The sequence below is a fragment of the Chiloscyllium plagiosum genome, chromosome 11, assembly GCF_004010195.1.
Source record: "Chiloscyllium plagiosum isolate BGI_BamShark_2017 chromosome 11, ASM401019v2, whole genome shotgun sequence".
NCBI lineage: Eukaryota > Metazoa > Chordata > Chondrichthyes > Orectolobiformes > Hemiscylliidae > Chiloscyllium > Chiloscyllium plagiosum.
In genome coordinates this window covers 75,005,691-75,067,214 of record NC_057720.1, presented here as the reverse complement: position 1 = coordinate 75,067,214, position 61,524 = coordinate 75,005,691, and the positions used below count along the sequence as shown (strand labels likewise).

General features: G+C 39.9%; 1 protein-coding gene across 1 annotated transcript; it reads right to left on the bottom strand.

Annotated features, from left to right (window-relative positions):
• Positions 1 to 24,019: 24,019 nt before the first annotated feature.
• Positions 24,020 to 59,291, bottom strand: uhmk1 (U2AF homology motif (UHM) kinase 1). The gene is made up of 8 exons (XM_043699828.1): positions 58,799 to 59,291; positions 53,380 to 53,672; positions 49,688 to 49,879; positions 46,881 to 46,975; positions 43,949 to 44,025; positions 43,219 to 43,314; positions 42,656 to 42,744; positions 24,020 to 32,337 (listed from the first exon to the last, which is right to left on the bottom strand). The coding sequence occupies exons 1-8, from the start codon at positions 59,118 to 59,120 to the stop codon at positions 32,182 to 32,184; spliced, it is 1,320 nt and encodes a 439-aa protein (XP_043555763.1). The 5' UTR covers positions 59,121 to 59,291; the 3' UTR covers positions 24,020 to 32,181.
• Between the last annotated feature and the right edge of the window lie 2,233 nt (positions 59,292 to 61,524).

The window sequence follows — 61,524 nt, the reverse complement described above, 5'->3', positions numbered from 1 at the left end:
GGGAGGGGAATATATCCTTGGTGGTGGGGTCCGTTTGGAGGTAGCGGAAATGACGGCGGATGATGCGCTGTACATGGAGATTGGTGGGGTGGTAGGTGAGGACCAGTGGGGTTCTGTCCTGGTGGCAGTTGGAGGGGCGGGGCTCAAGGGCGGAGGAGCGGGAAGTGGAAGAGATGCGGTGGAGGGCATCGTCGAGAACAGACAACAAGACGGTGAACCTACCAACAAAGACTGCATACTCAAACTACTGGACCTGTGCCTCACAACACACTTCACATTCAACAACCAAATATCCGCATCCATGAACACCAACTAGCCACGAAACAACACGACCAGCTATCCTTAGTAGCCACGCACGTAGTTGACAAGCAACATGAGTTCGACTGGGACAACGCTACTATTATAGGACAAGCCAAACAGAGAACAGCCAGGGAATTCCTTGAGGCATGACACTCATCCACAGATTCAATCAACAAGCACATCGACCTGGACCCAAATGTACCGGCTACTGCAGCGGACAGCTAGAACTGACAACCGGAAGCGGCAGATACAAACCACTATAAATGCCAGAGGAAACATCACAAAAGCGCTTCACAGGAGGCTCCCAAGCACTGAGGATGTCACCTAGACAGGGCATGAAATGTCTGCAACACAAATTCCCAGCTCGGCGAACAGAACCACAACAACGAGTGCCCGAGCTACAAATCTTCTCACAAACTTTGAAGCAAATCAACTTTCTAGACTGATCACCAAGATACAGTGAAAAGTGTTGTTTTGCATGCTATACAGGCAGATCATGCCATGCAAAATGCAACAGGGTAGTGGAACAGAATGCAGCCGTAGAAAAGATGCAGAGCGAGAGATCAGGATTAATATTTGAGAAGTCAGTTTTGAAGTCTGATAACAGCGGGGACAGTCAAGAAGCCACAACAACACCTCTTCCTCCTCAGGCACCTTTGGAAATTCAGCATGTCCTAAAGGACCCCCACCAACTTTTACAGATATACCATAGAAAATGTTCTATCCAGGTCCATAATGGCCTGGTATGGCAACTGCTCTGCCCAGGACAGTAAGAAAGGTGGTGTGCACAGCCTAGACCATCACCAAAGTCAACCTCCCATCCATTGACTCCATTTACATTTCTTGTTACCGTGGAAAGGCTGCCACCATCATCAAAGACCCCTCCCATGCTGGGAATGCTCTCTTCCAATCTTTTTCATCAGGCAGAAGCATACAGAAACTTGAACACATGCACCAACAGGTTCAAGAATAGCTTCTTCCCTGCCATCATTAAACAGCCAAATGAACTCTCCAACTTCAAATAATGTCAATCTTGCTTTGTGCACCTCCTTGTAGTGTATGCCTCACTTTGTCTAAGCACCCTGTGATCCGTATGTCCTTATCTGCTAAGAGCTGCCCATACTGCTTTTCACTGTACTTCGGTACACGTGACTACAATAAATTAAATCAAAGGAAGAAGCTGTTCTTGAATCTATTTGTACATGTAATCAAACGTTTGTATCTTCTGCCCAAAGGAAGAGGGTGGAAGAGAGTATAACCGATGTGGGAGGGGTCTTGGTGGTTGCTTTACCGAGGCAGTGGGAAGTATGGATGGAGTCAATGGATGGAAAAAGTGAGGACTGCAGATGTTGGGAGATCAGAGCTGAAAATGTGTTGCTGGAAAAGCGCAGCAGGTCAGGCAGCATCCAAGGAGCAGGAGAATTGACGTTTCGGGCAGGAGCCCTTCTTCTGGAAGGCTGGTTCACATGACGGATTGGAGTGCGTTCACGACTCTCGGTAGTACAAGACCTATCCCATCTGCAGATTTCCAGCAAATGTGAAATGTACAGGGAGTGACCCCTTTAACAAGCTGCTGCCTGGCATATATCCTGTTAGAAGTGTTGATGTATTTAGAGGAGAATCATTTTAGAGCCATAAAACATTGCTTTCTAATGATTGCCCTCTTCATCCTTGTTTATCAATGCATTATTTTTTACCAAAGAAATAATTTTACATAATGTATCAGATTGTTTAATGGATGCAGTCTTTGGTCTGGTTTATTCAACAATTACGATAATTAAAATAAATGACCTTTCAGCATTAAGGACTGCATGAACGAATCACTTTAACAAGTCTTGCTGAAGGCTCCTTTCCAAATGTTATGTTACTGCAAGTCCTATGTGAGAGCTTAGTTCTTTCAAAGATATCGATGAAGGTAATTTATTGAAACAATTATTGGTGGTTAATCCTGTCCTCCCGATATCTTGGCTGATGATAAAACGTGCTGTTGGTACAAAAGAAAGCCAGTAGATTGTGTTTCTTCTGCCCCTCAGTGGCAGTTCTGAGTTAACACATGAAATTCTTTTGCTTTTGCTTTGCATTGATCTATTTTTCAACATCTAAACACGCAAGTGAAACTTGTTCAGAAAATATCCGAAGGTGATCAGATTCCTGTCAACTGAATGCAGTGGAATTGTTGTTTAATTGTCATTATAAAGTGACCCTTGAACTTATGGAGAAACACATTTTGAATGTAGATGATGCTGCAAGAAAAGGAATAATGTGCAATCAATTGTATTTAATGAAATTGAGCATAGCAATCCTGTATATTTTGTTGAGGTATGTGCAAACATAGTAGAATGACTGCGTCCTAATGTTGGCTTACAGGCACAATTTTAAAGAAACTTGAGACACCTCTTAGATCTAAGATAGGAACAGGGAAGACTAGAAGTCAGGTCAAGCAGTCCCTGTGGAAAGAGAAAGAGTGAACTCTTCATCAGAATTGGGTGATGCACGGACTTGAAACATTAACTGTTCCTCCCTCCTGCTGACTGTACCCAGCATTCTCTGTTTTCATTACAGGAAGTCTGAATCCATGGCTCTTTGCTTTTATACTTTAGGACGTGCTGTTGGATGTCACTTATTATAGGTTCATTGATTGCTTTCTCTTCATTTTTTTCACATGGCAGCTTTATCTAGTGCAAGAGTTTGAAATCTGAATTTGCAGGTTAAATGTGTTGCTGAAATTTGGACCAAATAACAATTAAATATATTGGGGCTACATCGTGCATCTGTGATATTACTGGGGGATTCTCATAATTCTGAACTTTGCCTTTTTTTTGGCATATAATCATTGGGATGTGTCTCCCAATTACTCATAGAACTTGCCCAGTAGTTGAGATTGCTGTCCTGGCTATCCTCTGGAGTTTGAGGGTTGAGAGGTGGTCTCATTGAAAACACATCAGATCCTGAGGTAGTTTTAGTGATTAGCTGCTGAGAGGCTGTTTCCTCTAATTGGACAGTCTAGCATGAACAGGCATAGACTCAGGAAAGGAGATAATTCATTTCACAATGAAATGAGGCACAATCAATCTTTGAAATTCTATACTTTTAATCCTACAAGTTGTGGATGCTCAACCGAGTATACTGAAAGCTGAAATGGATAGTTCTTTGGACTTGACAAGAATCCAGGGAAGTGGAGATTGACAGCAAAGTTGAATAGAGGTTAAAGATCAAGCATGACCTTGTTGACTGTTAGAGCATGCTTGGCAAGTCTGAAGGCGTTTCATGCTCTTATGTTTTTGTCTTCGATAATGGAAGCACTCAACTTACAGTCAGCTCCTGCTTAGTGTACAAGGGATTACTTGTCTAGGCAGAATAATATTACAGTAATTTGATTACTTCAACACGTGGTTCCTTTGATACTTGTGTCCTTCCACTTTTTAAAATGGCGATGGGTAAAAGTCTAATCATGCAGAAATAATCAAATCCGGGAGCCTTTTAAAAGATGAAGTTTCATAGAAAAGTGACATTTGGGACTGGTAATTACTGGTGTATAAATTGGAAACAAAGGTTAGAGATGTAAGTCACACAAAGTCCAGCTCATCAGAGTCCTGCTGCAATAAGCTTTGTGGCTGGAATTTGCTAACTGTGGGAATTCTGTGCAGTAAGGGAAAATCTGCTTCTGATCTTTTGGAGAACAAAGAGTGAACCAAGAGAGAGGCTGGGACACAGCAAGAACTGAAAAACTGAGAGGGCTCGAGGGATTAATTAGCTGAGCAGGTATGTGTTTGGTTGGTGTGTTCTACAAATGCTTTTTTTTCTCTCTCTAATTAGGGTAATAGTTTAAATTAGGATTGGGAGACTACAAGTAGTTGTAAAAAATGATGGCTTAATAGTTAATTAGATTAGATTACTTAGTGTGGAAACAGGCCCTTCGGCCCAACAAGTCCACACCGCCCCGCCGAAGCGCAACCCACCCATACCCCCACACTTACCCCTTACCTAACACTACGGGCAATTTAGCATGGCCAATTCACCTGACCTGCACATCTTTGGACTGTGGGAGGAAACCGGAGCACCCGGAGGAAACCCACGCAGACATGGGGAGAACGTGCAAACTCCACACAGTCGCCTGAGGCGGGAATTGAACCCAGGTCTCTGGCGCTGTGAGGCAGCAGTGCTAACCACTGTGCCACCGTGCCACCCACATTAATATAACTACAAATGAAGACGATAATTTTACAAAATAAAATGAGGCTAGTCTAAAGTACTGCAGGGCACAGTGGCAATTCTTGGAATGGGTCACAGCCAGTTTTATTGGCCCCCATAGTGTCCAGTCTAGGGGCTTAGGGCTAACATGTTCGAACAGATATACAGTAACAAGCCATTCCACTGACAGAAACTAACAGGATGGGGTGAGGGGGTGTTTAGTGGTGGGGGAGGTTAGGAGACTCGGCAAGTTATTTTTCAGGGTTGGCACTGCAGACTTGGGGAATAGAGAGATGATCATTGTAAAGAGGGGAAGGGCAACAGTATCTTCAATAGAGAACATATGAGAAAGCACGAATGGGAAGGGGGGTCAAGCAGAAATTGGGACAGGGTTCATCTACTGTCAGGAGCATCCTGGCTTCAGCAGCATCAGTGTACGCTCTTCTTTGCCAGCGGCTATTGTGGGGTTGATGGTGAATGTGGGCTGGTCCAGGTTCATGTAAATAGATTTGGTGGGGACCTGGGGAGGTGTGAGCAGATGGGAGTCACAGGAAGGTCAATCAGGAAGGCAATTTGGATGTTGAGGATCTCACTGACACATAGAGGCAGAGGAGCACTCACTGTACATCGTGTTGGAATCAAAAGTGTGCAGTGGGAAAGAAAATGGCTGTGACGACACCTGGAGTGGGCTGGGTACGTGGGTCAGTCTGTGAGGGACGTGAATGTTGAGGATCTCACTGACACATAGAGGCAGAGGAGCACTCACTGTACATCGTGCTGGAAATCAAAAGTGTGCAGTGGGAAAGAAAATGGCTGTGACGACACCTGGAGTGGGCTGGGTACGTGGGTCAGTCTGTGAGGGACGTGAGGCCTTTTATAGGGAAACAACATTAAACACAACCCGGAGAGGACACAGACCTGCGGGCTCCATAATCCCTGGCGACCCCTGGATGTGCCAGAAATGCTAGGTGGCCCCTGCATAATGTGAACTTCCAAGGGTCTGAGGGGATAGCCCACCTCTGGAGTGCCCTAAGAGAAGACACCTGAGGGGGCTGTATGTGTGGTTTCTCCTCCAGCTGGATACCTCAGACACTGCCTTCTCTTGTGAGGAAGGGGCAGCTGGAGTGCTCTTTACATTCCCTGTCGCCCTGGAGTAGGGGGAATGCTAGTGAGTGAGGGGTGATGCTGCTGGGCCAATGAAAGTGGAAGAGCATGGTATTTGGTGGGAGACGGGTGCCAAAGCAGAGATAGTGAGTGTGAGATGGCAGACTGCCATTTACCCTGGCACAATGGAGACGGTTAATGACCACATGATGGTATTGTTGAATGTTCCTCCAGAATGTAGAAACACCATTGACCTGAGCAGTGGCCCTGGACCGGGCTGCCAAATTCTGGTGACACGGCCTTCGCTACCAGTCTCCTTTGCACTACCACCTCGACCAATACCTTCAGGTCCCTAACAGAATCTCGGTGCCAACTTCCCCTTCTCTGCCATCTTCCAGAAACATCCTTGACTGAGCTCAGAATACCTGTGCTTGTCTGGGTGCACTGCAGCCTTTTGAAGATAGCACCAGTCTCAAGGGATGCTGGTCTTTTGGCAGATATCTGTCGGGTGTTGAATTTGATGTGAGGAATGCCTCGGAGGTGAGATACGTAGTCACTGGCACATTTGGTAAGACACAGCAAGAAATGGCAAAGGCCTCGTGATGGGAATTCCCCTTTAAAAAAAAAACAGATGCAACCTGCGCTTGGCGAAAACAAAATTGCAGACTCAGCCCCTGCTTTCAGCAGATTCAGAAAAACATAAGTCCCTTGAATGTACAAAGACTTTATAGGAGGTTTCACAGCCTTTGATAATGCAATGCTGGTCAATTTTGCACAACAGCAACAGAAGAACACAACATAGCCAGAAGCAAAATAACACTGTGCTGTCACATGTTTTTTGAACTCCATATGGATGGAAATGATCTCTCTCAATCTTTTTCCTCTGCCGTAGTTGTGGGTATGTTCGCTGAGCTGGGAATTTGATTTGTAGACGTTTTGCCCCCTGTCTAGGGGTACGCAAGCCTTGAACCTCTGTCTGAATCTTTCTCTCTTCCTTCTAATGGGCAGCCCGGCAGCTCATGGTTAGCACTGCTGCCTCTCAGCGCCAGGGACCTGGATTCGATTCCAGCCTCAGGCCACCTGTCTGTGTGGAGTTTGCATGTTCTGCTCGTGTCTGTGTGGGTTTCCTCCGGGTGCTCCAGTTTCCTCCCACAATCCAAAGATGTGCAAGTTAGTTAAATTGGCCATGTTAAATTACCCATAGTGTTCATAGATGTGTAGGTTAGGTGCATTAGTTAGGAGTAAATGTAGAGTAATAGAGTGGGGGGAATGGGTCTCTTCGGAGGGTCAATGTGGTCTTGTTGGGCCACATGGCCTGTTTCCACACTGTAGGGATTCTATGATACATTCTCCTCTCTGACTGTTTTTCTCTATCTCCATGGAAATCACTGAATCTGCTTAGGAAGCCTCAAAATTAATTCCTGGTGGTTTTCATCATGTCATATCCCTTTGAAAGGTTATGAATGCTATACAATTGAAATTTTCTCAGATATTTGTCAGGGGAAAGACATCACAAGAAATGTCAGCGACGTGGCCAAAAGGATCTAATTGAATAACAGAACAGGCTCAAGGAGCAGAAAGGCTTACTCCTGTTCCTCTGCTCCTTTGGTCAAACTTGCCCCATGTATTAAATGTCAAATTTGTTTCTGATATCATCAGATTTTCACTGCACAGAAGAAGCCAAAGTACTTGTTCCCATTGCTGATCACACCCAAAAGAGAATAGGTGTGTCATTTGTGGCAAATTGAAATTCTAGTTTCTGATAACCATCTTTCCTTGACCTGCTCTGATATTTCAGCTGACTTTCTCTCCCATTTTGTCTACCAGTCAGCTCATAATACGTTTGAATAGATTTTTTTTTTCTGTCTGAATGCTTCAACCAGTGAAGCACAACATGAATAAAAAAATTTGTGAATCAATGAATACATTTAATATGTGGCTGCTCAACCTCAATTACATTAGTGTTAGATTCTGAAAAAGGCATCGCCATTTCTCTGTCATGTCCTGCTATATTGCAAGATCAAAAGATTCAATTTTCTTTAGCGTTTGCTATGGTTGGTTCTTTAACTGATTTGATACAAAGGGTCATTTACAATTCAACATTGCAAGAGCATCAGATAAATGTCTACAATGAAATCATGTTGGCCATTATCAATCAAATTCAGATTTGTTCTGTTCCTCGAATTGGGTTCTCTGAACTTTTTTAATCTTTGTAAGTTTCAAGACACTAAAATGTTCTTTAAAAGAGAGGACCCTGACTTTTAAACTGAGAATGGTAATGGGGCTAGTGAGCTTTTAAGCTGAAGTGAAACCTGAGGAACCTAAAGATATGGAGGCCTGGCTGACCTTAACAGCTAGGCCTCATTCACACAACTTTTCCTGGAGATGATGCCTGGCCACTGCCTGCCTATTCATGTACTTATCCAAATGTCCCTTAAACGTTGTAACTGTACCTGTCTCCACTATTTCCACTGGAAGTTCATTCCACACACAAACCACTCTCTTTGTTTAAAAAAAAGTTACCCCTCATGTCCTTTTTAAATCTTTCTCCTCTCACCTCAAAAAATGCCTAGAGATATGAACACCTCCACGCTAGGGAAAAGACCTTTGTCATTCACCTTATCCATGCACTTCATGATTTTATAAACCTCAATAAGATCGCCTCTCAACGTTTTATGCTCCAGTGAAAAGAAAATCCTGGTAAATCTTTTCTGAACCCTCTCCAGTTTAATAATATTCTTCATATAACAGGGGGACCAGAACAGCACACAGGACTCCAGAAGAGGCCTCACCAATGTCCTGCACAGCCTCGATATGGAGGTGTCGGTGTTGGATTAGTGTGGACAAAGTCAGAAGTCACACGACACCAGATTATAGTCCAATAGGTTTATTTGAAAACACAAGTTTTCGGAGCACTGCTCTTTTATCAGGAACCTTTTTTTAAAAACTCCTGATGAAGGAGCAGTGTTCCAAAAGCTGCCCAAATAAACCTGTTTGTCTATAACCTGGTGTTGTGTGATTTCTGACTCTGTACAACCTCAACATGATGTCCCAACTCCTACACATGGGGCAACTTCTTTACACAGAGAGAGGTTAGTGTGTGGAATGAACTGCTCGAGGAAGTGGTGGATGCGGGTACAGTTACAGCAACTGAAAGACATTTGGATAACTTCATTAATAGGAGGTATATGGGCCAAATGCAGGCAGGTGGAACTGGTATATTTTGGGAACATGTTTGGCATGGACAGGTTGGATCGAAGGGTGTGTTTCCAGGCTGTATGAATTGGCTGATGTGTGCGGCTGGAAGCTGGGTGCAGGAAGCCATAGGAACAGAGCGGGGGTGGCGGGGGGGGGGGGGGGGGGGGGGTAAGCTGGTGGTGATGTTTTCAATCTCTAAAGGCCATCAAGGACAGCGGTATTGAAAGCAGGATCAGGGGACAGCTTATAAAACATGACTAGGACCTCAGAGCAAGTTCAGAATTATAGGAAGTACCTTTCAGCAACTCAATAAATCTGATTGCTTTGTTGCTCCCATTGAGAGATTCACTGCCTATTATATGCAAAAATCCTTATCAATGCTATGTTCTTCCTGTCAGGATGACGCTTAAGGTACATGTAGGTCAGACTAGGTAAGGATGACAGATTTCCTTGCCTAAAGGACATTAGTGAACCAGATGGATTTTTACAATGAACAATATTTACAAGTTGCCTGTTTTTGGGGATGCTGCCTGAATTGCTGTGCTCTTCCAGCACCACTGATCCAGAATATTTACAAGTTGCCTGTTTTTGGTTTCAGATTTCATGAATTCATATTTCACCATCTGGCAGATGAGATTCGAATCCCTGGCTTCAGGACATTAGCTTGGAACTGTGGATAAGTAGTCCAGTGGCATTGCCACCATAAGTAAGTAAAGTTAGATGTCTATTAGTAGTTTTTCAGCAAGAACATGTTCAACATAAAATAATCCAATATTTAAAAATCCAAAAGAAGGTATAGCAAACAAAACAAGGCTATTTATTTACAATGAGTAATTTTCATAAATTGGCCAAATTTTGCCTCCAGCATTCCTTGTTAAGGTAATATGAATACAATGAGTGATTTTTTTTCCCTCCAATATACTAGCTAAGGTATAGCTATCAAAGCCGTCAGACCACACAATGTGTATCTAGCTAACCAGTTAAGGGATTTGTCTCAAGTATTAAACTCCTGTGGCCAAAATAGAGAAACTGTAAGAACAAAAACCTCTATAATTTGAGCCTGTGTCTGAATATGCCCAAACATTTCTTGGAAATGCTTATTTCAGATAACAATTTTATTAGAGTGAAACCTACCTGATACAGTTACCAGGATCTACCTCTTTTGGATGCACCTTCAATACTTCATGGACTATTCATGGATCAGGATACTGATTGCTATAGTATCTAAGAAAGGTGCAGATTTGGGAAAAGGCTGTGGCAATCATTTTGATTTGTACTTTTTCTTTTTCTTTGGTAGTACTAAGAAACACTAGTATCAGATAGCAACCGAAGCAGAAAGACAAACCTAATGTATCCAAAAATTAGTTTAATAAGGGAATTAGATGAACTAAAATGGGATGGCAAAGCTAAAGACACAGCTGTTAACTGAAGCAGCAATTCAAGGGTTAGCGGTGTGACTGCAGTTCAGAGGTTATAGGATCAGTATGATAATGATTTAACTTAAAAAAGACAGTGGGATACTGACCATTTGTAAATTGAGGATGTAAAGGTCAAGTTACGATAGTCCCATAGGGCCATTCTCACATTAGAAAATGTTGTCTAGTGATGGTTTAATCTGAGGAGTACTCAACCTTGAGTGAGTGGAGAGGTTGCAAATGGAAATCCTTCATAATAACCTCAGCTGGTGCTGGAATTGAACCCATGCAACTGACATCACTCTGCATCTCAGACCAGCCATCCAGCCAACTGCAGATCTGGGAGAAGGTTGTGGCAATCATTTTGATTTGTGCATTTTTATCTTTGGTAATATTAAGAAACACTAGTAACAGGCAAAAATAATGTATCTCAGATAAAGGACTCCAATTTCAAATAAACTCCCTTCCCCCTTCCTTCCACTCGTCCCAGCCACCAACCGGATTCATTCCTCCCATTGACCAACCAGGTCATACCCTTGACCTGTTTTCACCTATGATGAGAAAGTGAGGTCTGCAGATGCTGGAGATCAGAGCTGGAAATGTTTCCTGAAGAAGGGCTTATGCCCGAAACGTCGATTCTCCTGTTCCCTGGATGCTGCCTGACCTGCTGCGCTTTTCCAGCAAGACATTTTCAGCTCTGTTTTCACCTATCCCCATTTCACCACCCTGCCCCTGCCACCCCCTTTATGTGCAGCTCCCCACACACCCACCCCAAATCCTGAAGGGTTACAACCAAAATGTTGACTTCTCCACCTCCTGATGCTGCGTTCTTCCAGCCTCCTGCTTATCTATCCAGCCGACTGAACTAACGACCCTCTAAGAATGGTAAGCAGCAATTGTGTAGGTACTTGTCTTACTTAAAGTGGGGGGTGGGGGCATGCGGGGAGAGTACCGACATTTGTAAGTTTATCGATATCACAATACACTATTAAAATGAGTGCGATCAAAGGCAAGATAATTTTCCCAGTCCAGATGGATTTGGGCTGAATTTTAGGGTTACCATTGTATACAAGGGTAGGTGTGGGCTCACCTGCATGGTGGTTTTGCAAATTTAAACAATTTTATTTTTCTGTCAGAATCATAGAACAGAATCCCTACAGCGTGGAAACAGGCTATTTGGCCCAACAAGTCCACACCGATCCTCTGAAATGTAACCCACCCAGACCCATTTCCCGACCTTATAATTGCCCCTGACTAATGCACCTAACCTACACATCCCTGAACACTATGGGCAATTTAGCATGGCCAATTCACCTACACATTTTTGGACTGTGGGAGGAAACCGGAGCACCCGGAGACAGGGACAATGTGCAAACTCCACACAGACGGTCATCCGAGGCTGGAATTGAACCCAAGTCCCTGGTGCTGTGAGGCAGCAGTGCGAACCACTAAGTCACCATGCCGCCCAAATCTATGAGGGAGATTGCATATCAGTGAGAGAATTCACTGGCTACAGTAACAATAGATGTCAAGTACTCCTGCCTTCTAGAAAATGATCCTCCTATTCACTGAACCTTACTGACTATCCTCAGTTACCAGTATATATGGCTGATTTCATAATGCGCTTTCTGCTTATAAGCCATTTATTTTCACCTTCTATTCTTTGGATACTGAATATTTGCCAATTGGTGAATCAAAGTATGTTCACGAGGCTAATGTTTTGATAGAAAGAAAACAGCTATTATTTCAGATCCTAACAGAGAGCAGTTTAATTACATAGTGATCCCAGCAACAGAAGATGTATTTTGAAATACAAGCCTTCTCTTGTTCCTTCAATTTTTCTGAAAGCCCCACTTACTTAGATACTTGGCAGAGCTGTAACCATTCAGGCTAGCTACAAAATAAAATGACATGAATGGCCATCAAATTTGCTTTGACGTCCATATTATCCCTTTGTTAGAAAACCATGGTTACCGATGGACTCTCCCAAACTGTGGCTCACATGGCCCTCAACTCTGACCCATTTTCTGCAATTCTGCCCTCACTCTTTTATCTCCCTCTCAGAACCATGATAGGGTTACCCTTGTCCTCATTTTCTACCCCAGCAGCCTCCACATTCAAAGGATTATCCTCTGCTTTTTCTGACACTCGATGTTCCAATGTGTTAAATTGCAGGCTGACTGAAAACTTAACAAATGTGTTGAAAAGCATGCAGTTTATTGGAATTTGATTTAGGTAATTATCAGAAGATGACCGACAGTAACTACAAAAACACCTGTCCCAACGATTCACTGCTTTAGAACTATTAGAGTTATATTGTTCATAATGGCAGATATGTCAACAGATTAAACTTGTGTCTGGAACTACATAATTGTGTTCATCGTATAAAAATTGAGTGTGTACTCTTTGCAATCCACAGTTGTTTGTGAGATTTCAGCTTGAAGCATTTCCGTGACCACATCAGCAAACAGAACTTCATGATTGTTCCGAGATTGAGGTTTGTGCTTGTGTAAAAGCAAAATAGTCTGGCTGCTGGACGTGTAAAACAAACACAGAGAATGTTGGCGAAACTCAACAGGTCTGCTAACATCTGTGGAGAAAGAAACAGAATTAATGTTTTGAGTCCAGTATGATTCTTCTTCAGAACTATGGGCCAGTGGGCCGAGGAGTGGCAGATGGAATTTAATTTAGATAAATGTGAGGTGTTGCATTTTGGTAAGGGCAGCACTTATACAGTTAATGGCAAGGCCTTGGAAAACATTACTGGACAAAGGGTACAGGTGCACAGTTTCTTGACAGTCGAGTCGCAGGTAGACAGGGTTGTGAATAAAGCATTTGACATGCTTGCCTTCATTGGTTAGAACATTGGGCATAGGAGTTGGGACACCATGTTGCAACTGTATGGGTCAATGGTGAGGTCACTTTTAGAATATTGTGTTCAATTCTGATCTCTGTTCTATAGGAAGGATAGGGGGAATAACCGGGGTCTTTTTCCTAAGGTAGGGGAGTCCTAAACTAGATGACGTAGGTTTAAGGTGAGAGGGGATCTGAGGGGGAACTTTTTCATGCAGAGGGCGATGTGTGTATGGACCGAACTGCCAGAGGATGTGATGGAGACTGGTAGGATTACAGCATTTAAAAGGCATCTGGATGGGTATATGAGTAGGAAGGGCTTATGGATCAAATGCTGGCAAATGGGACTAGGTCAGATTGGGATATTTGGTCAGCATGAATGAGTTGGACTTGAAGGGTCTGTTTCTGTGCTGTTTGACTCTATAACTAAGCAGTTCTCCAGCATTCCCTGTATTTGTGCTTACTGCTTGAGGCTTTTCACTTTTGGAAAGTAAGCTCAAGATTAACATAATTGCGTAAATAATTGTTAGAGTGAAAATATGAAGACTCTATAGCGGAAGCAGTTTGATTCTGGACTTGGCTTTCATTATTCCAATTCTTCAACAGAACAATCGCAAAATACCAGTTATCTACTCAATGAGTCAATTTAATGGTCAGTGTTTTGGTATTTCACTTGCATTCACATTGCATTCAATCTACCAGTCACCTCATCAAAACCTCTTTAATCAAAAATGATATTTATCTCTCATACTGAGGGGCTCTGTCTGGCTATCCTTATCATACTATTTTCATTGAAGTTGCATTAGGAATATTGCTGCACTGTGTAAACTGGTATTAACTTGTAAAATTTTATTTTTCTACATAACTGTGCTGCAGGATAAAATTATATCCTGGTATGTCTCTGCAAACTACATTAAAGGTCATTTAAAAAGTGCTGCTAATAAATCTGATATGTAGCTGCAGCAGGTGTTATTGGCTGTTGATGGTGAACACATGTTCATCTTATTGAAATTCAGCACAGCTTATAACCCTCTGATAAAACATCTCTACTTTTCTTTGCAATATATCAAATTGTGTAGAAATGAATCTCATATTACAGAGATCATAACAGTTCAACAAGTGATGTTTGCATGTAAGAATACTCAATCAATCAATACATTGCTTTTACAACAATGAATCAGAAATACTCAGGATTGGCAGCATCTGTGGAGAGAAAAACAGTTAATGTTTTGCGATGAATATAATGTGAAAGAAGAATACTGAGTTTTTTGCTATTGAAAAGGGGTTGGGGAAGGGGTGGGGTTGGGGAAGGAGCAATTGTAGAAACAATATAAGGGGAGAAAGTCCTGCATAGGGTGAAGAGCAGAAGAGAGTTTCAGATGGTCCATACTTTTATGACTAAGACATTTGTTGCAAGCATTGCTGGCAAGGCCACTGTTTATTGTTAATGCCTAATTGCCCTGTTCTTTAACTGCTGCAATGGGTAATGGCAAGGTGATGAGGACATGGGTTCACAATGATAAAGGATCATGTTAAGACTGATATCTGAATGGCCTTCACTGGTCCAGGTCAGCAATTGAAATGGATGTCTAGGCAGAAAGATAGAGACGAAACCTGAATTTTAAAAATTCACTTAGGGGTGGAGCTGGCTGGGATAACATTTATTGTCCATCTGTACTTGCCCTTAAAAAATTAAGCTGCCTTTTTGAACCATTGCAGTTTATGTGCTGGAGGTTGACCCAGAATGCCCTGGAGGAAATTCCAGGATTTTGACCCAGTAACAATGAAGGAACAGTGATCGATTTCCAGGTCAGGATGGTGAGTGGTTTGGAGGGGATCTTGCAAGTGGTGCTATTCCCATGTCTCTGCTGCTCTTTTCCTTCTAGATGGAGGTGTTTTCAATGGGTTTGGAAGGTGCTGTCTAAAGAGGCTTGGTAAATTTCTGCATTGCATCTTGTAACTGAGATGTGCTGCTACTGCTGTTGAGCATTAGTGATGGAGGGAGTGCATGACTGCGGATTTGGGAACATTCAAGTGTGCTGCATTGATGGTGAAAAGCTTCTTGATGGAGATGTGCTCATCCAGGCATGACTCGTTCTTTATGGATAGTGGACAGACTTTGGGGAGTCAGGAGGTAATGTATTGCTGAAGCATTTGAAGATGTTCTAGCCTCAGACACTCCCCATGAAGAAGTCTGGAGCTTTGATAACTGACCTCCAACAACCACAACCATCTTTCTTTGTGCCAGGTATGACTCCATTTTCCCTTGATTCCCATTGATTCCAGTTCTTATAGGGCTCCTTGATGCCAAACTTAATCAAATGTGGCTTAAGGGCTGTCACTCTTACTTCACCTCTGGAATTCAGCTCTTTTGTCCAGGTTTGAACCAAGGCTGTAGTATCTAAAATAAGAGCAGGAATGGATAATTCAATTCCTGTCAAGTCTGCCCAGCCATTCAACAACCTTGTTGGTCCAGGTCTCAACCGCGTGGTGATCAACTCGCTGATATTTAAAAGGAGGTAGGTTGATATTTGAAAGTGCTTTGTGTTCTATCTTCCAATATGCTCTTTGGTAAAGAAGTCCTGACATTGACTTCCAGAAGAAATTCTTTTGTGTTTCAGTTTTAAATGACCATCCCCTTATTCTGTAACTGTACCTCCTAGTTGAAGAATCCCCCACTAGTGGAAACATTGTCTCAATATCTTCCCTGTCAAGCCCTGTGTAGTGTTCAATAAGATCACCCCTCATTCTTCTAAACTCTAACCAATAAAGAACTTGCCTGTTCTTGGTAAGTCAACCTCTTCAATTAGGGATCAGCTCAGTGAATCTCTTTGAACTGCCTCCAATGTCAGTATGTTTCATTTCATCCAAAAACTGTATACAACACTCGAGGTGCAGCCTCACCAACATGCTGTACAATTGTTACAAGCCTTCCTTCTTAATAAACTCCAACCCCTGGCAATAAAATCCAAAATTCTATTGGCTTTCTTAGATACTTGCTGCGCCTGTATGCTTACTTCAGTGTTTCATGGACAAGAACACTCAGATTCCTCTGTGTGACACTTTATTTGGAGTCTCGCTGTCTCTCTCTCTCTCTGTTTAAAAATAATAGTCTGCCTTTTGATACATCCTACCAAACTGTGTGATCTAACACTTTTCTACATTAACCTTCATCTGCCAACTTTTGCTCATTCACTCAGTTTATCTAAAACCCCTCACAGATTCCTTATGTCCTCATCACATGTCCTCCTATGACATTTTTACCATTAGAAAATTTGGAACATTACACAGCCCCCTCCTTGAAGTCATTTAACATAGATAGTAAATAATTGAGGCCTTAGACTGACCCTTACGGAATTATAATAATCAAATCTTTCCTATCTGCAAAAGATCCATTAGTCCTGACTGTCTCTTGTTAACCAATCTTCCAACCCCCAATACTGTGAGCTCCTATCTAATACAGTAACCTTTTATAATGCACCTATCAAATGGCTTCTGAAAGTCCAACTATACAACATCTACCAATTCCCCTCTAACAACCCTGTTTGTTCTATCCTCAGAAACTTCTAAACTTTGTCAAAGAAGATTTCCCTTTAACAAAACCATGTTGACTCTGTTTGATTGTATTAGATTTTTCTAATTGTCCTACTCTTTCTTCCTTTAACAATGGACTCTCGTATTTTCCCCAATGATAAATGTTAGGTTAACTGGTCTATAGTTTCTAAATTTGTGCTTCCCTTCCCTCTTGAACAGGGATATGACTTTCCCAGTTTTCCAATCTGCTGGAACACTCCTGGAATCCAGTTATTTTGGGAATATTTCAACCAATAGCTCCTCTATTTGTATAACCACTTTCTTTAAAGTCCTTGGTTGTAGATCACAGGGAGCTGGAGACTTGCCTGCCTATAGCCTCATTAGTTTGTCAAATATATTGTCCCTCACATAGGGACTATTACAAGAACGTTCCTCCCATTAGCAACTAGCTTATCGTTAGAATGTTTATATGTCTCTTCCATTGTGAAGACCGTTGTGATATTGATTTATCAGTTTTTTTCTTGTTTCCCCATTATTAATTTTCCACTTAAATCCTCCATGGGTCATAGAAGCTAGGAGCAGGAAAGGCCATTCAGCCTTTCGGTCATGGTTGACAATCCAACTTAATTGTCTGTTCCTGCTTTTTCCCTGTATTATTTGATCCCTTTAGCCCCAAGTGAAATATCCAATGTTTAGATCACAGTGGTGCTGGAAAAGCACAGCAGGTCAGGCAGCATTCGAGGAGCAGGAAAATTTAAGTTTCGGGCAGAAGCCCTTCATCAGGAATAGAGGCAGGAAGCCTCCAGGGTGGAGAGATAAATGGGGGGGTGGTTGCTGGGGAGAAGGTTCCACATTGATGCCCTGGGGTTGAGGTGTTCCGAGGCAGAAGATGAGGCGTTCCTCCTCCAGGCATCGGGTGGTGAGGAAGCGGCAGTGAAGGAGGCCCAGGACCTGCATGTCCTCGGCAGAGTGGGAGGAGGAGTTGAAATGTTGGGCCACAGGGCGGTGGGGATGATTGGTGCGGGTGTCCCAGAGATGTTTCCTGAAGCGCTCTGCGAGGAGGCGTCCAGTCTCCCCAATGTAGAGGAGACCGCATCGGGAGCAACAGATACAACAAATGACATTGGTGAATGTGCAGGTGAAACTTTGATGGATGCGGAAGGCTCCTTTGGGGCCTTGGATGGTAGTGAGGGAGGAGGTGTGGGCACAGGTTTTGCATTTCCTGCGGTGGCAGAGGAGGGTGCCAGGATGGGAGGGTGGGTTGTTGGGGGGTGTGGACCTGACTAGGTAGTCACGGAGGGAATGGTCTTCGTGGATGGCAGAAAGGGTGGGGAGGGAAATATATCCCTGGTGGTGGGGTCAGTTTGGAGGTGGCAGAAATGTCAGCAGATGATATGGTTAATGAGAATGCCTACTTGCAATCATACAGTGTTATAGCCTTGACTGCTTTCTGTGGTAACAAGTTCCACAGGCTGGATGATTCAAAATTCTCATTGAGTCCATCTTTTTGATCGGAATAAATATTTGCTGAGTGATCTGAAATATTGCTTAAGTGGTGAGACGGGGGGGCGGGTTTACATTAGTGATATTTAGTCCTCTGGGACCCTTCTTGACTCCTGTAACTCCTGAAAGGTCACCAACAATGCCTCCATTATCTCTACAGCTATATTGCCTGGGTCTCTGGGTTATTAGATAATATCACCAGGCCATTACCTCTCTGCAAAATAATTAGAACCTGTAATGTGGTAATTACAGGATAGACTTGGACAGCTGAACTAAAATGGAACTGCCCTCCAAAGATACTACAGTGATTCAAAATTAATAGTTAGATGTTTAACTGATGGAATTTGCTACATTAAAATGTACTTACATTTTTCTGCAATGTTCTCTTATTCAACCATGACGCACACAGGTTTAATTTTGTACAACAAATGCGTAGTATGTATTAACTAATATATTCAAAACAATTGTCTTACATATCATTTTGGAATTTTGGTTGATTGTTTTAGTTGATTCACAGTACAATATAGGGAAATCTAATATTAGAAAATCCAGTTAGTTAAATCCCTGCATATATTGTGGGAAAGCAGTTATTTGACATTTATGTCTGTGAATTTTGAAAATTTTGTTATAAGGTTGAATTTTCAGATCACTTTCATTTACTCTTTTTAAAATGGGAATATTTACTTTTCTACGACATCATTTCACATAGTTGTGATAACTATCATGAAGTCTGATACTTTAAATTCAGCACTTTGATTTTCTGAAGACATTATTCACAAATTTGGATATGTAACAGATTTTCCACAACTTTATATTTACAAGTGGTGTTAACTAGAAGCTAGGGAATAATGGATAGGTGGCAGCAATAACTACAAATCCCAGTTCACACCACCTCAAATTACAAGTACAATTACAAGTTTTTAATTGAACTCATCTAAATGTTAAATTTTAATTGTTAACTTAATTAGGTCCACCTATGATTTCTTTAAAATCAAAGACGACTATAGACTACGGGATGGCTTTGTGCGTGCGAAATCGTCTCACAAACTTGATTGAGCTTTTTGAAGAAGTAACAGATGATTGATGAGGGCAGAGCAATAGATGTGATCTATATGGACTTCAGTAAGGCGTTCAACAAGGTTCCCATGGGAGACTGATTAGCAAGGTTAGATCTCATGGAATACGGGGAGAACTGGCCATTTGGATACAGAACTGGCTCAAAGGTAGAAGACAGAGGGTGGTGATGGAGGGTTGTTTTTCAGACTGGAGGCCTGTGACCAGTGGAGTGCCACAAGGATCAGTGCTGGGCCCTCTACTTTTTGTCATTTACATAAATGATTTGGATGCGAGCATAAGAGTTACAGTTAGTAAGTTTGCAGATGACACCAAAATTGGAGGTGTAGTGGGCAGCGTAGAGGGTTACCTCAGATTACAACAGGATCTGGACCAGACGGGCCAATGGGCTGAGAAGTGGCAAATGGTGTTTAATTCAGATAAATGCGAGGTGCTGCATTTTGGGAAAGCAAATCTTAGCAGGACTTATACACTTAATGGTATGGTCCTAGGGAGTGTTGCTGACACCTTAGATTAATTTGGCTTTCATATCCCTGAGAATTCCCACGTCCCTATTTCCTCAATAGCATCTATCCTTGTCTCAATTTATGAAAACTGGATTAAAATGCACAATAAATTAACAATAAAATCTGTAACTACCAAGTACATAAGATCCTCACTGCAGTTCTCAAAACTAGTATACTGTTATATCAGAAACAGTTCTTATTGTATGTTCTTGTTTTTTCACGCAGAGGGTGGTCCATGTATGGAATGAGCTCCCAGAGGAAGTAGTGGAGCCTAGTACAATTGCAACATTTAAAAGTCATTTGGATGGGTATATGAATAGGAAGGGTTTGGAGGAATATGGGCCAGGTGCTGGCAGGTGGGACTAGATTGGGTTGGGATATCTGGTCAGCATGGACGGGTTGGACCGAAGGGTCTGTTTCCATGCTGTACATCTCTATGACTATGACTAGTAATAAAACTATAGAGTGTAGAAGTAAGTAAGGTTTCCGTGGTCAGGAGAGATCCCATTCAGAGTAAGATACAGCCCAAGTGAGTACATAGTTCAGGGAATTTGGCAATGTTTTGGCCCACAGCATGTAAGGTTTTTTTTTAAAACAGGGTAAATTGAAGCCTAGGATCGGGGGCACAGCACAAAACAGTAGCATCAAATCATTATGTGAACAATGGAAAACATCATGGTAACAGGCCAGTAAGCCTAACTTTCGGTGATATGGTAACTATTGGAAACAATTCTGAGGGATAAAATTAATCTGTATTTGGAGAGGCAAAGATTAATCGTGAACAGTCAGCATGCTATTAAGTAATTGGAGATCATATCTGGCCAATTTGTTTTAAGAGATGACCAGGTATATAGATGAGAACAATGATGTAGTCTCCTTGAACTTCAGCAATGTTTTGAATAAGGTTCTGCATAAGAGACTGATAGCAAAGGTAAGAGCCTATAGACTTCAAAGAAATTTAGCAACTTAAATCCACAATTGGCTGACAATCAGGAGTCAGAAGGCGATAGTTGAGGGATATTTTCCTGTATCCAGTGTGAGTCCCTTCCTGTTCATGACTTATATAAACTATTTATACGTGAATCCAAGAGGTTGATCAGTAAGTTTGCAGATGCTGCAAAAACTGATGGGTAAAAAGTGAGGATAGCTTTGGATTACACTCAGATATAAATGGACTGATCTGTTGGGCTGATCAGTGGCAAATGGAAGTCAATCTGGATAAATGTGAGGTAAAGCACTTGGGCAGGACAATCGAGACAAGGGAACACATGATGAACAGTAGAACCCTAGGAAGCACAGAGGATCAGAGGAACCTTGGTTGCATGTCGATCGGTTCCTTAAGGTATCAGGAGAGGTAGATAAAGTGGTCAAGGCAGCACATGGTATGCTTGCCTTTATTAGTTGAGGTATACAGTTTAAGTGCAAGAGCTTTATAAATCATTAGTTAGGCTGCAGTTAAAGTATTGTGTGCAGTTCTGGAATCCACATTATGGGAGGGATATGCCAGCACTGGAGAGGGGATAGATGAGATCTGCCAGGTAGTTGTCTGGGTCTGTTTCAGTTTTGAAGAGAGATTGGGCAGACTGGGATCGTTCTCTTTGGAGTAGAGGAGATTGAGAAGGACATGACTGAGATGAAGGGCATAGAGAGGGGAGATAGGAAGGAACTTTTCCCTCGAGGGAGGGAGCAATCACCAAGAGGCATACATTTTAAGGTAAGGGCAAAACATTTAGAGGAGACTTGGGGAAAAACATTTTCACCCAGAGGGTAGCAGGAATCTGGAACTCTCTGCCTGTAGGGATGGGGTAAATGCAGAAACCCACATAACATAGTAGTTATTTAGATGCACACTTACAATGACGGGGCATACAATGCTATGGGTGAAGTTCTAGAAAATAGAATTAGAATAGTTAGGTGGCTGTTTTTTGACCTGTGCAGATATGATGGGCTGGAGGACTTTTTTTCTAGAGTTTAGATCTCTATGACTCTGACATTGCAAATGAAACTTTCTGCTAAGAAACACTTTATAAGAACATTTCTTGAGCAGTCCAAGTCTGTTTATCTGGGAGAAAATACAACCCACAGAGAAGTGAGTCTAGCCTAATAATCATATCAGTTAAAGAAATGGGTGCTCCAGTTTTCTCCCACAGTCCAAAGATGTGTAGCTTAAGCGGACTGGTTATGCTAAATTGCCCAGTTTCCTGGGATGTGTAGGCTAGGTGGATTAGCCACGGGAATTGTAGGGTTACAGAGATAGAGTGAGATGCTTTACAGGGGGTCAGTGTGGACTCGCTGGCCAAATGGCCTGCTTCCACACTGGGGATTCTATGAATCAAGGGGTAATCTTTGCGGTCTGCCAATAGAAGTGACTTTCTATAACTCTACATGGATGCTGCATGCATAGATTCATTAAATTGTGTGGATGAGGAGTGTGGTGGTGTTGTTATCTTTACATTTCAGGTGCTGTGATAAAGTCTTAATTATTTTGATTTAATGGATGTAGGTTTGCTTGCTGAGCTGGAAGGTTCATTTTCAGATGTTTTGTCACCATACTAGTGAGCCTCTGGATGAAGCACTACTGGTATGGCTCACTCTTTGTGCTTCAGTTTCCTTGGATTGGTGATATTTCCTGTTCTTTTTCTCACGGGGTGTTAAATGGGATCCAAGTCAATGTGTTTGTTGATAGAGTTCCAGTTGGAATGCTATGCTTCTAGGAATTCTCGCACATGTCTCTGTTTGGCTTGTCCTAGGATGGATGTGTTGTCCCAGTCGAAGTGGTGTCCTTCCTCTTCTGTATGTAAAGATACTAGTGAGGGAGGGTCATGTCTTTTTGTAGCTAGTTGATGTTCATGTATCCTGGTGGCTAGTTTTCTTCCTGTTTGTTACAGTTCTTGCACGGTATTTTGTAAATGACATTAGTTTTGCTTGTTGGCTATATAGGGTCTATATAGCTGCTGTTTTAGGGTGTTGGTGGATTTGTGGGCTACCATGATGCCAAAGAAAACTTTTAATTTAAATTTACAAAAGAACTAGTCTTGTATCTTTAAAGTACAAACACTTGTTGCAGTCACTTGAGAGAAGGGCAAATAACTGCATATCTTTTCTCTCTGTAACAATTTGAGTTATGCAGATTTACTTCTATTTGTGCCCAGATTATCAACTGCACTGTAATACTTGAGTGGTGTTAATTTTTTTTAAATGTGCAATTTGTCTAACATCTTGCAGTTGTTCATGCAATCCCAAGCAATATGATCAGATAGCAATCAAATACAAAGAGATTAGCAGAGGAACACTTGTATTTTTTAAAAATCTTTTCTTCCAAAAACTTTTCAGTAGGCTTTAGTTTAATTCTTGAACTAACAATCTTCCATCCACAATTTTTTTTAAAGAACAAATCAACTTTTTAAAGATAATACTACCATGTTATTTGCTTCTTAAAACCGGAACACTATGCCAGCTTATTTTTCGTACTTAAGCTGGATAATAGACTATTTTATGTTCTGAACCTTGTGTTCACAGCTCCTCAAATTATACAGCTCAATGCTGGCTCTCATAAGCCTTTAATTTAGTCTATGTTCTCTGAACATTTCCCTTAACTCTACTGAATTTACCACTTCAAAAATTTATCTAATTACCTTCAAGTTACTATTGATTAGCTTCCACTGTTTTTCTTAGGTAAAGCATACCAGATAATTATTCACTGTCAAAAAAATCTATCCTCCCTCAGGTTCTTTTTAATCCTTGGATTACCAATTCTCCTAGCAGTGGAATTATCTTCTAATTTACCTTATCAAAATCCTTCATAATTAGATTTCACCCCCCACCCCAAAAAAAACCTCATCTTCTCCCATTTTCCATAGAATTGATGATGCTCATTGCTGAAACTAAACTAGTACAGTTTAGCTGCATGCTTCTATCCTTCTAAATTATGGTTTCTACAGTTGGACACAATGTAATTCATTATCTGAATAAAGAGAGAGAATGGAAACAAACTACAGTTGATACATTTCCACCAGAGACATCCAAGAATGTGAATTATTTTTTTAAAAAAAGGTCTTTTTTAAAAACTGCAAAACTAATCATTGTTGCATAACTTGGACAAGGTATTTCTCGATTAGCTGGAAACCTATTACCCCAGGGTCCTGCTCCTGACTCCTTTTATTAATCTCTGATTCATTGCTGTACCAAAAACAAAGATAGGGGTAACTAGTGTGATTATTTGTATCTTTACATTCATGCTTATGCTAATATTGAAGTCTTCATTCTGTATTCTAGATTAAATGTTTAACATTTAATACTTAAGAAATTGACTTTTATAATCTTTACAAAAACACAAGGTAATTTGTTCAAGTAGTCTTGTTTATTGTCACTAAAGCATAAGGCAGTATTTTACCAAAAGGAGATAAATGCTACAAGACATCGTAGCATGCCTTTCAAGATACACCAAGCAGAATGACCAAGATGACAAAAGTGTTTCACACGTCTAAATCCTTGCATAATATAAGATGCAGTACTGTTTAGTCCCCAGCGCATTAAAGCTGCTTTACAGTATTCTGGATTTGGACGGGAACTCTTTTACTGTATGCATGTTGGGTTGTAGAAATGGTCTAGCAGTACTGCATCTTCTATTGTCTACATTTTAACGTTTTCACCATACAATAAAAGGTATATTTAAAATGGATGAGTTTCATTTCCTTATTTGCTGCAACACTTGTAAAATTTCTAAAACATTTTCAGCACTTGATTTTAAAAAGAGGAATGACTAAGCTAAACCAGCAGAAATTTATGCACATTAATAAGTTGTGTTGAGAGACAAGTTGTTGGAGATAAAATTAAATCCATGTTGAGAACTAATAGTTCTGAAGTTGACCAGAATCACTAGTCATAAGGTAACCTTTTTCTTCCTTTTGAATGCATCTTTCTAGTAGGTTTTAAGATAGTGACATTGTCAATCTAAAAACAGCACTATGTTTACATTTCCTTGTTCAATTCACACTTAGCAATAAAATAACTGAGCATTTTTGTACTCAAAACGATCAAGTGCTCGTCTACTTACGATGTGACTTAAACCTCCTTGCTCAAGGTTAAGAAATCGTAATACAAATCAAGTCAAACCCAAATTGTAAGCCTGCTGAAAAGTAAGAGTGCTACACCATTCCCTCTGAAGTCCAGTTTCAGTATCGATTTTGCATTACTGAAAAGTGGCAACTGGTGCAGAACTAATCAGAGGTTATCCCATCCCCGTAATTAGTAGTAACAAAATAGCCCTAATTGCAAAAGCAATAAGACAAATTTGGACTGGTCCTCCTTTGTTTCGTATTTTTAGTCTGGAAAATCTCACTCTACAGCAATATTTTTTAAAACAAGATAGACATTGGACTTGAGCAACACTTTCCAAGCTAATCAGGTACTATTACAGTTTCTGTGGAAGACAATTAGTTGTACCAATAAACAAACATGCAAACAAAACTAGAACTCGCAATAAAACTGCTTGGAAAATAACTGCAATTTTATGGTTAACAACACCTCAACAATATTGTTCAGTATTCACTGCTCTTTCCCCTTTGTTTTCACATTGGTATTTTGTGCTCTCCCCTTCTAAACATTCTCCACATTCCTTAAATGCAGGAAAGATCTGCAATAGGTTTTGGCCTCATAACTTGGCACAAAAGTGCAAGAAACATGCATCTATATAGTACTTAGTTGTTCAGTGCAGTAACTTTTAACAATCCCAATGAAATGCCCAGGATGAATGCTGAAATCTTAATAATTGTGTTGTTTGCCAAAGTTTACATAAATTGCAGCTTGACCACTTGCAGATAGTTTACAAATATTCACAGTAGTTATTCAAAGTATTAGAAAAAGAATTGTCACAATCACCACTCAGCAGTATTTTATAATGACACCAGCATACATAAATGGCTCTATATCCATCAGCTTAGTCTGATTCAGCCACAGGACAATGTTACATTTTTATAAACTTTTTAAAACAGGAACTTCAATACAATTATGTAATATATAGCTGCGCTATATTAGGAAAAACCAATTTATTGAATATCCAGTGATAATGGATGGACTTAACTACAGTTGAGCATTCTATTTTGATAACACAAATTTCACAAAGGTACCAGATAAGCAGTGAGTGTGCCTGGCAATGCATTCAATAACTTGCTTTTAAAAAGTGTCTGTTTGTTTAATTACATAAATCCAATACATCATCTTGGAAAACGGAAGAATAATACAAACACCTTGCCTACATTTCCAATAGTTTCCTGAGAACAAAAATGACTGATTAAAATCTAACGCAGCAGCAGAAATAGTTGGGTCAAGTAAAGTATTTCAAAGCGTGAGGCCAGTTTATAACAACTGCTGCACTGGTCATTTTGGAATGAGAAACAATTATTTGTGCAATCATCAAACTTCCTGGACCTCTGACATACAATCAGATTTCAAACAAATGGAGCCTGCTACGGCTTCTACAGAAGCTGCCTTGGCACCAGTTTGACCATGTGGCTTCTGATATAAAAGCTAGGGGCACTTTTACTCTTTGGTGTTACAGGATAACATAAATCCAGACACATATCAGCAAAACATAACATGCTTCCTTTTTGTGAGAATTTAATCCAAATCTCTAAGACAAATTAACTCCCAATTAAAATACATTATATCGAGGAATTACATTTCACTGATCAGTATATGGAAGTTTACAATCATCTTGATTATAGAATGCATTAATACAAGAATTTGACTGGCTCCATAAACTACCAGTTATTTTTCCACTTTACAAATAAACTCATTCCACAACCTCTGTATCAACACCCAGGGACATACAGATGTTGCACAAAAACATCAAATATTAAAGGTTAGAGCCTTATAAGCTGGTACTAACAGTTTCTGAATACCATGGTCTGAAATGTAAGCCTTGTCTGATTGTTGATAGGATTGTTTAAACTTTAACTGGAAACATTCGCTTGTGCAATAAGCGCAGCACCTCAGACAAACTTGCTGTAAACAGTACACAAGAATAGATGATTTGTTAGTCACAAGAGTTTTGGTGAGAATTGTATATTTCATGCATAGACACATTGCAGGCCACACACATTGAAAAATATTTTGATAACCCAGTAATAGTTTTTAAATTGTTATTGGAATTATTTCTGTAGGAGAAAGATTGAACTACAGAATTTCAATGCCCGGCTGCTTTTAATCCCTTCTAATCACAAGATTTTGTGGAGATTGGTTTAAACTGAAATCATAAGTGTACTGTTCTGTTACCCTTGTCTTCAGGTTTACAGTGACAGGCATGTAAGCAAAGTCAATAGCAAACAAAATAGCATTGTGTTCTTTTTTGAAATAGTCCTACACACACTTTGTTCACACATTCACACTGTGCAAATATCTCATTTCTTCCCTTTCCTCTAGCATTTGTTTAAAGAATGGGAAGTCTTGTTTCAACACCACTTCCATGGAAACGATTTTTTACACTCCCAATGCAACTGATTGAGGAATGTGGCAAATATTTAAGGTAGCATATTTCTCTCTTTTGGCTCAAGTCTTTTGCATAGGACAGCACACGAACCAAAACTGGAAAAACATGCATCAGTGCACAGTACCACGTCAATCTCTAGCTTCAGTAAATAAATACACTGAAGACGAGGCAAATTTCCTTAGTTTGGAGATACAAGCCTTGCATTCTTAAAAACATGCAGAAAATTTCACAAATAATCCACACTTGCTTTTATAAAAATTGCATATACTAATCCCACTATATTCCCTAAATTAAGTTTGCATAACAAATTGCAATGTATCACTCTGATGACCATACACAAATAATTGTTTCTATCTGCATAACCAGCACTTTGCCACATCTCAAACTCTGTTTTGCCCACCTAAACAGGTTGTGGCTACAAAGTGACTATCTCAAGATTTTGGCAGGAAAGAAATTGTGATCACTGCATGCTTAAATGGCAAGTTTTACTGTGAGGAGGGTCTATTCCTGAAAAGTGAAGAAAGCTACCTCACCAGGCAGGTTAATTGTTATTGCAAGCCATGACTGAGTAAATGTTATCAACCTCATGAAACAGGTGTAACTGCAAGAGGTATTTACTGAGAAACCAATCCTTTCCTCTGAAACATTAAAAGAAGGGTGAGCAGGAATGCTAATAATCCTTAGCTCAAAAGGAAGAAAGCTGATGCACCTAGATAGTCAAATTGGGATGTTATTGCATGGTATTTATATCAAGCTTCACCTCCATTGATGAGTAAAAATATACGAATACCGAAAAATGTTTTTCAAATCAAATACAGTTGATACTATTTTGATCCACACAAAAAAACTCTGCAGAAAGGTTTACACTATGAGGCAGTTCTAAAAATGACCAAAGCTCTAAAGTGCAAGCAGCAAAATAGGCAGTGCTAAAAGGAGCCAGATCTATATCCACTACAGCTCCTTCACTTATAATCAGAACAACATAATATCACTTTGTTTAGATATGGCTGAAGCACTCCCAGTTCAAAAGGAGGAGATGGTGCTTTTCTGAATCTCAGAAATAGATAATCTTTTTAATTCTGTCAGCCTTAAATTTGCAATCTGTACGCAGTGGTGAATGAATACTTTTTACAATTGCTGACCTTGACATTAGGTTTGGAGCCATGAGAGGTTCACAGGAATATGTTATGATTTCAGTTTTGCACCATTCCTAATCAGAACATTAAGTTCTTAGTTAAAATGTCACTATGCATGGGTTTACTTTTACATTGTTTCAGAAAGTGCTGAAAACATTCAAAACCTGGTTGATAACTTCAGGAAAAGATGGCATTTATTTGTATTCTGTCAACTGTGTATTACCAGCATTGTACAGAAGTTAGTGGCTATCCAAATTTTTGTGGTTGACTTCTTAAATATGGTCTAGCACATGGGGCCAACATACATGAATGCAAAGTGATTATGTAAGCCACAAGTCTGGTTACAAAGCTGGAAATTTTGGATTGCTTCGGGTGAACTTAAGTGACATTTACCATATTTCACAGCTATAGATGTTTAAAATGTTGGTATGACAGAACTAACTTAAATAACCACAAGGGAGTTTAGACCAGATCTGCAAATCAGATTTTTAAGTCTGATCCACATAAAAGGAAAGTGAAAACAAAACTGAATGGAAGTGCAGAAATACTGCTTATAAAATAATGAAAATACTTTTACAAAATTTAATGTTACACATCCATTTTCTAATTAATTATATTTACAACCAAGGTGGAGATATTAGTTGGACTAATTTGGCAGCCAGTCAGATTAATAAAAGACTGTCATAGTCTGTCCGATCTCAAGACCACAAGCAAGAATGTTTGTTAATTTAGTCAATCAGAAGATGTGGCATATGAGTCCTATTGGCCACAATCAACACACCACTTACTGGAAAAAGGTGAAGTTTAACTGCAGTTTTACCATCAATAACTTCACATGTTGAAAATTTATATGGAAAAGTCACTATTCTTCTTGCCTGCTACTCTGAATCTAGTCTGAACCTCAAGGCATTTGGATTGTCTGATCTAGAGTTGAATAAACTGGACCAAGTAAAGTGCTTGACAGTTATCAGAGACAGAGGCATGGCTAACCATTTAGCATGATATATAACATGAATTCACACTCCAGAGGAATAAGTAGACCTATTCAAAACTAGACAAGCAAGCGACAACTCTAAACCTACATTAAGGTGTGGCAAAGGACAAGCAACTCATCCATGTATTGGCATTCCAAAAAAAACTGCAAAGTACACTTCCTGCAATGAAGTATATGTGGGAAATGGGAAGAAACTTCATTAACTAATTTTTTTTTAAAAAACACCTCAATGATTCCAGAATATTTCATCCTGTAGTTTCTGAATTCCAACCAAGGAAAACAGCAAAGTTTTACGTTTAGCTGTTTAATCTTTATTAAAAACACTTTTTTTTTGCTATCAGTGATCTGGCAAGATAAGTTAGAAACTAATACCTCATATCTATAAGATAGACAATTTATGTTCTGTTCACAATATTCCTTTGAATTAAAATCGCTAAAGCTACTCAAAGATCTATTAAAATGATGGGTGTTGGAAGCGGGAGGCCTTACCCATTTTGAATAAGTAAGAAGAGTAATGGCAAAACCATCGAAGTACAAATTTGGCACAGGAAACATGGAATCATTAATATGTTCCGAAACGTTGGGTGTTTATGTTCCCCATATGTTTTCTTTGGTACTTTTTTGTTATTAAGATTGCTGCTCTGGTTTTAAAATATAAACAGACTTACGTACAATACTAAAAGGCTTGGAGTACACACTGAAATTTACTTCTAGTAAATGTAATTTGGTTAAATTTAAAGTTCAGGCAGTTTTGACTTCAAATTTGAGTTGAAGTGCACACATTCTAGATAAATCAATTCACTTATTTGCAGCCTTGAAGTTAGAGAGATAACTAAGTGACAGAAATTGGTGTATGCACACCAACGACTTTAAAACCTAAGGTTTTTAATTTAGCCTTCAACATGCCTGAGAAGTAAGCTCAGACTACATCTCTGAATAGTGCTTAAGCATTTTATAACTATGCCACCAAAACCCTTTTTTGAATTATAGAAGAGATCCCTGAAGTGGTTAAAGCAGAGGTGGATGACATTTCAGCTGGACCAATTCCCCCAGTCCTTACCTCATAACCAGGACTTTTATTTTTCCTTATCCAATTCATTTATGAAAGCCATGATTTGAGTTTGCCTTCGACATACTTTCAGGTTGTGCAATTTGAATCATACCCATTATGTATTTTTAAGTCATATGGAGTACTTCAAAAACTGATTCTAGGTTTTGTTTGTAAGGTTTTTCCATTACAGCAATAAGTCTTTGGTCATTAGCTAACTTATCAAACAATCATATCAATTCTATTTTAAAAAAAATTGTACCTTTTGTTCTGGTAATTTAAGGTCCATGTGCATCGAACTGGAAAACATCACAACTGCAATTTTGTTTTTAAATTGCAATATCTGGAGACATGGTTAGTATGTCATCATTACTGGCTCAAATAATAATAAAAATTTATATGAACAGTCTCTCTAGGTCAAATGAAGGAAAACCTTGAAATATTGATTGGATATATTCCCAACTCCAAACATATTTATACAAAATGCAATGTATTTTAATATTGTCATGGTAACAAGATAGATGCAGTCACAACTATGTTAGACTAATCCTTTTATTGAAGTTCTTTTGGTTTTGGGTATTTTTGACTTTACAGTAAAATCTGGTATGCTTGGCACTCACTAGAGTACGTATGCTATTTCTCATTTCCCTGAAATTACATCTGAATTTTATTTGGATCATTTGAATGATTTATGAGGGCAATAAAATGATTATGGTCTCTACTATTTTAGGAATACTAGATTTTATTTATACTAAATTATGAGATATATAAAAGATGTCTAAGGAAGCCAAGTGTACTTTGCAGTCAAGATTTAAATGCTGTTTATGTCCCTAGTAATACTACTAAACAATTTGCTGCTGATATGGACTGCTGACTATATATCTGAGCATATTCAGATGTGGAAGAAGTTGCTCTTTAGTTAGTGTTTGGGGCCTGCTATGGTGAGTTTGTCCATCACGAAGCCACTGAACAGTACCAAAGCTGTCGCAGGGTGAGGCAAAAAGAAAATCCATGTAATACTATCTCAAGTTCTGAAATGGTACAAGGAACTTGTGTTGTCCCAGCTCGGCGAACAGAACCACAACAACGAGCACCCGCGCTACAAATCTTCTCACAAACTTTGGGTACAAGGAACGTCTTTTATCTCCCTGAATATAAATACATCTACACTGCACCACACACGTACCATTCAAGCTGCTGTAATATGAAGGCCAAATAAAGCATTACTGAGAATTTTAAGAGAAAGTGCTCAAATCTGCATCCCCCTCGCTCACAGTAAAAAGCTATTTTTCTGGTGTATGTGGGTGTTTGCATGCGTGCATCTGAGTATACTTACACACGTTCATTAAAACCTTTAAGAAATTACATCTTTTCTGCATCTAGAGCACTTAAATGCTTGCAATGTGATCCTTATGACCTCACTATCAGATTCAACCTACTTTTGTCTTCTATATTTCCCACTATTTACAAAAATGTTCTGTGATTTTTTTTAGGTTCAAATACGGTAATCTTAATTTTCACCAGCATGCTCCCCATTAACAAGAATGTAATTGATAGCTCTGCCAGCAAAGATGTTATTTCAGCATTTTACGAACCAACTGCAGGTTGCAATAATTTCTAGTAATAAAATAGAATTTGTTAATAACTTGCCAACAGATTTAAGTGCATTAATCCCTAACTCTGTAAACCTTTTCTCTAAAACTAGCTGCTTAAATTGATGCTCGCTTACACACAAAAGGAAACGGAGCAAAATATTTAACCTTTTACACTATTGTATTAAGGAACATTTCAAAAGGAACCTGGGTGATTGCAAAATATGGTGAGCCCTGTTGTAACTTAGGTGTCAGCAACTACGGTATGATACAGATATCCCCTCTTGTAGGCACAAAGCGGGTAGAACGTAGCCACAACAAATTTGCCATCGAACATTCTTCCGGTCAGCATCTGCTGGGCCACTTTGCAGTCAGCTGCACGTCTGAATTCAACAAAAACCTAGTTTTTAAAGAAGAGAGAGAGAGAATCATGGTCAAACATTACATTTTTAAAAAAAACAGTTTCGTTTATCTCAGTCTTGACAGGAGCTACAGAGTCTCTTAGAAGGGCTGTAAACTTAAACTGAATATTGAGGATTCACATTTATATCATTCTCTGCTCCTTGACAAACTTGAGATGAACTTAGATGGTTCAAGTTTATTTGTAGTAAATAGTGTAGCTGTAAAACACAAATCACAAGCTAACACAATTTTTTCACTCATGAAAAGGAGAAGGAAGGAGGTAACCTCTAAGTATTTGTGGGCGGCACAGTGGTTAGCACTGTTGCCTCACAGCGCCAGAGACCCGGGTTCAATTCCCGCCTCAGGCGACTGACTGTGTGGAGTTTGCACGTTCTCCCCGTGGCTGCGTGGGTTTCCTCCGGGTGCTCCGGTTTCCTCCCACAGTCCAAAGATGTGCAGGCCAGGTGAATTGGCCATGCTAAATTGCCCGTAGTGTTAGGTAAGGGGTAAATGTAGGGGTATGGGTGGGTTGCGCTTTGGCGGGTCGGTGTGGACTTGTTGGGCCGAAGGGCCTGTTTCCACACTGTAATGTAATGTAATGTAATGTAATGTAATCTAATCTAATCTATTATCAATCCAAAGTAATGCCAATCTTGATTCTCATTCTTTAGTACAACCATTTCAGAAAAACCCTTCTTTTAAACCTTGAATAGCAAGAATGTGGAACTCACCATGTGTGGAGCAGCTGAGGTGAATAGCATACGATGCATTAAAGAGGAAGATAAGTAATCGAGAGCTATACTAATAGATAAGGAAAGGTGGGAGAAGACTTGTGGAACGTGGATTGCTTGGGTTAAATGGCCTGTTTCTATGCTGCCTGTTCTACACACTGATGGAAAAAAAACCTTGTTTTTTCCTGTAACATACCCAAAATTGTGGCTCCATGCAACTTTTGTTAGTTAAGCCATGAGGTCTGAAAGCAGAGTTCAGTTCTGGTTTAAGTAGCATGCATTATTACTTATGTGTTCTCTGACCGATGGCAGATTCTGGTCTTTGTACCTTGAACCAATAATTCAATTTCCATTCAGTCCAACATTATTTTTGCCCTTTCTCGAAATGTTCCCTTCTCCTACCAGGCTTTTCCTGACTATGATCAACAAATTTCTTTATTCACTCACTCTCCAGAGCACTTCTTCATTTGTTACTTTTTCTGTCTAGCAGGTCCTGTTCATTCTCCTCCAACCCCACACTACAAAGCAATTAAGTTAGTCTCATCCTTCTGTAACATCCAATTCTGACTTCCATTCAAAATCCACTCTAAACCAAGCTCCTTAAAACGTTGCTTCTTTGATTTGGGTATTCAGGAACAGTCTCTTATCCAATATGGCCTTTCCCATTGCTATCCTTGTTCTTATATTTGTTACTTCTTCCGTCTGTGCTTCCTAAATACATGAATTTCTGTCATGGCTCTCTTCTAATATGAATAGTTCATGGTGATACTCAGATATGCATTAGTTTGTCAATATTCTTCATTCCAGATTTGTTTCCTGCTGTTACTAGTCTATCTACTAACCCTTGTAATTCTTCTTCTGTGCTTGCTATTAGTGCTTTGTATTCTGCAAATCTAATTGATGTTAATATTTGCAACCTCCACATACACCTTAATGGAACATCAGATTCCACGTCTTCAAATATTTCTTAGATCATTGCTTCTGCAGAGACAGCGAAGAGGAGGTGACCAATAACACATCAAATCTCTTTTCCAAATTACATATGGTTTCTAATTCCCATTGGCAACTCAGCGTCGCTCTCGGTTATTAAACAAAATTTGAGTGGTCCATTTCTCTGACCTACTCAAAAGTCTTTCAGCACTCAAGAGTTTAACCTAGTGAATCAATTGAACACTTTTGAAATATCCACAGAAATGTATCACTCCTGTCCAAACTCTAAGCTGTTCACTCCTTAATTAATTATTCTGCAGGTTATTTCTTGACCCTCAGCTCTTCAATTTAAGATCATGACTTGTCTAATTGTAGTCTCAACTCCGCTTTCCTTTAAGATTCCAAAACCCTCGACATCTTTTTCTCTCAAAACTTTATTAAACTCTGCATTGAACAGATTTTGCTTTCTGGGAAAAGAGAATTTCACACACAGTGAAGTCCTGCCCTGGGAGTTATATTCCTTGCAAGCTTCAAATGATGATTTTTACTAACAGTAAACATGGCAGGCTGCTCATGCACAGTACAAGACGTGTAGTTTGTAATTTCCAGTAAGTTTGCTTGTTTCCTTTAAAAATTAGACTCAAGAGCACAGTAGTCAAAAAAAAGGACTGTGTGAATGAGCAAAAGACTGACAGGAAAACAACAGAACTTCATTACATCAATGACCCTCCATGACAAAATGTTTGTTTATCCCTGGATTCTAACATCTGCTATGTAGTTCTCTGCTGAACTATACACTTTTTAAGATTAGATTAGATTACATTACAGTGTGGAAACAGGCCCTTCGGCCCAACAAGTCCACACCGACCCGCCGAAGCGAAACCCACCCATACCCCTACATTTACCCCTTACCTAACACTACGGGCAATTTAGCATGGCCAATTCACCTGACCTGCACATCTTTTGGACTGTGGGAGGAAACCGGAGAACCCGGAGGAAACCCACGCAGACACGGGGAGAACGTGCAAACTCCACACAGTCAGTCGCCTGAGGCGGGAAATGAACCCGGGTCTCAGGCGCTGTGAGGCAGCAGTGCTAACCACTGTGCCACCGTGCCGCCCACTTCTGTTCTGTTCACTGGAACCATCAACACAACTGTCAATGCGTGAACAGACTAATTGTACAAAAGTTTGAAAATCGGCATGCCTTACGCTTCTCTTTCAGGGCAATCAATGTTTGTCTGTATGAAGTTTTCTGGCCTTTCTCCTGATAAAGTAAATATTTTTGCTGCTAGTCAGGCCAGTGATTCCTTTAATGGACAATATCTGTTATAGTTTATAAAATTCAAAATAGATTTCTACTAGGTAAATAAACATTCAGTTGAACTTCACCATCAAAAAAGCCTCTGAAACTGGTAGGAAAGATCATCAAGGCAATATAAGACAAAGAACTACAGATGCTGGAGATCTGAAACAACCAAAAACAAATTGCTGGAAAAACTCAGAGGGTCTGGCAACATCTGTGAAGAGACAGCAGTTAACATTTTGAGGCCTGTGACCCCTGTGAAGAAGGGTCACAAGATGATCAGGGTGCTTGCTTTATTACGATGTGGCAAATTCGGAATCTGGAAAATGAACTAACTAAATTAAAGTGAACATAATTTGAGTCTTCAAAGAAGCTACAGCGCGTGGATTTAATCATGCAGCACTTTTTTTTCAACATGCCCATTTCTATTTTGTGGGTACAAAAAGAGCATTAATTCAGAATAATAATGCTAAAGATCTGCACGGCTGTGTTTGCCTCTTGAAACTCAATGTCAGGATGAAGAACTCTCAATGTGATCATGTTCTTTTTTTAAACTGCTGACCATATATTATCATCTCCCTTAAGTAGGGCTTGAGTGCAGTGTCAACAATGACAGCTGCTCCACTGGCTGTGGAACATTTATGTATACCGGTGGGAAAGAATATGCATGCAAACTTTAGATTTGACTTTAGATACCAAGGGACATTATGAACAGAAATGGGTTGCACTGGCCTCAACTTCAATTTCATTGTTGCACTTGGATAGGTCCTGGTCAAATGGTAGTGGTCTGGCTTCGAACACAAAACAGGTCTGACGACTTAGGTTGTTATGCTGTAGTAATTCCTTACCTATCATGAAAGGCGAGCAATAGATCTGCACACAATGCTGGAACTTGTGGGGAAAGTTGGGGAGAAGCAGCTAATTTCATCTCATTGGCAGATGCATAACTAATAAGGCATCTTAAGTTGTCAAACAGTACTGTTCATAAATAATATTGGGATAATTTATAAATGTTGGGATATGTTGTCAAAGAGTCTTAAATCTTTGGTGGACACGTGCGATGAGTTGGGACTTGTAGATGTGTGGGAGGTACCTCCATCCTAATGGAAGAGACTTCATGTTCTATTCCAACCAACACAATTGACATTTTTTTTAATGCCAATTGACGGTTTGGACAGAATACTGGCATGCAAAATTGGGAATATAGGTGTTTCGGATCATGTACCAATGTATTTAGTGTTAGAATCAAGGGTAGTGCATGTCACTTGCGCATGGATCCATTTTTGTTGGGGGATAGTAAATTTGTTGAGTATGTTACAAGAGAGTTCAGGGCCTTTTGGGATATCAATTCAGGTACGGTTAGTAATCCGGCAATGCTTTGGGAGGCCACTAAGGCATATTTACGAGGTCTGATCATTTCATATTCATTGACTAGAAAGAGGCAGAGGGAGGAGCAGCAACGGATGCTGGAGGCCTGGCTGAAGGTAGCTGAGAAAACCTATTATAATAGGCTGTCATTGCTTAAGCTACAGCGGGTCACAGCTCTCTGGGCTGCTCTCAACTCAATGCACACACAAGTGGCTAAATAAATCTCCTTTGCCAAACAAAGACGGTTTGAATTTGGAGATAAGCCTGGGTAGATATCTGACTTATTTGACTAGGAGGAAAAAAGCTTTCCAATCTATTATGTCTGTTAGGGAGAAGGCTGGTACGATTACCCGCGAATTGAAGAAGATCAATGTTAGGTTTAGGGATTATTTTGCAGAGCTATATCGGTTGGGGCCGGGGGGGTGCAGAAACAATAAGGCATCTCCAGGGTGGCAAAGTGCCAGGGCCAGATGGATTGCCAAGTGAATTCTATAAGGAATTCATAAACATGTTAGTGGAGCCACTTCTGGGGAAGTACAAATATTCTTATATACAGGATCGTCTGCCGCCTACTCTTAGAGAGGCTAATATCTCCCTAATTTTAAAGAAAGGGGAGGACCCAAAGAATGTGCTTCATATTGACCAATTTCACTGTTGAACATAGATTTCAAAATTTTATCCAAGATGCTGGTTCTGAGGTTGGAGAAGGTCCTGCCCCATATTATAAAAGAAGACCAGACTGGCTTTGTGAAGGGCCATAGCTCCTCCAACAATATTAGGAGAGTACTGAACACAGTACAAGTATGCCAGCAAAGATTGATTCCTGGTTTAGTGGTCCCCCTAGATGCAAAAGAGGCATTTGATCGGATAGAATGGCCATATCTATTTCAGGTCCTAGAGCGTTTTGATTTGGGGGGATCCTTTGTCAGATGGGCAGCAGTACTGTATAATGATCCTAAGGCGGCAATCATTACAAATGGTATTAAGTCAAATAACTTTAATTTTGAAATAGGTAGTCGACAGGAGTGTCCTTTATCACCGCTGATATTTATCTTGGCAATTGAACTGTTTGTCAAAACTATCAGGGGGGATCCTGAAATAGTATCACCAAAGGTGGGAATGGGGGAACATAAAATCACCCTATATGCTGACGACGTGCTTTTATTTTCGGCCAATGCGGAGAAGTCTGTTCCTCGAATGATTTAAACAATTAATTCATATGGTGGTTTCTTGGGTTACAGGACCAATTTTACAAAATCAGAAGCCATAAGTAGGGGAATTAGTGGAGGTACCTAATCTGAAGGATGGAGAAAGTGAGGACTGCAGATGCTGGAGATCAGAGCTGAAAAATGTGTTGCTGGAAAAGCGCAGCAGGTCAGGCAGCATCCAAGGAGCAGGAGAATCGACGGTTCGGACATAAGCCCTTCTTCAGGAATGAAGAAGGGCTTATGCCCGAAACGTCGATTCTCCTGCTCCTTGGATGCTGCCTGACCTGCTGCGCTTTTCCATCAACACATTGTTCAGCTCTAATCTGAAGGATGGAATGCAATTCCTGTTTACATGGTCGCCAAAAGGTTTTGTTGTATTTGGGAATTTTTATTACTCCCTCCTTCCACCAACTGTATAAAGTTAACTATGTACAACTACTAGAGAGGATAAAACAGGATTTGCAGTGGCGGGAGGGGTTACCGTTAACATGGTTGGGCCGAATAGACCTGATTAAGATGAATGTTCTTCCTTGACTGCTGTACCCATGAGAACGCTCCCGTTGTTGTTACTAAGACAAGTGTTATAGAGGCTCAGTGGTTGGCTAGGGTCCTTTATTTGGTGCCACAGGCGCCCTCTAATTAATTTCACTAAATTGTAGCTTTTGCAGGCTGAGGGAGAGGTGGATCTTCTGGATTTGAAGAAATACTAAATAAGTGCTCTGTTAACATATGTTGGTGACTGGCTATGGGGGAATTCGGAGTCGATTTGGCTTGATATTAAAGCCTCAACGTCGAGATATCCTTTAATTAATTTATTATTCATGGACAAGATGAAATCCGTGACCCAACAGTGTAAAAGTCCAATTATATTAAATACCATAAAAGCCTGGAGGATAATGAGGCAAGACGAAAGCAACTGGTCTAAGACTTCGCCATTTACCCCACTGGTGGGAGCTCAAAGATTTAAAGGAGCTCAATGGATTCCGGGCTTTAAGGCATGGGAGAATAAGGGAATCTTCTGTCTGTGAGACTTATTCGAGGGGGAGGTCCTGATGTCATTTAGTCAGTTAAGTCAGAAATATGGATTGTCGAATAGGGACCTTTTCCAATATTTCCAGATAAGGGACTACATACAGAAGAAAAGAATACTCCGGTATCTGGGTGCTCTTTCTGTACTTTATATCATTTACGCCCTGGGGGACATGGAAGGACTCCATAGGACGTGGAATCGAGGGCTAGGAAAGGATATTTCATGGGAGTTTTGGGAAGACATCTGGGGGAATGAAAGGAAAATCTCAGTATATAACAGAGTGCAGGCCATGCAATTGAAGATCTTACACAGGGCTCCTATAGCGCCAGAGGCTAGCTAAGTTCAAGAGAGGAGTATCGTCAGGGTGTCCCAAATGTAACATTAATATAGGCATCTCACACACTGTTACTGGTCCTGTTGTAAAATCCAGAGATACTGGAATGCTATAGTAAGGGAGCTAAAGGTCATCCTGGGGATTGAAATTAATGTAGATCCAGCATTGTTTCTTTTGGGGTTGTCAAAATTTGCCCTCTCTGGGGGAACATGGGAAGAGATTGTGTAATATTCTTACTCACTGGGCGAGGAAGAACATTCTAGTGAACTGGACATCAGAAAAACCACCAGGTGTTATGGGGTGGTGTAGGCTGGTGATGGAGCATCTCCCCCAAGACTACCTCACAAATATGGTGCACCACAAAACGGAACAGTTTTACAAGATATGGCGGCCCTTTCTCAATTATATTGACCCTGACTTATCAGTAATATTAATCAGGGCTGTGGTATAGCCATGGGAATCAGTATAGGTGCCTGTGGGCCCCAGAAGGAGGAGACTGGGGGAAAGAAAAACAGTACTGTAGATGGTGCTTCCAGGGAAGGGAGTCTCAGTGGAGGTGTGATGAGTGAGATAGAATAAAGCAGTGTGATATTATTTCATTTAAGTTATTTGAATTTAGTTTAAAGTAGTATTTATTTAATATGAATGTACTTTAGTTTACGTTTAGTAGATATGTTTGTTCTGGTAGAATAGTAGGTAGTTTATTAACAATGGTATTGTGTTATGACCTTTTTTGTACTACATTTTTTTCCTGTTTTGATGGTGTTATTCTTTTCCTTTGTAAATAAATGGTTTGTAAAATATTTAAAAAGGTTTTCAATAAAAATATTTATTTAAAAAAAAATCTTAAAGCTGGTGAGTCTTTGAATAGCAAGTTTTGTGATGCAGCTTTAAGAAAAATAATGATGTTATGGTCAACATGGTAATCAGAACATGAGATGCTTAGTTTTCTCCTGTTTAGATATAATGGTTTACAAGGGCTCTTGTGGGCACAGTGGCAGCAGCCCTACTTGTGAACCATAAGGCCAGATTCATGTCCCATTACTCCAGAGGAGTGATAACATCGCTGAACAGACTGATCAGGAAATATTAAAAATGGTTCAGCAGTTAGAAGGGATACCAAGGTGACAAAACCGATTGGCTAGATTGGCATATAAATATACAGATGTATCATTAAGGTCTCTCTTTGCTTGGTTTGGGGAAAAGTCAAAGTAGTAATCAAGACAGAAAGTTAGGAGTGGGCACTTGCTAGTATGTTAGCATTTGTTTGGGACATTGCTGTCAATGGGTATTTTCCTTTGTTGAGGATTTACAGTTGGAACACAAAGATGACTTAGGCAATTGCTACAAGTTAAGATCTTCCCCAGAATCCAGTTTCCAGAAATCAGTATTAGGGATAAATAAATTGACTCAATATATTGAGTGCACTTAACAATACACCAAGAGAGAAACACTCCATTTTAACCAATTACACTGATGAGAAACTTCAGCACCTAAAGCTAGATTGGGAGCTTTTGGGTTCAAAAGGGATCCACAAGATTTGAAGTTTTAAAACTATAAAGAGGTTTTTATGTATCTTACCATTAAACTCTTGAAAGATTCTGCAAGTCAAGAGACAGAATCAGGGAGCTAGGAAGAGAAGACCCTGAAATCCCAGGGTTCATGGGAAGTTGGACTGACAATCGTAGAGCTGTACAGCATGCAAAGATACCCTTCGGCTCAACTCGTCCGCACTGACCAGATATCCTGAATTAATTTAGTCCCATTTGGCAACACTTGGCCCATATCCCTCTAAACCCTTCCTATTCATATACCCATCCAGATGCCTTTTAAATACTGCAATTTTACTGGCCTCCTGTAGTTCCTCTGGCAGCTCATTCCATACATGCACCACACTCTGCGTGAAAACGTTGCCCCTTAAGTCCCTTTAAATCTTCCCTCTCATCTTAAACCTATGCCCTCTAGTTCTGGACTCTCCCACGCCAGGGATAAGACCTTGTCTATTTACCCTATCCATGCTCCTCATGATTTTATAAACCTCTTTAAGGTCAGCCCTCAGACTCCAACGTTCCAAGGACAACAGCCCCAGCCTATTAAGCATCTCCCTATCGCTCATATCCTCCAACCCTGTCAACATCCTTGTAAGTCTATGTTGAAATGGTACATCATGCACACCTCAACTAGTGAAATGTTAAGTATAGTTTATGGTTTAGTATAGAGTCGAAGTTCCTACATACTGGAATTGCTTGGTTGGGGGCACTGCTGGATTTCAAGGACAAGTCTAAAATTGCTAAAATTAGTGCGTTGGGACATTTCTTGATACCATTTGGAGTGAATCAAATTGGCTGAAGACTATGTCTAAAACACTGTAGACCTTTTTGAAGATGACGGAGGTCAGGATGACAGTAAAAAGAAAATGCACATTTACATTTTAGACTGAAGCTTTGAAAGGTCTAATTTTTGAATATTTAATTCTAAAGTGAACTTGATTAACATAAGAATACATGAGGAAACAGAATTCAAAACTGCTAAATCTGATAAAGAGGAGTTAATTGAGGAGTGAAATAAAAAAAACCAAATGTGAAATCTCAATGATTCAGTTCATCAGCAAAATTTAACCAGTCATTTGCCTGAACATATGGCAAGTATCGGGGGAAAGGGAAAACTGCTAAAGTTTGTTCAATATACACCTTTAGACAATTATGTGACAACTGTGACTCAGTTGCCTCAGTGTCACAGGCTGTGGGTTCAACTCCCATTCCAGGGCTTGAATGTAACATCAATACTCCAATGCAGTACCAAGGAAGTGCTACACTCTCAGATACAGACTTTTGAATGAGGAGTTAAACAGAGATCTGATTTGCCCACTCAGGTAGACGTATATCCTTGTCAAAACCTATCCCTCAAGTAATATCAGAAAACCAGATTCTCTGGTCATTGTAACTGCAATTGAAAAGTTGCTGTTTGCAAACTGGCTGCTGCAAAACCTATAACACAAAAATACACTGGAACACGTGACTGTGAAAGGTGCCACAGTCCTCCATCCTATCTGTGCTGCTTTCATTCTGACTCTGGCTCACACTATTCATTCATTGAGATTACATTTTCCTCCAAGGAATAACACTACAGTACTTTGAAAATAGAGTTAAAAATCACTCAACGCCAAGTCATAGTCCAACAGGTTTATTTGGAAGCACTAGCTTTCAGAGCGCTGCTCCTTCATCAGGTGGTTGGTGAAGGAGCAACCACCTGATGAAGGAGCAGAACTCCGAAAGCCAGTGATTCCAAATAAACCTGCTAGACTATAATCTGGTGTTGAATGATTTTTACCTTTGTGAACCCCAGTCCAACACCGGCACTTCCAAATCTTGAAAACAGATGAAACAGATAAGCATCGGGGAAATATTTACCTGGCCTTTACCAGGATTGTCCTTTGGGACAAGCAGAGACATAACTGGTCCAAACTTCTGGCATTCTTCCCTCACATCTTCCACAACATCTGTTTGGAAAAGAAAGCTGAGTTTTAAATTAAATTCAAATATAGCAATGTAAAAAGACAATAAGCATTCATAGAATGGAAGCAGATCATTCAGTTCATCGAGTCCACACTGAGCCTCTGAAGAGCATCCCACCCAAACACAACTCCTCACCCTAACCTTGTAACCCTGCATTTCCCATGGTAAACCACCAAGCCTGTACATCCCTGGATACCATGGGCAAGTCTGCATGGCCATTCCACATAATCTGCACGTCTATGGACTGTGGAGCACCAGCAGGAAACCCATGCAGCCACAGATTGTCGCCACAGGGTGGAATCACACCTGGGTCCCTGGTGCTGAGAGGCAGCAGTGCTAACCAATAAGCCACCATGATGCCCCCATTCAAGCTGACCAAGTCAAAGCTTATTTCTTTCCAGGCAACATACTTGTTTTGAAAATATCTGATGTAAGTAGAAAAAGTAACACCAACTGACCTTCATATTCTTCACACTGAAGATGGCTATCATCAATAACATTGAGTAGTCTCAGCACTGGTGTTGGAAGCATAACCAAATCTTCAATATGAGGTGCTAATAGTAAAAATTAACATAGTGAGCACTTCATTTTAGCTATTTCAATGTAAATTAAAAATATAAAAGAAAAAGTTCATTTTTTTCCCCAACAATAAGGCATTATACTACAACTAAACAATATTGAGAATTGGTTATGAAATTTTGTCCGAAGATTCTTCCCAAATGAAAAAGGGCAAGACAAAGCGGTCTCAAACACCAGTGAAGTTTTGCAAAGCACACTAATGTCCATTTTTACTGAGCAGTGGGAAGCAGAGATTTGCATATTTTAGTTTTGCAATAATGCGTTGATGCATGTTGCATATGTTATAAAGACTGGAGGTAGAAATTTTACTTAATGTGCACCAGGCATAATCTGCAGCATAGATAGAACCAAAGACATTTCAAACATCTGTAACGAGAAACAGGTCTCTCTCCTTCACTCTACCACTATTCTCCAATATGTTCATCAATGCCAACAATGTATAAAAATACAAGGTACATAAAGATCAGATCTCCAAGTTTCATGGCTCCAACACAATTCACAATTTATTCATGTTACACGTAAACTGTCATTACACATCTGTGTATAAAATTGTAAAATTCTGGATTTTGGACTCAAAAAAAAATATGAAACGTAGAACACTGAACTTACCAAAGGGAATGCTGAAGAAAGGGTTGTATAAAGCATGTTCTGCTGTAGTTCTGTGTGCTGGATCATCATGAAGCATACTATAATTTAAATATTGGAAGGAGCAAAAAAACTGTCAAATATATAAACAGAGTACATAATTTAATAGACTTTTTAAAAAATTAATTAGCGTAAGCCATCATTTTCTTGTATTCACAGTGATGTACTTTTAATTTTTTTATATCACTTTCGATTTCTGCTAATGTAATAGAAATAATTTCTGTACTACAACTTAATTGCTACTATACTTGCCATATTGAAACACAGCATTCCATTAAGATTAAAACAGATCTAATACTGATTTATTCCTAATATGTAAAAATAAAAACTACTTATGACTATTTATGCAAACCATCACAACTTGGGATTTCATTAGTAAGCCTGCTTCAATTAAATGACTGTTGATTATGAAGACATTCCATATTTAATTTGAAGACGTGTTTTGAAGGACTGTGGAAAAATTTATCAACTTCAAGTTTTGTGGAGAATTTTGAATTGGTTTCTTTAAGAAGTCACAGAGTTCATTATGGACATGGAGATTTTTAAAAACGCGTTTTCCATGATAATGCCTGGTTGTTGGAGGCCATCTGCTGGGAGATGCTTGGGGTTTGTTCTGATCTTCAGTTGGGAGAAAAGAAAATGTGGAAGTAGGGCCTACTCAACTGCTCTCGTCTTGCTGAACAAAAAAATACTTGAGAATTTAGGATAAAAGCTATTTGTTCTTCCAGAAACATTACTGAAAGAACTTCTCAATATTGTATTTCCTGAACAAGGATTTCAGTGGCAGATGCACATGTTTAGTGACCTGTCCTTAAGTAACAGACCATTGGAGTGAAAGACATGAACATAAAACATCGGACCTTTTCTCTCATTGAGCAGTAAAATCCATCAGCTAAAGAGTTTTTCAGAAAGCCAAACTTTGCAAGAAAAATGTTATTCTTTACCTTGTATGTCAGAGCACGTTTTTGGGTTATTTACAGCAATGCAGAATGACGCAAACAGCACATGGTCAATTCCTGCTGTTTGCATCCTCCTGCTGAGGTTACTACGAAAGTCCGACTTCTCAATCTCACGCCTTGCCTGAGATGTCCTGCTGTTCAGGTTAAGCTCACCAGCGCTTTTCTTTCTTTAATGAAAGAGTAGCCCTATGGTCCTCTGAGACTGTGGCGACATTATCTTTAAGAGGGTTACATATATATACTTACACATTCCTTTTCCCACTCATATACCTAACAATTCCTGTACTCAAGTAACTTAGATAAATGCATGTGCATATATGTGACTGTACATTAGCCAGTCTGCATCTTCATTGACTAAGTATTGTTCTGAATAAAAAAAATTGTGTAAATTAACATGATTGAGCGATCTTTTTATTAAACCTTGATGTAGATAAGGTCTTTAATTAAGCATTTTCGTAGCTGAGAAAAATATTTTTATATTACATTGTGATCCATGAGTTATGGGACAAGAGCAACAGCTCTTCCAGCGCTGGTCATAACAGTTACATTTAAACCCCTGCAAGTGAAAGGTGTCACATTGTGCCTGTGATTAGTCCAACTCAAATGGAAAGTCCATGTTCCGGAGCAGCTATACAGATTTTTTAAATGAGACAATCAATCAGTTACAAGCCAAAAGCATGGAGAGGATAGTTAAAAAGTAGACTTTACAATTCGAAGTTACTCAGAAGTGAAACCAAAAATAACAAGTTAGGCTCCTGACAAGACTAGACATACAGCTCACTATATATTAATTTTGAACAAGATAAATTTTATGCAGTGGGCTTTGGCTTTTGTTTGCCTCCTATCTGTTAAGTTAGTTTAACTTTTCATATCAAGACTTGTCTGACCAATGTTTAGTTTCAGTCTGTCTTCAGCAGGACTGAAATAGCAGAGTAAGGACTCATAAGGGATACAATGTCCAGTTCAATTTCAAAAGGACCTATCAATACTCGTCAGAGATGTCCTATGGTACAATGAGTTCTAGACTATTGTAGTCCAGGCCCATCACTGGAGTGTCAAGTACTGCTGAACCCAAGAGAACATTTAAACATCTGGTAGGTTCACAACTTAAACATCACTTTTGTAACATGTCTGCTTTGACAGTCCTGCAAATGTTGGCTACATTCCTGAAGCAATGTGCTTAGATTTTAATGGTACGTTATGCATTTCGACATATGTTATTGAGTCAGAGTCCTTACAATATAAATTCTTCCTTTTCTTCATTAAATTATGATTTAATTATAAATGTAATATTCACAAACAATAACTTCACTTCAAGTACTTATTGTATCTGAAATAACTTAAGTCAATTTAAGATGCACTAAGGGTGTCAACACTAGCACTGTTAACAGAGTGTTAAGTTCTAGGTTATAGACCTACCCCAGGTTTAGTGAGCATGTAATCTAGGCTGACACACAACAATAAAAAAAAGAGTAATTGCAATTCTATTGGGAGTTTCACTTTGCATACAGGTTTTTTTCAAGAGCAATAGCTTTATTTTGGATAAAATCAACAGTGAGCATTTTTTTTACATTAATGTTGCTCTCCCTCATTTATGAGATGTTGCTGCATACCTAATTATCAACAAATTGCTGCACTTCAAATATTTGTGAAGCATTGGGATGTTTAATGAACAGGCTACTTAAAAAGATGCATTTTCTTGCCCACTGTGAATGCCTGCGAAAATTAACACTCTGGCTAAACAAACATCAGTAGTAGTTCTATGAAGCTTAAAAGCTTACATGCCTCCCTTTTCCACTCATACACCTAACAATCCCAGTTCTCAAACAACTTTGATAAATGCATATGCATGTATGTGCCTGTGGAGAGTAAAGAAATATTAACCAATTTTCAGAAAAAAATTGTAATGTTCAAGATGCTTAATAAGTATAATTAACCTTTTGATAACATCTCTGAGGTGATAAACTGGGATAGCCGAGTATACCATATCTTTACTTGCAAAAATGGAATCGATGATGGCAGAACTGTTTGCCTAGATAGAATAAAATGGAAACATTTAGATCATAGCAAAAGTCCCAAATGTAATCAAAATGGTGCAATTAGATTATTAATCTTAGAAAGATTGTGGAAGAGTTTTTTTTCTGGTGTTATGGCCCCATAGTTTGGGTTGATAGCCAATTGGGAATATAATTGTTTTTACAGAAAAGGCAAAATTGAATGAGCTTACAGAAAATACACAACAAAGGCAGAAATAAATTTTGAACAATCCTATTACAAACCCTGTCACAATATGGCATGAAATGTTAATACAAAAGGTTAACTTTTCAGTCTAAAACTGTAATTGTGAAACCGTCATGTTAAAGTTTGAACATCAGGATATTTGATTGCATGGAACTTGAGTATTACTGAGAAAAGACATTTTGTCTGAGTTTTTTGCCTTACATTCTTCAGACAACATTGTAAGAACAGCAAATTAAGAGGAATGAAACTTCTAATATCATTTCTAACCTGAAGGGATGGGTAGTTTAACGACCCTAACACTTGTGCCAATGCAGTTCTAACAAGCTACTAAGAGGTTCATTGCGCCAGTGACTTTTAAAAAATTCCTTCTGAAATTTCAGTTCTCACTTCGGTGACGTGGAGTTCAAAAATTGGAATGAGTTTGTTACAATTTTGTCATACAAACTTTGTATCATCTCATTACTGTAACATTAATTCAGGATTAACCAAGAAAAGATTTTACTGCTGAGGTGGTACAAATGGCTTGGATTTCAGTCAGCTTCAAAACGGACAAAAACCGAGTAATCATTATTGCTAACTCAAAGGATTTTCACATATCCAGCAGCAGGATAAGCAGCCAAACGAAAAGATTTCCTTTTGCTCAAACTGCAAATTAGCAAGTAATTTTTAATTAAATAGAGCAAAAAAAATTTAGTGCAAATATATATGGGATTAACAAGCAACTGAAATTTTGGGCGGCACGGTGGCACAGTGGTTAGCACTGCTGCCTCACAGTGCCAGAGACCCGGGTTCAATTCCCGACTCAGTTGCTCAAACTGCAAATTAGCAAGTAATTTTTAATTAAATAGAGCAAAAAACTTTAAATAGAGCAAAAAAAATTTAGTGCAAATATATATGGGATTAACAAGCAACTGAAATAGCATAAACTTAAAATTCAAACCTGAAGTTTATCATAATGGAGAGATTTGAAATACAAATAAATTTTGTTTTATAGAGGCAGTGAGGCTTTTCATGTCTGTTTACAAACTTTTAACCAATTATAGATTTATGTTACCACCAGAATACATCTCACTGAACAAGCATTGATATCATGACAGCATAGCACAAATGGGAAGATTTTAGTCAGTTCAATGATTTTGAATAGTTGGATTCTTGGGACATAAACAGTACACCCACTGCAGAATCACTATATCACTGACAACTTCTACATTTCTATATTTAACACTAGACATGTGGACTCCAGACTTTGCTGTCAGTTTCAGGAGAATCATGGAGGCAAAAGTCAACAATCCCAGCCCTATTACTACCACAATATCTGACTATTATCTTGACGGGAGGAAAGGTGGCCCATGATGCAACACTGGGAGAATGAGATCCATGCTTGGATCCCTGTCACAATTTTATAGATCTCTAATTTTAAAATGGAACTGAATTTGGATAAAGTAACTGCAGTCAGTGGAGTCTTGAGTGCTCTGCTCTACTTCAGCCTGGGATCTCAAATTTTAATTCTGCAGTTTTGATTGGTTACAAATTTCTGGATGTACAATAAACTGTAAACAAAGATGTATTTTGCTTAAGCAAAAATACACACATATAAAATATTTTATTTCGATCAGAAAATGGATTGCTTAAAGGTCTTGCATAATTTTAATTTTAGATTAATTATTAGATTCCCTACAGTGTGGAAACAGGCCCTTCAGCCTAGCCAGTCCACATCGACCCTCCGAAGAGTAACCCACCCAGACCCATTTCCCTCTGACTAATGCATCTAAGTTTAGCGTGACCAATTCACCTGACCTGCACATCTTTGGAATGTGGGAGGAAACCAGAGCACCCGGAGAAAACCCACACAGGCACGAGGAGAATGTGCAAACTCCACACAGACAGTCACCTGAGGCTAGAATAGAACCTGGGACCCTGCTAACCACTGAGCCACTGTGCTGGGAAAGCAATAAGGTAAAGCTAATTTATTTCCTGGTGTGTGACAGGCTAATTTTCACAATTATTTAATGTACATTTTGTGCCCACCCAATATTAGATCAGTGTAGTCAACTATTGAAGAAAACTGTATGTATTTTGAAAGCGACCACTGGAATCAGTCAGCCAGCTAACAACATAGAAGCTTTTTAAACATCCATTGTCCATCACAATACGTGGGTTATACTCCATCTGTAAATTTGTGGCTATTTGCACAAATTTGGTAACCATATGAAGCTGAAGGAAAATGAAATGGTGCTTCCTTTCTTCTCTCATCCCTAAATTCTCAATCACTATGAACATTGCTTTATAAACTGACTATATGATGAGAAGATAGATTACATAAAACTTACAGCACAGAACTCAGACAATTGGTCCAATTGGCCTTTGCTGGTTTATATAAAATGTCAATTTCTGAACGGATATAAAGCACTTCCATTTCAAATTTGTGTTATACAGATCGTTTAATACAGACTGTAAAACTGCTATTGCCTAGATATTGTACAATAAATGGTTTGATTCTCACCTTCCACTGTGGAGATTTGATAGTCTCTTTCAGTTTTATTCCCGAGAACATCTCCAGCAAAATTATTCCAAGGCTCCAGATATCAACTGCAGTTGTACATTCTGTGTTGCTTTCCATGCCCATCTGTGCTAGCATGTTATGTAGCTCCGCTTCAGGAGATCTATAACCATCTGTCTGAATATATTTTACATCCTGTATAGTGTGGACAAAGAATGAAGAACCATCTTAAAAGTACATTCAAGTGAATGTAGTCATTCTAGTCTCAAAAGGGTTAAACAGATGATTTCAAACAACCTTTTACACAACCTATTGGGTTTCTATGTTTTGATAATGTTTCTATGAATCATCATGGGGCTTCTGTTAGACATTAGGCTGCCAAGTAAATGCAGGTAGTACTGAAGGGTTTTAAGAAAAAACATATTTCCCATGAAATTAACTGTTTATATGCCAAATATTTAATGCCAAGTAATTAATCATACAACAATATGACACTATCACCACAGAGTGGAAGGGAGGGTGGGATCAGATTTTCATCATTTAACTGGAAATAATGTCACTTAGTTTTTCAGGAATGTGAATGGTAGCTCACATACTGTTTACTAAAGGACAAGGATGAGTTCATGTTTGCTGTAATTCTATCCATGAGGCAAGAAGATTTGGACATTTTAAAAATTCCAAAATGTTTCCTTGTCACATTCAGAATTAAGGATAAAGAAGGGAATATATGCTTTGAGTGAAGTGGATAGAGGGTGAAGTACAAGAAAGATTGGTACTTGATAGCAGCTTTTATAACATCATAATGTGCGTTCCAGCTAATGAATACTTTGGAAGTGTGGTCACTGTTGTAATGTAGGAAGCACTGCAGCCAATTGGCACTCAGCAAGCTCACTCAAACAATATCACAATGAAATAATCCGTTTTGGTGATTTTGGTTCCTTTCTCGCACATACGTGGAATGAATTGCCAGAGGATGTGGTAGATACACGCAGTTACAACATTTAAAAGACATATGGGCATGAATTCGAAAGGTTTAGAAGGATACGGGTCATATGCATGAAAATGGAGCTAATTTAGTTTCAGGAAACTAGGTTGGCATGGATGAGTTGGACCGAAGGTCTGCATCCATGCTGTACGAAGGTATCCATCAGTTAAAGTTTAAACCGTTTGCATATAGTGTTACAATTTTACTTGGAGAATACATTATCTCTCACTGTTGCATTGTTGATTTGCAAGTTTCCTCCAGACTTAAATATCTGGTTAGCAGAATTCAAATTGTTCATAGGCACCATTTCATTCACACAGATGTCCATTTTCAAAGGAGATAATTATACAAATGATTAACACAACAATCAATTGAAACCATTATGCTTCATGGAATATCATGAACAATAAATCTTGTTGCTGTCAGTTGGTCAACATAATACTGTGCCCTCTGAATTGCCAGCTCCCAATACCACTAGGTTTTCTAACTTGTTATTTACACCACTACAAAGTGCTAAAATCATAGTGAATACTTATTTACAACTGCAAGTGATTGCTGAATTCTATATGACTTAAGCAGCTATGGGAACTATAAAGCTTTGTATTTCAATGCAATTCTAGAAATTTGGTTTCATGAATCATTAACCTGCAGAAATCTTGGCAGTTTCGAAGTGATGATAAGCACAGTAACACATTCCCTGACATCCTGCCAGTACGTTTCTGCAGCTCAACATACTGTAGAGGAAGAAATGATGGATAGGGTGAACTTCTCTGGGAAAAAAAACAGGAACTGGATTGAAATGAACACACCTATGTTTAATCACTCTGGTTACATGCTATTTTTGAGATTTGTGGTTCAGGTTGTAAGTTTGCTCACTGAGCTGGAAGGTTTGTTCTCAGACTTTTCATCACCATGCTAGGTAACATCAGTGAACTAGGAGAAAGTGAGGACTGCAGATGCTGGAGATCAGAGCTGAAAAATGTGTTGCTGGAAAAGCGCAGCAGGTCAGGCAGCATCCAAGGAGGAGAATCGACGTTTCGGGCATAAGCCCTTCTTCAGGAATGATTCCTGAAGAAGGGCTTTTGCCCGAAACATCGATTCTCCTGCTCCTTGGATGCTGCCTGACCTGCTGCGCTTTTCCAGCAACACATTTTTCAGCACCATCAGTGAACCTCCAGTGAAGTGCTAGTGTTCTGTCCTGTTTTCTATTTACGTGTCTGTTAAGGTGGGTGATATCATTTCTGGTCCTTTTTCTTAAAGATTGGTAAATAGGGTCAAAATTGATGTGTTTATTGGAGTTCTGGTTTGAATGCCAGGTCTTTAGGAATTCCCATGTGTGTCTCTGTTTAGCCTGACCTAGGATGGATACGCTGTCCCAGTTGAAGTGGTGTCCTTCTTCATCTGTATGTAAGGATACTAGTGATAGTGGGTCATATGTTTTGGTGGCTAGTTGGTGTTTGTGTATCCTGGTGTATAGTTTTCTGCCTGTCTGTTTGATGTAGTGTTTGTTACAGTCCTTGCACAGTATTTTGTAAATGACATTAGTTTTTCCGGTTGTTGGTATAGGATCCTTTAGGTTCATCAGTAGCTGTTTCCGTGTGTTGGTAGGTTTGTGGGCTACCATGATGCCAAGGGATCAGAGTAGTCTGGTTGTCATCTCCAAAATGTCTTTTATGTATGGTAGTGTAACTAGGATTTCTGGGCATAGTGTGTCTACTTGTTTGGGTTTGGTGTTTAAGAATCGGTGGACTGGGTTTATCAAGTACCCGTTGTTCCTGAATATGCTATGAGTATTTTTCTTCTGCTGCTCGTAATTCCTGGGTGCTGCAGTGTTGTGGCCCATTTAAATAACATGCTGATGCTGTACCGTTTGTGGGTCGGGATGATTGCTTCTATAGTTAAGTCTCTGGTCTGTGTGTGTCGCTTTCCTGAAAACGCTGATCTGCAGGACTTTGACTGGGACAACACATCTATCCTAGGGCAGGCTAAACAAAGACACGCATGGGAATTCCTAGAGGCCTGGCATTCAAACTGGAATGTCATCAATAAACACATCAATTTGGACCCCATTTACCAACGTCTGAGAAAAAGAACTGGAAATGACATTACCCACCTTATCTGACCAAGACACACAAATAGAAAGCGGAACAGAACACCAACGCTTCACCAGCAGCTCACTAATGATGCCACATGGCGTGGTGACGAAACAGCTGAAAACAAACCTCCCAGCTCAGTGTGAAAACTTAACTGAGTCCAGATACATTAATAGCACTGAGCAAGACTTTTTTAATCTTGTGTTTTAGCATACATTCTCATGAGGGGCATGAATAGGGTAAATTAGAAAGTCTTTTTCCCTGGGGTGGGGGGGGGGGGGGGGGGAGTCCAGAACTAGAGGGCATAGGTTTAGGGTGAGAGGGGAAAGTTTAAAAAAGGGACCTAAAGGACAACATTTTCACACAGAGGATGGTGCGTGTATGGAATGAGCTGCCAGAGGAAGTGGTAGAAGCTGGTACAATTGCAACATTTAAAAGTCATCTGGATGGGTATATGAATAGGAAGGGTTTAGACGGATCTGGGCAAAGTGCTAGCAAATGGGACTATTTATTTAGGATATCTGGTCTGCATGGACGAATAGGACTGAAGGGTCTGTTTCCGTGCTGTACTTCTGAAACTCCGCTCCGATATTAATGGATCTTGTTTCACAAGTTACCTGATTGCCTTCTTGGAAACTGAGGCCAAAGTCAATGAGTTTAAAGCACTCATCCTCCGCACTCCACAGTATATTACATGGTTTGAGATCTGCATGCACGTAACCCTCTCGGTGAATAAAAGCTAATGCATTGAGTACATCCCGTGCACAGTGCTGGATCATCCACATTGAATGGCCTCGATTAATGGAGTGTAGCAGCAGCTCTGAGACACTGACATCCAACAATTCCAGCAAAATGCAGTTACAACGTTGGTTTGTGTAGGACATGTTGGAAAATCTCCCATATAAAGTCACTGGAAGCAAAAAGCATAAAATAAAAATTAAAACACAGAGCAATAAGAAATGTGATTAGAGCTTGTTGGTGTCTACTAACTATTAGCTGCAACTACTCTTTTGTAACAACAGGGAACATAGGAAAGTATTTGTACATTGTCTGGTGATCATTTCAAGCACAGTATTTTTAAATCTACTCAACCTAGAAGACCTGTTACTACGACAATTTGGGATAATGTTTGCTAACAATGGATTTTGTATAAATGACCATCTCAAACCATTTCAGTTTTGTTGAAAACCTCTACAGTCAATGTGCATCAGGAAGTGAGCTGAATACCATATTAACCTGTCAGTAACATCATGTGAAGGCAGAATGTTGGCTAAGACACCATGGTAACTTCCCTGTCTCCTCTTGAAAATACATTAAGATGTTTATTCCCCCACTTTGGTGGCTGTTTAGTGTCTCTGACAGTATAGCCTATCTGCACTGCTCAAATTTCTATCCTGCAATGAGGCATTAACTTAGATAAACCTATGAGAAAGAACTGATATTAGCTTACAACCCTTATTTAATTTATGAAGAATCTAAATTGAGATGATTACTTCACTTTAAATATATTCATCTAACAAAGGGTTCTTCATATCATACCCCCTCTCGTATTTTAGAACTTCTTTTTCCTATATATTCCCAACTAGAATCAGTTGCTAATGCTTGCAGTTCTGTCACAACCAAGGAATTCTGTATGGCCATCTCTCAAATGTTAAACTTAAACTAGGCAAGTATATACAATCCTAAAGTAATTTAGAAATCCTCCTGTTATTTCTCTCTCAAATTCCCTCTCAACAAAATAATTAGTCATACATTTAATTCATTGTTTGCTGAATCCTAGTACCCCACTTGCTTTTATAACATCAGTGATCACATTTCAAAAAACTTTCAGATGACATTGTTATCCTACCAACAAACGTACTTTCTTTGAAAGTGGCACCTTGAAAAAGACTAATTGGTTTACTCCCTATTCATTTTGCTTAGGCCTTTTAAGCATTTATGTACTATGCCTCAGAAGGTAGTGATGGCGGAGTCATTAATTCTAAGGCAGCAAGGGATTGATTCTCTTGCCTAGCAGAAAGTAAAATTATTGCAGATAGATAGAAAACTGGAATTAAGAACACAAAAGGCAGAGCAGCCTTCAAAAGCCAAATACTCAACTACTGTTCCTAATATTTAATGTGTATTTACACAGGATGTCAAGAGTTGAGTGCGTAGTGCTGGAAAAGCACAGCAGTTCAGGCAGCATCTGAGGATCAGGAGAATCAAGATTTTGGGCATCAGCCCTTCATCAGGAAGCCTGCTATTCTCACAATCAATTCCATGTAAAACATCAAGGATCTGGCTCTCCTCACCCTCTACTGCTATGGGAATAACGTGCACGTAACTTTTTTTTAATCTGCGCCTGTATTTCTTTTTTTGTTAACCTAAAATATTATCTGAAATTTGGTCCAATTATCATTTTTTCCTTCATGCTTTTTTTCTCTCAATCCTTTTCACTTTTATTAATCTCAATTGCTACTTCCTGGCTCAGCACATTCATCTTTTGGATTCTGTAAGCAATGCCAATTTAGCCTCGTCAGATGACAGAGCATTATTGAAAAGCACACTATTATTAAGCTCAACAGCAAAGTGGCTGCTCTTGCAGAGGTGGCATGAACATAATGGGTTAATTGGTCAGAAGCTGTGCTGTAAAAATTACATAACGTTAGTGTGACTTGTCTACAGACATGTTGCTTATTAGGTAAGTGAACACGATGGTGATGACCACCTATTCATTGTGCACACATGAAAGCATTTTTTGGGCTGTCCTGCTATACACTTGGGACAAATTTTGTTGTAGTTAGCATAGACTATTAAAGAATATGGTACATATAACAGGTATACAGTTTTCTTGTAATGAAAGGTAGGGAACAAGTAGGTGACATGCAAAAGAATAAACTTACCGAACTAATGTTTTTCAGGTATTTACAACACCCACAGGGAGTAAAGTTTGTTAAAAATCATATCAATGCTTCCAAGATGTGAGTGCAATTCACATAACTCATGTGAATTATGCACAATTGTCCTTAGTCAATTTGCTATTCTAAGTGGGAATACCCAGTTTCAACATTCTTTGTAACAATGGTATAGGTAGTTGTTATCATCTAACTTGGTCTGAAGCAATGCCTGAGATGTAATTGAGCATGGTAACTGATGTATTAATCAGAGCTAATTTGGCATGAATTGTTTATAAAAATATGGGGAGCTAGTAACCAGTAGGGTTGAGTTTTATGGACTGAGATTAACTAAACTAACACTCTTATTAAAAGTGAGAACTTAGACTCCAAACAATAACAATGCTTATACTGTACATCCTGATGGTAACTTGTTCTCCTCAATATGATTCACCAATAAAGGATATGCACCTTTCATTCAGAATGCAGAGTCCATGGGTTGTAAATGGAGGTGCTGGGACCTGACTTCACTGGAAAATGTGAAATAATGTGGAACTAGAACCAGACTTCTATAAATATTGAGAGAGATTTCAAAGAAATGCTGCTAAATGCCTATTTACGGTTTAGCCCCATCATATTCACCAGGTAGCATAAAAACCCAGTTTTCATCTCAGGTTTTCAGTAGTTGCCAACTTAATTCTGTTAGTGGCATTTTATGTAGCAATTGTGAAAATTTATTTCAGAGAATACTGCCAGACACTTCAACCACTGTGGTTAAAGTCGAGACCAAGGATGTATTTCAAAGCACATTTTGGAAACACAAAAAAAGCTTTTTCCAGACATTGCACTGTATCCCTGAAGAAGGACTTATGCCCGAAACGTCGATTCTCCTGTTCCTTGGATGCTGCCTGACCTGCTGCGCTTTTCCAGCAACACATTTTCAGCTCTGATCTCCAGCATCTGCAGTCCTCACTTTCTCCCCATTGCACTGTATCCTGTCTGTGTCATCAATACACAATGCCATACAATGCACAGATGATTAGAACAAATGGTCCAACTGTAGAGTTAGTATTATAGGGAATCTTTCATGTTAGACAGCACAATTTTAGTGCTTCAGAAATAGAATAAACATGGTTAATTTGTACACCACTTCACTGAAAAATCACAATTCTACAAAAAATTTGAGACAGCAGAAATTAAGAATGTTATGAGGCAAATTAATTTCCAGCAGAATTGGGTGAATGTTAAGATCATCTAAATATAATTGTTACACAATCCTTTGAGGCAATGCAGGCCTTTTTAGTTGAAAATATACTCAAATGATACTGCGTAAGAATGACTGAAACCTGAAATAATTTTATCCTACATCTAGGTTTCAGATGATAGACTAAACTGATATCTCATTTATCCCCTCAGAGATATGAAAGTTTGCATGACACTATTCAAATAGGAAACCAGTTCTCCCCAGTGTTCAGGCCCATATTTTCGCAACAGCTTTAAAAAAGATCTGCTTATCTCATTTACTCTTTGCAACATTTGTTTCTTAAATTGCCACATTTCTTACATTGCGAAAAACATTTAATTGACGATAAAATGCTGAGGGCATGAAGAATACTGTAAAAATGCAAATTGTTTTTCTTTTAAAGATTGGCTGCAAACTTTATGAAGCCCATCCTCAGATTTGGATTTAACTTTTAAGATTCAAAGCAGTTTTTTTAAAGCCATACGGTTGCATGTAAGCAATTTAGAACAAAACAATGAAATTTTCATTTCCAGGGTCAAAATCTATCATACACCTGTTTAACTTGGTTTCACTTCAAAAAGATAGTCAAACAGTTTTTTTACAATTTATACTACTTTTGAATAGCTATAAACTGCTGCCTAGAAAGTTAGGTGCAGTGGAATCAGATTTTCCCAAATTGGTAACTGATACATTTCTCATGACTAAGATCTGCACTTTTGTTTTCAAATTATCTGAATGCTTTTAATAAAATAAAATGCTAACACACTCGCTGAGCTCAGTGCATAAAGTAGGAATTCAAATCAGAAACAATTACAACATCATAAGCATTTAGAGATTTAAAAACATGATGGCGCATCCCTGCTTGTTTTTTCATTTGGGCACAATCCAATTTGATATACATTCATTTATAATATTTGTAGGTGTCAAGATAAGCGTGGGAGGTATCAATTTCAATTTAGCTGGAACAAGGAAATTCCAGCCTTATAATTTGCTGGAAATAAACAGAATGAAAATCATTTATATTGCCTAATTAAAGACTAGGTCGAACGCACATAATGTACCAGCTAAAACTTAAATGAACCTGTACCTTAGTCCAAAGTCCACATACCATCTACCTTCAGTTTACTGTCTGTGAAAAGGTGAAAGATTCCACAAAAGTCAATCTTAGTATGAATCATTAAGTGAAACATCAGAATAGGTCATTCAGCCCTCAAGACTAATTTGCCATTCTCAGACATAAGCCAAAGCAATCCCAACATGATATTCACTCCAGTCATGATTTGGAGGTGCTAGTGTCAGACTGGGGTGTACAAAATTAAAAATCACACAGCACCAGGTTGTAGTCCAACAGGTTTATTTGGAAGCGCTAGCTTTCAGAGTACTGCTCCTTCATCAGGTGGTTGAAGGACTTGATGACGGAGCAGCAGTCCAAAAGCTACTGCTGCCAAATAAACCTGTTGGACTATAACCTGGTGTTGCGTGATTTTTAACTTCACTAGTCAATGGACATATGCAGAATCAAGAATTTGTTGATTAGAGTACAATTAAGGTGGTTTTGCCAAAAGTAAGAAAAAAATTGCAAAAAAAAAACAATCAGGCAGCTTCTGCGGAGAGAAACAGTTAACCTGCCAGCAAAACTTACAAATCATTCACTGAACTTGGCTGTGAACGCACGGCAACTGACAATATACCACATCTAACACACACAAATAAAAAAGCCTATCTAAGGCCTACCATCCATCACCGAAGCCTTGTGGCAAAATGTAGTCAGCGCTGCATCTGAAGGGGGAATAGCACAGGCCCCGTTCCTGGGGATGCGGCGAGATTGTTTACAAACGCTGACAGCGCCCAGGGCTGTTTCTGGCCTGAGCGCAGCCTGAACGCAGGCTAGCACAAAGCTTCCCCGATCCCGCTTACCGATATTCCTGTGGCCCTGCAGGTCTTCCAAGACCCCGCTCTCGGTCAAAAAGCCGTAGTCCGACTTGGTGTCGTGCACGAACTGTTTGACGGCCGCCCGGGCCGCCCCCGATGTCACGCGGTAGACGGCGGCCGACGACCCTTTACCGAGGCACCGCTGCGCCCGCCACAGCCGCCCGTTCGCCTGGAAGACGCCAAGCGGCGGCAGGTTGCTGCTGAGCCGCTCTTCTTCCGAGTACCAACCGCCCCCCGTATGATACCGCGGCCGGGGCCGGGGCCTAGGCCTCGGGCCCCGGGGCCTCGCTCCGACGTAGGTCGCCATTTGCCTGGAGCAGAGTTCGTTGGAAGAGGTCGGGGATGGTTAACGGTGTTATGCTGCGGGACGGCCGCTGGCTCCCGGTCCAGCTAAGATCGGCTCGACAGGCGGCCTTCCCCACCCCCACCTCTCCGGGCCTGTAAACAAGGCCACAGGCTCGCTCTCACCCCCCCACCCCGGGCAGCCGCTGGGACACGCGCATGCGCGACAGTGCTTCCTCGCCCCGCCCCCAGGCGGCGGGTAAACAAACGCGTGACGTCATCCGCCCAGCCACTGAGTTCTGATTGGATGGTCCAGCTGCCAGTCACATTGCAGGTCAGCGCCCCACAGCGCGCGGCTTCATCTTTCCCATTGAACAGGGTCCAGATTAGAAGGCGGTGCTGGAAAAGCACAGTAGGTCAGGCAGCATCCGAGGAGCAGGAAAATCGACGTTTCGGGCAAAAGCCCTTCGTCAGGAATGGAAGCAGGGAGCCTCTAGGGTGGAGAGATAAATGGCGGGGGCGGGGTGGGAAGGGGAGATTCAACAGCCCATGCTCACCCAACGTTACATTGACATAGCGCCTGTCACCCAGACAAAACACTGCCTTTCAAGACCGAGGTCGTTCTCTTCTCTTTAAAGCGCAGTCCCATCGCAAAGTACGAAATGCAGACTACCTGCCACCCTCCCACACAAAAAGGAATGTGATATGTTCGAAAGATGCTGATCGAAGGATAGATATTGGGCAGGACAGTGGATTGGTTTCCCTCCTTTTCGTAGAATTGTTACACTGCAGAAGGAAGCTATTTATTCCCTGGTGTTTGGGATATTTCTGGCTAAGTTAGCGTTTTTAGTTAAAATCACACAACATCAGGTTATTATCCAACAGGTTTATTTGGAAACACAAGCTTTAGGTGCACTGCTCCTTTTTGACATTGTCCAACAACGGCATTATTAGCATTTTAAACTATTCACTGATTGCTCTCAAGGAGAAACAAACTTGTAAGGAGATCTCAGTTATCTGTGAGAATAATAGGGTAGTTATGGTAGGGGATTTTAACTTTCCAAACATTGACTGGGACTGCCATAGTGTTAAAGGTTTAGATGGAGAGGTATTTCTTAAGTGTGTACAAGACAATTTTCTGATTCAGTATGTGGATGTACCTACCAGAGAAGGTGCAAAACTTAACCTACTCTTGGGAAATAAGGCAGGGCAGGTGACTGAGGTGTCAGTGGGGGAGCACTTTGGGGCCAGCGACCATAATTCTATTCGTTTTATAATAATGATGGTAAAGGATAGACCAAATCTAAAAGTTGAAGTTCTAAATTGGAAAAAGGCCAATTTTGATGGTTTTAGGCAAGAACTTTTGAAAGCTGATTGGAGGCAGATGTTCGCAGATAAAGGGACGGCTGGAAAATGGGAAGCCTTCAGAAATGAGATAACAAGAATCCAGAGAAAGTATATTCCTGTCAGGGTGAAAGGGAAGGCTGGTAGGTATAGGGAACGCTGGATGAATAGACAAATTGAGGGTTTGGTTAAGAAAAAGAAGGAAGCATATGTCAGGTATAGACAGGATAGATCGAGTGAATCCTAAGAAGAGTATAAAGAAAGTTAGGAGTATACTTAAGAGGGAAATCAGGAGGGCAAAACGGGGACATGAGATAGCTTTGGCAAATAGAATTAAGGAGAATCCAAAGGGTTTTTACAAATATATTAAAGTCAAAATGGTAACTAGGGAGAGAATAGGGCCCCTCAAAGATCAGAAAGGCGGCCTTTGTTTGGAGCCACAGAAAATGGGGGAGATTCTAAATGAATATTTTGCATCAATATTTACTGTGGAAAAGGATATGGAAGATATAGACTGTAGGGAAATAGATGGTGACATCTTGCAAAATGTCCAGACTACAGAGGAGGAAGTGCTGGATGTCTTGAAATGGTTAAAGGTGTATAAATCCCCAGGACCTGATCAGCTGTACTCGAGAACTCTGTGGGAAGCTAGAGAAGTGATTGCTGGGCCTCTTGCTGAGATATTTGTATCATCAATAGTCACAGGTGAGGTGCCGGAAGATTGGAGGTTGGCAAACGTGGTGCCACTGTTTAAGAAGGGCAGTAAAGACAATCTAGGGAACTATAGACCGGTGAGCCTGCCCTTGGTGGTGGGCAAGTTGTTGGAGGGAATCCTGAGGGACAGGATGTACATGTATTTGGAAAGGCAAGGACTGATTAGGGATAGTCAACATGGCTTTGTGCGTGGGAAATCATGTCTCACAAACTTGATTGAGTTTTTTGAAGAAGTAACAAAGGAGATTGATGAGGGCAGAGCAGTAGATGTGATCTAAATCGACTTCAGTCAGGCGTTCAACAATGTTCCCAATGGGATACTGGTTAGCAAGGTTAGATCTCATGGAATACAGGAAGAACTAGCCATTTGG

Coding starts and splice junctions, on each gene's coding strand:
- uhmk1 (XM_043699828.1), bottom strand. CDS start 59,120: ATGGCGACCTACGTCGGAGCGAGGCCCCGGGGCCCGAGGCCTAGGCCC. Junction 49,880..53,379: donor GTTTCCAAGAAGGCAATCAG/GTAACTTGTGAA, acceptor CACACTATACAG/GATGTAAAATATATTCAGAC. Junction 46,976..49,687: donor TCAAATCTCCACAGTGGAAG/GTGAGAATCAAA, acceptor TATTCTATCTAG/GCAAACAGTTCTGCCATCAT.